Source organism: Chenopodium album, chromosome 16, assembly GCF_948465745.1.
Source record: "Chenopodium album chromosome 16, dcCheAlbu1.1, whole genome shotgun sequence".
NCBI lineage: Eukaryota > Viridiplantae > Streptophyta > Magnoliopsida > Caryophyllales > Amaranthaceae > Chenopodium > Chenopodium album.
Window position 1 is genome coordinate 6,743,505 of NC_137849.1, and position 70,884 is coordinate 6,814,388.

At 34.5% G+C, this 70,884-nt stretch overlaps 6 protein-coding genes, 7 non-coding genes and 3 pseudogenes across 13 annotated transcripts; 10 read left to right on the plus strand and 6 right to left on the minus strand.

The window, feature by feature from the left end:
* The first annotated feature begins 1,533 nt into the window (after positions 1-1,533).
* On the plus strand, positions 1,534-5,522 carry LOC145584791 (uncharacterized). The gene is made up of 9 exons (XM_081641582.1): positions 1,534-2,026; positions 2,708-2,788; positions 2,870-3,529; positions 3,650-3,785; positions 3,889-4,051; positions 4,183-4,311; positions 4,563-4,757; positions 4,868-4,990; positions 5,073-5,522. Exons 1-9 carry the CDS (start codon positions 1,840-1,842, stop codon positions 5,163-5,165), a joined length of 1,767 nt encoding a protein of 588 aa, XP_081497708.1. The 5' UTR covers positions 1,534-1,839; the 3' UTR covers positions 5,166-5,522.
* On the minus strand, positions 5,522-7,543 carry LOC145584792 (uncharacterized; annotated as a pseudogene).
* A 5,897-nt stretch (positions 7,544-13,440) lies between these two features.
* On the minus strand, positions 13,441-23,346 carry LOC145586194 (putative prolyl 4-hydroxylase 7). The gene is made up of 8 exons (XM_081642964.1): positions 23,076-23,346; positions 22,886-22,984; positions 22,757-22,814; positions 22,529-22,633; positions 16,926-16,983; positions 16,662-16,837; positions 16,530-16,590; positions 13,441-14,055 (listed from the first exon to the last, which is right to left on the minus strand). The coding sequence occupies exons 1-8, from the start codon at positions 23,162-23,164 to the stop codon at positions 13,754-13,756; spliced, it is 948 nt and encodes a 315-aa protein (XP_081499090.1). The 5' UTR covers positions 23,165-23,346; the 3' UTR covers positions 13,441-13,753.
* Positions 23,347-29,956: 6,610 nt separating this feature from the next.
* LOC145586193 (serine/threonine-protein kinase D6PK-like) lies at positions 29,957-32,173 on the minus strand. Its single transcript, XM_081642963.1, has 2 exons — positions 31,378-32,173; positions 29,957-30,821 (listed from the first exon to the last, which is right to left on the minus strand). The coding sequence occupies exons 1-2, from the start codon at positions 32,088-32,090 to the stop codon at positions 29,957-29,959; spliced, it is 1,578 nt and encodes a 525-aa protein (XP_081499089.1). The 5' UTR covers positions 32,091-32,173.
* Positions 32,174-40,512: 8,339 nt separating this feature from the next.
* Positions 40,513-41,936, plus strand: LOC145584793 (thaumatin-like protein). Its single transcript, XM_081641584.1, has 2 exons — positions 40,513-40,632; positions 41,095-41,936. The coding sequence occupies exons 1-2, from the start codon at positions 40,569-40,571 to the stop codon at positions 41,856-41,858; spliced, it is 828 nt and encodes a 275-aa protein (XP_081497710.1). The 5' UTR covers positions 40,513-40,568; the 3' UTR covers positions 41,859-41,936.
* Positions 41,937-43,442: 1,506 nt separating this feature from the next.
* Positions 43,443-43,525, plus strand: LOC145587143 (small nucleolar RNA Z199). Its single transcript, XR_014101170.1, has one exon. It is a non-coding gene; the product is annotated as a small nucleolar RNA Z199 (small nucleolar RNA).
* Positions 43,526-43,629: 104 nt separating this feature from the next.
* On the plus strand, positions 43,630-43,704 carry LOC145587013 (small nucleolar RNA SNORD18). Its single transcript, XR_014101079.1, has one exon. It is a non-coding gene; the product is annotated as a small nucleolar RNA SNORD18 (small nucleolar RNA).
* Positions 43,705-43,738: 34 nt separating this feature from the next.
* Positions 43,739-43,822, plus strand: LOC145587144 (small nucleolar RNA U54). The gene has a single exon (XR_014101171.1). It is a non-coding gene; the product is annotated as a small nucleolar RNA U54 (small nucleolar RNA).
* Positions 43,823-43,873: 51 nt separating this feature from the next.
* Positions 43,874-43,967, plus strand: LOC145587147 (small nucleolar RNA R64/Z200 family). Its single transcript, XR_014101174.1, has one exon. It is a non-coding gene; the product is annotated as a small nucleolar RNA R64/Z200 family (small nucleolar RNA).
* Positions 43,968-44,011: 44 nt separating this feature from the next.
* On the plus strand, positions 44,012-44,081 carry LOC145587172 (small nucleolar RNA snoR117). Its single transcript, XR_014101197.1, has one exon. It is a non-coding gene; the product is annotated as a small nucleolar RNA snoR117 (small nucleolar RNA).
* Positions 44,082-44,463: 382 nt separating this feature from the next.
* Positions 44,464-44,559, plus strand: LOC145587139 (small nucleolar RNA Z103). The gene has a single exon (XR_014101167.1). It is a non-coding gene; the product is annotated as a small nucleolar RNA Z103 (small nucleolar RNA).
* A 134-nt stretch (positions 44,560-44,693) lies between these two features.
* On the plus strand, positions 44,694-44,792 carry LOC145587140 (small nucleolar RNA Z103). The gene has a single exon (XR_014101168.1). It is a non-coding gene; the product is annotated as a small nucleolar RNA Z103 (small nucleolar RNA).
* A 401-nt stretch (positions 44,793-45,193) lies between these two features.
* On the plus strand, positions 45,194-45,298 carry LOC145587141 (small nucleolar RNA Z103; annotated as a pseudogene).
* Positions 45,299-45,573: 275 nt separating this feature from the next.
* On the minus strand, positions 45,574-47,276 carry LOC145584794 (AAA-ATPase At3g28510-like; annotated as a pseudogene).
* Positions 47,277-47,981: 705 nt separating this feature from the next.
* On the minus strand, positions 47,982-50,344 carry LOC145584795 (AAA-ATPase At3g28510-like). The gene is made up of 2 exons (XM_081641585.1): positions 49,874-50,344; positions 47,982-49,257 (listed from the first exon to the last, which is right to left on the minus strand). Exons 1-2 carry the CDS (start codon positions 50,296-50,298, stop codon positions 48,186-48,188), a joined length of 1,497 nt encoding a protein of 498 aa, XP_081497711.1. The 5' UTR covers positions 50,299-50,344; the 3' UTR covers positions 47,982-48,185.
* A 2,168-nt stretch (positions 50,345-52,512) lies between these two features.
* Positions 52,513-57,716, minus strand: LOC145584796 (AAA-ATPase ASD, mitochondrial-like). Its single transcript, XM_081641586.1, has 2 exons — positions 57,205-57,716; positions 52,513-53,752 (listed from the first exon to the last, which is right to left on the minus strand). Exons 1-2 carry the CDS (start codon positions 57,627-57,629, stop codon positions 52,714-52,716), a joined length of 1,464 nt encoding a protein of 487 aa, XP_081497712.1. The 5' UTR covers positions 57,630-57,716; the 3' UTR covers positions 52,513-52,713.
* Positions 57,717-70,884: the final 13,168 nt, after the last annotated feature.

Below are 70,884 nucleotides of genomic sequence, written 5' to 3' on the forward strand. Positions count from 1 at the left end.
TCGTCGGATTTAAAAGAAAACCACCACCTTCCGGGAAGGTGGTGGGTCATTTTTCGATGGTTGTTGATTGTACGTTGTTGGTTCTTTCGAGATTTTGGCAACACAAAAAAAAATCGGGTACCTCTTAATTGGTGATTGTGGGCAGTGATGGTGGGTGGTGGTGGGCGTGGCCGTGGTGACATGGATGGTGGTCGTGGTGGCGTGAGTGGTGGTGGCAATGGTGGTTGCTTTAATTTTGTAGTGGTTGACAATTGATATGAGGCTTGCTGCACTTAGGAGAAAGAAAGCAAAGTGAGGATGTGTCCCTTTATTAATTTTGTTGACGGTTTGATAAAAAAACGTTGGCGGTATTTAGCAGTCCACATTAAATTGTGCTAGTTAGTTCTTTCAAAAAAAAAATGTGCTGGTTAGTTGTAAATTTGTGATAGAGTTTGGTAATAAATAAGGGCAAATTTGTAATTTAGCTTATCATACCAAATCATCTTTCTACAAAACGCCGCTCTTACCAATTTTTTCTAAAAGAGCTTATTTAGGCAAATCATCTCTTTTAATAAGCTTACCACCAAACACTAATATTAATTTATTTGACTAGTTAATCAGCTAAGTTGGTCAAATAAGCTAATTTACCCCCAATAAATAGTAAATTTGTGATAGTGTTTGGTAATAAATAAGGAGCTTTTTCATTAGCATTCAAGTAGTTTAAGGTGAAATGACAATTGTAGCCTCATTTAACCCAAAAGCCAACCATAATAAAACATGTCAATATCCTTATTCGTTATTTTGCATGCTCAAATAGTTTTAATAAATTAGTTATTTACCAAATACTTTTATACAATCAGTTAAGACAATATGTTAGTCAAATCAGTTAATGCATTCAGTTAGTCAAATCAGTAAATATAATCTGCTAGTCAAAATCAACAAACACTATCAGTTTCAGCTTTTACCAAACATGGCCATAATGTTGATGATAAAAGATGGTGTTTTTTTTTCCTTCTCAAAAATGGTTATATTTAGCACTTTTGTGTGGCCTTATGATGTCTAATTGTTCAATTTGGTCACAAGTATAAAATTGGTAAAACTCACTTGTGTCCTAATAATTTAACCTGAATCACTTACATTAAATCCAAACTTCACCAAAATTTTATCATTACTCGAGTTAGTTCCAACCTAAATGTTTTGATATTGATGTATCATAAACTAATTAACAACTCGAATATGATCTAATCCAAAATTAAAACAAAAAAATCGTCATCAAAAAAACCAATGATCACTCCAATAACACCAAATCCGAAATGATCTGACTCGAACGATGAAACCCTACCTATAGGCCTAACAAGTAAGCCAAAAAAGTTTCATCCATATTATTAGTATACGTGCATAAGGCACATTATAAGGACGCTCGTGTGTGTCAATTAAACATCGTGGGGGCAACGCTACTATAGTCGGACCCGGTTTTACTCATTATTTTTTTTATAATATTTGTTTCATCATATGTCATTGACTTCATGTCTCACCTCATTTGTTAAATAACATTTCATAAATTCATTAAGATGGAATTTTTCAATCTTTAGATGGAATTTTTCAATCTTTAGATTGAATTTTTCTCCGTTTTACAGAATCTAAACTGTCACCAAATTTTTTAAACTCTTAAGTAACAAGATTATGGAATTTTTGGGTTATTTATTTTAATTTAGTTTGTTATTTTTAATCTTTGTTTATTTCATATTTTGCTTTGCTTAGAAAGAAAGAGGCCATAGAAGAGGTCTCTTCAACTTGGGTTTTTGAGTTTTGAAGTTGCATTAATTTTTTAGAGAGAAAAAGTTGAAGGGAGGAACAAAAATGGGGGCTTGTGCATCAAAGCCAGAAAGTTGTGTAGGAGGAAAATTGAAGTTCTCAAAAAGATATAGAAAAACAAGGAGGTCAAGGCTTAAGAAAAGCTTGTCTTGTACCAGTAATAAGCTTGTTCCTATTGATGAAACGACGGGTTTCAATGATCTTCCCTCTTACATTAATCCAACTTTTCGAGGTACCATGATCAAATTTCGTACTAAAAACTTTTTTTGGTAATGGGGAGGGGGTGAATTTTTTTTTTTTTTTGTTTTTTTTTTTTTTTTTTTTTTTTTTTTGGTGTATAAGGAGTCATGTAATGCAGTAATGTGGCCAGTATTTGATCTCGAGTTTTGGGTAAAGGGAGTTAGTTTGATTATACTAGGATTAAGGATGAATAATGTTAAATACATGGAGATGATGTGATATCTTGCATATATGATTCCAAAAGTACATCTATGTATCAGTATAAGGTCCATTAATATTTACTCTAAGTTGCTATAATCATGATTTTTCTCTAACATCATTGTGTATATGATTCTAAAAGTATATGAAAGTTGATTACATATGTGTATAATATTTAGGTGCTATAATCTTAGAGGATATTCTTGACATGCATATATATATGGGTGTTTTGGTGTTTTTTGTGACTAAAAGTACCGGGGGGGGGGTGATTTGTACAGAAAATCTTCTAAAATGATACGAATCTCCCGGTCCCAAGAAAAACAAATTGTGAATATGTTGTTCATTTTCATTACAGGGGACTAAGAATAAGATATTTGCTTTACATGTAAATGTGGCTTTTTAGAATTTGCATGATGAGATTCTTCAGCAAATATATGCTTCTTTTACCTGTTCCTGATATTTTCGGTGTCAACAGTTAGCTTGGACGAGTCATGGTTTGATTCCCACCCTGTGTTTGAGGCTGATTGGGATGACGATTTTTACAGCATTCAGGAAGGTATTAAACAAATCACATTACATGTCTAAATTGTAAATGATATATTAATTTTATGGTAACATGTCATATATTTGTATGCAGATTCCCTATCTATAAGAAGTTTTGATCATAGCACCTGTCCATCAACTTTTTCATCTCCAAAATGCCATAGTCCTGGTTATGGTTGTTTTTCGGCTGTGTCCTCCTTTAGACAACGTAAAGAACAAGGCGAGGAAGAATCATTGAAAGAGGGAACTTCTTTTAGCTTCTATAAGGACCATTTGTTACAGAAAGATTACCAAGATCAAGAAGCTGATCATTCTCATGTTTTTTCGGGTGATCAGCAGCTGCAAGATGACTGTGCACCAACTGAGTTCTCCTTCGATTGCAACCTAGATTTTTCTGATCAAAGCACAGGAAGTAGTGAAAATTCACTGGATTTGCAGTTGAATGACTTGGATAAACCCCAATTGAAGCCACAGAATAACCTCTTTGATGTTAAGACATCTCTGCTAGTGGTCAAAGTGTGCAGGCATAGGGATGAACATGAGGCTGTAAAAGCTGATGATTCATCAGGAGTAGGAAACTATCCGGCAGTCACGAACTCTTGTTTGCCGTGCCTAAAAATGTCAAATGTATCAGGAGCCGATAGAAGGAGATCAGTCAGTCCTAGCCCTCCTGGTACCAGGAAGAAAGCAGGGTTAAAGCCTCTGAAGGCACTCTCTTTTCGATGGAGGGATGAATATGCTACTCCTACTTTAGGTGAAGATTTTTCGTTCTATCTTTGATTCGTGTTATTCTGTGTCATTAAGATGAGTTTCATTTCAAAGCATGAAATGTTTATCTTTAATTTTGTTAACATCTCAAATTTGGGTTGTTCAGTTTCGCCAAGGGCCCCCGTGAAAAGACCAATAGCAGGATCTCAGATACCTTACTGTCCACCAGGGAAGAAGATGTCAGATTGCTGGTCACCTATTGATCCTAACACTTTCAAAGTACGAGGTCATAATTTTCTCAGGTGATGAAACAATCCTCAACTTAAAGTATTTTCTACATGAAATGTAATCGTTGTTTATGAGTATGTGCTATGCCTTGAATCATCCAAAATTCTCTTGTGGCAGGGATAAAAATAAGGATTTGGCTCCAAACCATGCTGCTTTTTATCCATTTGGTGTTGATGTCTTTCGATCTCATCGCAAAATTAATCACATTGCTCGTTTTGTGGAGCTCCCACCCATAAGTTCTTCAGGAAAAATTCCTCCTATCCTTGTTGTGAACATACAGGTGCTCACCTTTTGATAAACTTCCACCTAAGAGCTATCTGACATTTTGACAGTTAAGCACAAAGTAGTTTTTATGGGGTTAACTTAAGTTGTTTCTTCGGGTTTTTTTTTTTTTTCTTTCTTTATGTTCAGATGCCACTGTATCCGGCTTCAGTTTTCAACCGTGAGCATGATGGAGAAGGAATGAACATTGTTCTCTATTTTAGGCTTTCTGAAAGCTTCTCCAAGGATTTACCTCGTCAGTTTCAAGACAATGTCAGGGTAAGAAGCAATCACTGTAAACTTTTCTTATTTGAGGCCTAACTTTACCAGTATGAACTCGATAATTGTACATCTTCAAGATGATCCTGTTCATGCTGATTGATTGTCAATATATACAGTACATGCCAAAAGTTTCAATTAATTTAATTTTCTTTGTTAATCCTCAACTGCAATAATTTGTTAATTCTTGTATCAAAATACTTCAAGGCAGTTGATTCATATTAATATGTACGTTTCACTTTCTTAATCAGAGATTGATACTGGATGAGACGGAGAAAGTCAAGGGTTTTTCAGCAGAGACAACAGCACCCTTTAGAGAAAGACTTAAGATCTTGGGACGTCTAGCGAATGTAGAGGAGCTCAGTCTGAATGCAGCAGAGAAGAGGCTACTTAACGCATACAATGAGAAACCTGTCCTGTCACGCCCTCAGCATGAGTTTTATTCAGTAAGAAATTTTCATATTTTAGCTTTCATGTTACTATTCATACCTATAATCTGAACGTTATATCATATGCTATGGAAATTATGGTTTTCTAATTACTACCACTTATACAGGGAGAAAACTACTTTGAGATAGATTTGGACGTGCACAGATTTAGCTATATTTGTAGGAAAGGTCTTGATTCAATTCAAAACAGATTAAGTCATTCTGTCTTGGATTTCGGCCTCACCATTCAGGTACTTGTTTCTTTAGATAGTCAAGTACGGATTAGTATTTTCTGATGAAATTATTTTGACATATTTATGATATAATAATCAGGGACACAAACCTGAGGATTTGCCGGAGCATCTGTTATGTTGTGTAAGGTTGAATGAAATCGATTACACCAGCTACCGTCACTTGGCAGTTTGAGTTGAGACCTTCAAAAGAGGGGAGAAGCTCTGAGTCATGCTCTTATCATCCCAAAAGAACAAGAAAAAGAAAAGACCTATATGCACCTGTTTCAGTGTTTCTCCTCTCATTTCCTGATTCCGCCCCTAGAAGGAAGGAGGTGTGAAATACCTATGTTTCTCATTTTTGTTCCTCTTCATTTAACCTTGTATTCCAATGTAATTATCAAAAAAAATGTATGTAAACTCCGGCGTATATTCTATCACCTCTCAAAGATTGCAGAAAGCACAATTCTCAATGAAAATATCCTGCTGTTTTTAAACCAAATGAATAACATAACAGAACAAGCCATTAGCTTATTCCATGTTTATTCCAGTTAGAAAGAAAAAACAGCATCAAAGCTGGGAAATTCCAACGATTTCGAATCAGTAGCCTAATTCCAAAAAAAAAAGAAAGAAAAGAAAAGGGCCAATTTGTTCAAAATTAGTAGTCTAAGATGTCATCAAAAGCAGGAAAATCTAACTGTATCTCGTTGTCACGATCCAATAGAGTCTTAACAAAGGAGTTCACTGACGAAGGCTCATAGTCATAGTAGCTGCTTATTACAGTATTCTTAGCTGCACTTTTACTCTCTGGCATCCCAAACTTGTCATTTGTAACCTTGCTGTTTGAATGGTTAGCACCGATGAGCTGGAATTGCGATGATTTCTCCTGGATTTGGGAAGGTGAATCTGCTGCTAGAAAGCCCTGGTAGCTGTGCTCTTCCTCTGTAATGTCAGTAACTAGAAGAGGGTCAACAGAGTTTTTCTGTCCCCAACTGTAAGCTGCAGTTGGCACCAGCAGGTGTGAGCTCGATTTTCCATTTGAGATTGATGATGTAGAGGACGATGAGGATGAAGGTGATACTTCTTCTAAAATATACTGGTTAAAAAAGGTAACATCTTGGAACTGAGTTCCTGGATTATCAGATGGTGATATCTTACATTGAGAGGAGAAAGAATTGGTTATGTTTTGGTCAAGAGATCTGATTTGGTGGTTGTTTGATAGGCAGCTGATGCTTTCATAATCAGATAGTATTTTTGAGATGGGTTTATGAGTAACAGGGTCAATTCCCATTTTAGCAAGCTTCTTTTTCAGCTTGGTGTTCCAGTAGTTCTTCACATCGTTATCTGTTCTTCCTGGCAGATGTTTCGCAATCAAGGACCACCTGCACCAATTTAATAACAGACCAACAGACTGGAAATTAAGGATGAATTTTCTGACATTTACCGACAAGAATCAGTAAAAGATAGAATGCTGTGCATTTAATGTATGCTGAAATCAAAGAAAAGATCCATAAGAAGCACCTGCTGCCTATAGCTGCATGGTACTGAATGATGAGCTGCTCTTCTTGTTCTGTGAATTCTTCATGCTTAAGGTCAGGCCTTAGGTAGTTAGTCCACCTAAGCCTGCAACTCTTACCGCATCTATTAAGTCCTATAAAAACAACTAATTCATTAATATGCACAAACCCTAAATAATTAGTAAAAGAGAACAGCAAAAACCTAAGCAAAACAAAGCACAGAGCTGATAATGACATATAACGACATTAGACATTTTCTGCATAACACAGGGAGTTGTTACTCGATAATAAGATTTTTACTCGTCACTGTCATGTACCCTCTCACAGCTCCTAAGGGGAACTGTTGGAATCACAGAAACTTAATGTTAATTAAATCACTTTTGATAACATGATCTGTGGCAAAAAGCTCCAGTAAACATTAAAATGTCCTCCATATTATTCCTCTATATCCCTGAAAAACCCCCATTTGTCCCCCAAGATACCCTGATGTACAAAGCACATTCTCACAATTAGGAAATAAGCAAAGCTCTATGATACCGTGGTTATAATAAAAATATACTTTTTGATATTATTTAAACCTAAGTTACAGGCCGATGGCATTCAGGTGTCTGTACAGATATCACAGTATGAGCAAATGTTAATTAAGCAAAGGCTGATAAGAAGCATTTCCTGAGTGAGTGAGTGAGGGGGTGCAGGAAAGGCAAAGTCACCGAAGATTTACCTGCTTTCTTAGGAACCTGAGTCCAATTACCGACTCCATGGTTAGATACATATGCAAGTATCTTAGCATCTTCTTCTGGAGTCCAGAGGCCTTTCTTGACATTTGCTTTATCGCAGCAAGGAGGCCTCCCCATCTTCAGATCAGAGCGCACAAGCACAAGCAGCAGCAGCAGCAAGGAAAATGAGAGAAAGAGAAAAGGAATGATGAAGTTGATGTAATGATGTGATGCAATGTTCACACCGTTTTTAACTCTTATAGAATCAAAGAAGAAACAATTAACAACTCTCAAGGCAAGCATTGCATGCAAATGGGGATCCCAATTAACGAAATTTGCATGACATTTTTTTTCCTTGTAATTAAGGCCCATTTTTTTGAATTGAAATCAGCTCTAATTAAATCTGCATGCATATGGCAACATATATAACTGTAAATTGTACAAACCTTTATACTAGTATCACGAGCAAAAACTGTCACAAACTTGAAGCTTTAGTACAACCTGCTGACATGGAATAAATGTTTCCTTCCAGTAATTCATTAAATTTGTTCATTTTTTTACTTTCTGCCATCCAAATCAGCAATGTAAAAGTATTGTACTGGAGACTGGCGCGATAGATACAGTTATCAGATAAATAAGATCTGCAGATTATCTCATATCAGTACTAACAGTGGTATCCAAATGTCATATGCAAACTTGCAACACTGATTTGATAAGAGAACTATGCACATATAATAAGTGCTCTTCATGGTAACCACTATCTACTACAAAAAGCATTCGAAAGGACGACGTTCACTAATTAATTCTTCGTACTTCATAGGGAATAACTGGTTATTTAATTGCTTCTTCCATTTTTATTTGCACCATTCACGTACAAATTCAAGAAAAAAAAAAGGAAAAAAAAAAAAATCAACAATAAAATCAAGAAAATAATCATATATGTAGTAGGATGTTACTAGATTCTAGAGCTGTCAATTCGGGTAAACAGGTCGGGTTTGAGTCGGGTTAGTGTGAGTCGGGTCATCTCAGGTCGGGTCAATACGGGTTAATGTCATAATATATGCGGGTCGGGTTCGGGTTGGGTCATGCTTGAGTCGGGTCACATCGGGTCATACATCTTATCGGATTTGGGTCGGGTTTAGGTCGGTTTAGTAAAAGGTCGGGTTATATTCGGGTCGGGTGAAAAATAGGTCGGGTTAAATTCGGGTCTTTATGGGTTTAAACGAGTTAGGGTCGTTCTCGGGTTCAAATCGGGTTCGGTTCAAGTCAATTATTTACGGGTTATAATCAAGTCGGGTTCAGTTCAAATCAATAATTTGCGGGTTGTAATCAAGTCGGGTCATTTCCAAGTCGGGTCATTCTCGGGTTCGAGTCGGGTTCGGTTCAAGTCAATAATTTGCGGAAAACATATTTCGTCCCTAAAAACATGTTGTGAAACTAACCTCCTAAAATTCAAAGTGAAATATTGAAGGAATAGAGTTAGGATTCAATTTCCGTTCCAATACCAGTATGTGATAACGACCTATACATATTGATTCAATAACAAGTCGAGTTGAATTTGGGTCGGACCAATAACAAGTCGGGTTGATTCGGGTCGGGTTTGTAACAGGTCGGGTTGAAATTTGAGTCGGGTTTGTAGCAGGTCGGGTTAAATTCGGGTCGGGTTAGGAATAGGTCGGGTTGAATTCAGGTCGGGTTAGGAACAGGTCGGGTTGAATTCGGGTTTTGACGGGTTTGGGTCAATTTCGGTTCAGGTCAATAATTTACGGGTTACATTCGGGTCGGGTCGTCTCTAGGTCGGTTAATGTTCGGGTTCGGGTCTCAAATACTCGGGTCAACTCGGGTCTAGGGTTGATTTCAGGTCGGGTTCGGGTCACCATTTTTTTTGGGTTCAGACGGGTCGGTTAATAGGTCGGGTTAGGATCGGTATTTCGGGTTGGGTCAGCTTTTGACAGCTCTACTAGATTCGTCTTAAAAATATTATAATTATAATAACAAATTTTAGTAATTTTCACTTGTGTATAATTAAAGATGTTAGTAAGTTCCACATTAACAAGTAAAGGTGGGCACGGGCCGTGCCGGCACGCGGGCGGCACGGGCCCGGCACGACTCCGGCACGGCCCGGCACGGGCACGGCCACCGGCACGGCACGGCACGGTGGCACGCCTGTGGGCCGTGGGCCGTGCCGTGAACAAAAGTTTCAGCTCTGGCACGGGCACGGCCCGTGGCACGGCGGGCGGCACGGTGCCCGGCACGACGGCCGGCACGGTGGCACGACCCGCCGGCACGGCACGTGGCACGGCCAGGCACGGCCCGGCACGAAGCCAGGCACGGCCCGGCACGGCACGGCCCGTGCCTTTTACTAGCCGTTGGAAATATGGCCGTTTATGGCCGTTTTCCAACAGCTATAAACGGCCATATTTTCCTCCAATTTCCCACCCAAATCCCCTATAAATACCTCATATTTTCCTCCAAAATTTTCACAATTCATCAACTCATCTCTTCTCTCTTATTCTCTAATTTTCTTACTCCCAAATTCTCAATTCTCAAATTCCTACAAATCATACAATCTTCCTCTCTTTTGTGAAAAAGAAAAAAAAAATTCCTACTCTCTTATAAATTTTACATTTTTAATATTATTAGTCTACTACCAAAAAAAAAAAAAAAAAAATTGTTATATTTACATTCGGGAAATTAAAATTTCGGGAAATTATAAATTCGAGAAATTATAAATTTGGGAAAGCATTGAAGCGTCATTGTAAGATCTAACTCAACTTTTTTTAATTTGTTATTGTTATTGTTATTGTTATTATTATTGTTATTATTATTATTATTATTATTATTATTATTATTAATTTATTATTATTATTATTATTATTATTATTATTATTATTATTATTATTGTATACTTGGAACTACTTAATTATATAAAAACTACTTTCTATTTTAATTGTGGGTTATTTGGATTGTTGAAATCTGTCTAAGGCGGGATTTGGGCTCTGGACAACGTCGCTCCTAACCTCTCCTATCTGGGATCTCATTGATTTAGATAATCTACTATTATTATAATTATTTTTGAAAATTTATTTTATATAAAAACTACTTACTTATTAATTCTCATTGATCTCATTGTTGTTAATTGTTACTTTGTTATTGTTAGTTGTGTTATTATCATTAATTAATCATGGCATCAAACCCGAACGTTTCCTCCTCCTCTAGAAAAGCCAAGTCAACACGTAGGGAACCACCAAACCCAAACACTTCAATGTCTATGCCCCCCCCTAACATGCCCTTTCCCTCTTCTAACATGCCCTTTCCAAACACTTCCACCCCTTTCTTTCATCCCCAAAACAAGGGAGGGCAAGAACAAATGGATGATATGGCTCCTTGGACCCAATTTCAACAAACCCAATATCAACAATATGAATTTCCTTTTCCTCCTCCTCCTCCTCCTCCTTCCCAAGGTAGCCAAACACAAGCTTCCGGGTCGAGTGAACCATCCACTCACATGCCCAACACCCAAAATCCTAACATATTAGAGTGGTGTACCGAAGAGGATTTTGCTCAAACCAAAAGAAAGAGTGAAGTTTGGGCACATTATCAATTAAGTAAAGATGGAAAAAAATGCAAGTGTCGGACTTGTGGTAAAATTTTCTCGGCCGATACCAAGGGAGGGACGGGACACCTTAGTAGACATACAAAAAAATGTGGTGGACCATCTAGTGATCCAACCCAACCTAAAATTTCTCAATTCCATCCACAAGGTTTCATTTACAATTACGAGAGAGATAGGGATGAACTTGGGAGAATGATTGTACATGCAGAACAACCTTTTCTTTTCGCCGAAAATGATGCCTTCAACAACTATATTAACCGAGCACTACAACCAAAACACAAAAAAATCTCCCGAAAAACCGTTCGATCTGCTGCCATGAAGACTTATCTAGAGTACAAATTGAGATTAGTAAATGAATTAGCTAATCTTCCTAGTAGAGTTTCTTTAACCGCCGATGCATGGGATAGTGGGTACGGACTTCACTATTTATGTGTTACTTGTCATTGGTTAGATAATGAGTGGATGTTACAAAAACGCATCATTCATTTCAAAATGCTTGAATACCCTCATACCGGTCTTAACATTTCACATCATTTAATGGAAGCCATTGATGCATATAGTCTTAGGGATAAAATCATGTCTATGACTTTCGATAATGCAACTTCTATGACATATAGTGCGAATTTGGTCAAATCCCAATTGAACGATGTTATATTAGATGGAGATGCACTTCATGTTAGATGCATTTGTCATGTTCTTAACTTGTGTGTGAAGGATGGAACACAAGCAATTGGTCCATTTTATCACAAAATACGGAGTGCTATTTGCACTATTAATAGCTCTAACATGAGATATCAAGAATGGAAAGGTTTTTGCAGGCAACAACGGATTAAAACCATAAAAATAGCACCGGATTGTCCAACTAGGTGGAACTCCACCTATGAAATGTTGAGTCGGGCAATCGAGTACAAGGTTCATTTAACACTTTTTTATAATATGAAATATCCACAAAATGCTTTACTTGAAGATGATTGGGCTAATTGTGAAAAATATATGCAGTTTTTACAATTACTATATGGTATGACACATTGTTTTTCTTCTGTATATAATCCTTGTGCTCATTCTTTTCTTAGCAATGCATGTTTACTTGCACAACTTTTTGCGGAACACCGATCACAACATGTTTATCGTGGATATCTTCCATCCATGGAGGATAAATGGCGTAAATATTACACCGATATTCCTATGATTTATATTTTTGCTTCCATTTTAGATCCTAGACAAAAATATGATGGCACCTTTTTATTAATTGATATTTATTATAGTAACATGAATTTTGAAGATGATGTTGAAACTTTTAAGAATAAGGTGACAGATGAGTTTTTTAATTTATATAATGTTTATGAAAGTAAATATGGAACCGTGTCTCGATTTGCCCCTTCTCAAACATCCAAAAATGTAAGTAAACGGACCAAAGGTTTATTTGCACAAGCTGCTAACTTGATGTCTAAGTATTCAGGTACAGAATCATCATCATCTAGGAGAACTCAAAGCGATGTTTCGGAGTTGCAAATGTACTTAAGTTACGACTTCATGAAAGGCATGGACGATGAAGAGAAGTTTGGCCTCGACATCCTCGATTGGTGGAAATCACAAGCCGTGAAACATCCAATTTTGTCGTCAATGGCTCGTGATATTTTTGCTATCCAAGTCTCCTCCGTTGCTTCCGAAAGAGCTTTTAGTGCGTCGGGAAGAGTTCTAGACGATAGAAGAACAAGACTAAAACCCGAAACACTTGAAATGTGTGTTTGCTTCAAGGATTGGTTGGATGCCGAAACTCGTTCTCAAGATCGCACTTATGCACAAAACGACGACGATGAAGGAACGTCGACTTCTTTTAGTTCTCAATCCACTCAATTGGCGGATGAACTTGAACCTCTAGGAGACGAAGACGAAGATAAAGACGAAGGCGAAGACGAAGACGACCAATAATAATTACATGATTACTTATTTACATTATACACTATTGTATTCTTTTTGTATTATCGAACTTCGTATTCCGTATAATAAATGAAGTTATTCAATATTCATACACTATTGTACGATTTTTAATTATCATTACTTATTTTGTAATTTTGTATTATTGAATTATCGTATATTCGTACCGGCTAGTCGGCTACCGTCATATAATAAAATAAGTTATTCTTCAATTTTTTGTGTTTTCGGATTATCGCACTAGTATTTTTTTTTATTATATGCATTTTTGTTTTTAATTCGTTTTTTTTTAACATTTATTTTTTTTTTTTTAAAAAAAAAAAAAAAAAAAAAAAAAAAAATTAAAAACGGCACGGTTTGGCCCGCGGCCCGGCCCGGCACGGCCCGCTAGGCACGTGGGCCGTGCCGTGCCGTGGGCTGGGGTGTGCCAATTCCAGACACGGCACGGCACGGCACGGCCCGCGGCGGCACGGGCACGGCCCGTGCCCATGTTTTAATAACAAGTGTGAGTAGCAATGATGCAACTAAATAATAACAGTAGAACATAGTATATAACTTTGTCATTATTTATCTTTAACGCTAACTGCTTTATACTTTGTTAGGTAGTCATTATTTTATAAACACCAGCAAGTATTCAATGTCAAACAAAAAGACAAATATCTATGTTTTGGAAGGAACTGTGCTTAATGAAGGAAGAAAACCTGCATTCGCGGCGGCCAGCGGCTGCTATAGAATGATACAGATAAAAATATAGAATACTCTCTATCCATCAATTTCATGCTGAATAACTACAAGCTTACAGTACAGAAACTTTAATACAAAAAGGGGAGACGAAACTCAATCCAAGGTTGTGGCTCTCTGTTTCTAGTAGAAGCAACATTTATCTACAACTATTTCAGCATCAGATGTGACTAGTGATCCATAGTTAAACAAAACTCATCCCTTAAAAAAGAAAAGAAGATGACAACTCATCCACAAATGGAATGACTGATGTATATGCTCAGCAAACATTGCAGCTCTTTCTGCAATGTCCCTTTGATTTTTCGCTGCCTACCATGTACACAGGGTTCTTTTCACACTCCCCTGCTTGTGCCCACCGAGTACAGTGCACATTTTTATCTGTACATTCTCCAGAAGACTTATCTTCTAGAGATCTGTCAAAAGACCGAACGTGAATCCACTTAGTTGCAGACCACTTCTCACCCTCAATGACAGGGCAGCTACCATGCAAGCTCATTGGATCAGTAGTTGCGTCGGGATGAAGACTGAAAAACATCAATGCATCACCCTTACTGGGTTTCACTGCATGCAAGGACATATCAAAAACTGTAAGGAAATTACTCGGGCAAGATGATAAGAATGTGAAAGAGCTCCTAGTTAAAATGTGAAAATGTTGATGCTGCTAAAAACTCTACAGGCTCTAACAGCCACAGAGGGCGAAGGTCGGAATTCATAAACTTAAAAGGTCTCTATAGCCACACGCTTGATTTTATCGTATGGATTAGTGTACAAATAAGTAAATTTATTGTATGGATTAGTGTACAAATAAGGTCAAAGTTCGGTAAAATCTCAGATAAGATTAGAGGTAATCAACATTGACCCGGCCCGAAAATAGGGCGGGTTTGGACAAGCATAAAACTGCATTCTGAGTTGAAAAGCCCGAACCTGGCCCGAAAAAGCCCAAAAGCTCGAACCTGGCCAGATAAGCCTGCTATTTTTTGCGGGTTTGGGTACGAGGAATTGTGTTAATGCCCGGCCCACCCCGATTTTTTATCACCTCTATATAAGATTAGACCAAATCACATAACATAAGATCAAATCAGATGAACTGAACATAGCCTAAATTTCCTAATGTCTTACTAGTTTAAGTGATGGGGAGAGAGTGGAAATAACACAACTACTACAAAGGGTCTTTTGTAAAACCGTGACATATCCTCGAGAGGTTATGACATTGTAACATCTTTGGGGGAGGAGGGGGGGGGGGGGGGAGGAGGATTTTTCCTGTGGAAAAAAACCTTAAAGTATACTTCCTCGGTTTTTTTTAGTTGACACCTTTCTATTATCACGCTTACCAACGCATGTTTTTAACGATTAATATCTCTAATTATCAACATTGTAAAATTATAAAAAGTGGATATTAATAAAATATACTACCTCGAAACATATTATATGCAACTTTTGCCAAAAACAGAAATTTCACATTAGATGCAACTTTCCCATTCTTTCCTTTTTTAGTAAATTTTTTTTAATGAAATTACTCAAATACCCTTACTCAAGATATCATAAACACAATTAAACAACTAAATCAGAATTCATTAGAATAATAATTTAACTTAATTAACATAATTTATCTCACCCAATTCAATTCACCCAAAATAAAATCCAACTAACAATCAACCTAAACTCAAAAAATTCATTCAACTTCCATCCAAGTTCATCTTTCACAACTCCTGCGACCAACATCGTCAAAGTCACCGGCCACCACCACCACCTTCAAAATTCGCGCTTCCGCTTCCGCCTCTGCCTCCGCCTCCGCGCACCACCTTCTGCAACCACCGTCCACAGCAAAAGCAACAGCAAAACATCAGTTGCATCCACCACCACAATCGACACCAACAATAACCACAACCATCTCCCAACGCAATCCCCTACTCCACCGCACATACCTTCGCCCACCATTCACACATCACCTATCACCGATCCACCACCAAACCGCCGCACATCGTCGTCAATGGCCCCTACGCGCTCCCCGTCTCTTTCTCTTTATCAGATCTCTCTCTCTCCTACTCTTAATCAAATCTTTAGATATAATGGTTTAGGGGGTGGATGGGCTTGTATTGGGTGTTTTAGGAGGTTTTTAGGGTGGGTTTAGGGGGTTTTCGAGTGGTGGAAGGTTTCGACTGGTTTAAGGGGTTTTCGGGGTAGGTTCAATGATGGTTGGTCGGGTTAATGGTGGTGTGGGTTCAGGGTGTTTTGGGATGAGTAAGGGCGGGTTCAAGGCGAATCGATCGATCGGGGTGAGTGGGAGATGATTTCCGGCGCTTTCGGGTGAGTAAGGGTGGTTTCGGGTTGGTTTAGGGTGGTTTTGCGGTGGTTCAGGGCGAGTAGAGGTGGTGTCGATGAGGCTTCGGTGGTGACTGTTGGTGGTGGTGGTGTTAATTATCTCTATTCTCTCTCCTACCCTTAAATACATACTCTTTAATCCATTAAACAACTATTATGATATTTTATCTTGGGTTCCGTGAGAGCTCCAAAGTTGCATATAATATGTTCCGGAGGTAGTACATTGAAACAATTCAAATAAGATCCCACATGAATATGTTTTATTGTATCTATAAACCACAAAAGCGAGTCAAAGCATGTTGTGTAAATAGTGTAAAAGTCAAACGGTGTCAACTAAAAAAAACGGAGGAAGTATAACACACAATATAAAAGCAGCAATGCTACAAATATCATGAAAGTGAAAGTTTGTGAACGAGAATCAGCAATGCTACAAATATCATGAAAGTGAAAGTTTGTGAACGAGAATCAGATCCAAAATGAAAGGATGTTCTACAATATATATTATTCTAAAACTCTAAGAGAGCATTTGATATTTAGATCACTTTTTTTAATTTTTCTGCTTTTTTGGAATGGGTTATATTTAGATCACTTAACAGCACAGAAGCGATGTAAGATATGCATAGCAGTAAATACCGAAACTTCCTAGACAACCATGCAAGGAATTTAGACGTCTTTTTATTGATAAGTCTAGCAAAAACTGTACTGAGGTATACCTGCATAGCCACCTTTAGCACAATCAGACCAGCTTTCATTTTTCGGTTGGTTCAGTTTTCCCTGGACAAAACATTGAATTAGACAAACTTCTCAAGAAAGAATGAAAGTCAAGAAAAAAAAAAAAAATTTACCTCTGCGTTGGGAAAGACAGTTTCTCCGCCCTTTTCAACATAAGACAAGTACATCAGCACAGTAGCAATCCGGTGGCCACCTAGCTGCTGATTGACCTTATCATGAAAGTAATCAAAATGGGGCTCATACTTTTGACCAAGCTCATAGCGAAGGACTTGCATGGCCTCCCCATTTTCTGAACAGTGATGACAATATATAAGTTATTTATTCAATATGATCCAACTTAAGCAGCACCATAAGGCCTGATGTACAGCAATATTCACCTGGAGGAAGGAAAGTCCAGGCAGCAATTCTTGCCTCGATTCTAGTAACTACATCATCCTTCAGAGGCAACACAAAGGGTGAATGTAAGCATTTCAGATTTTGATTTAAAATATATGCATAGATATTGAATTGACATAAATCAGAAAAATTAGCTTTGTACAATTGTACCACATGAAGTATTATACACAACATACTAATTTGAAGTATTTTCTACATTTTCACAAGCAAAGACTCTTGAAAAGATATGAAAATATCCTTCAAAGAAAGGTTATGTTAAATTCTGGCATGACGAGAACAAGGATCCACTAAAAGTAGCAACAGAGGTTCATTAACAAAACACAACAGAAAAGAGACATCCAAAACAAAACCTCGGATATTAAGAAACACAAAAATAAACAATGATGTAGAAAAGCTACTTAGTGCTGCCTCTTCCATCTCTAAGGCCAGTTTATGAAATTTTTGTGGCCCTAATTAACTAATACTTGAATTTAAATTACACAAAAAAGGATTCGGGTATGCAAAACATTACATTGATACACAATACTTTTTTATACAATTTTTTTTTTTTATCAATACAGTTATTCTCTTATAAAATAGGGAAATTCTCTTTGGTGAACTCCAACTTTTTAATTTTCTAAGTGATAAACGTTTTAAAATTTTATTATCAATGATAAACTTAACTTTTTAATTTTTTTTTTAATTATAACATTAATGATTAATTTAACGATAGTTAGTTTTTTTTTTTTTTTTTTACATTTATCTTAGAAATATTTTTTAAAAAAAAAAAAACCACCTATTCCCCCCACTTCTCCCTCCCCCGCTCCCACCCACGCCAGCGTGCCCAACCCTCCTTCACCGGTGCGCCGTCCTCCCCCACCCCTGGAAACGCCGACCTCCCCCAACCCCAGCCGGCAACAGCCTCCCCCACCCCACCTTCTCTCTTCCCCCATCTTGACACCTCCCATTTCCCCACCTAACAACCCACCACCAACCGCACTAACCACCCCGAGAACTGGTCCCCTTTCCTAAAACCCCCATCCGACCCAGAAACCCTAAACCCAACCCAAAAACACCAAAAAAACCCAAACCCGTTTAGGGTTTTTAAACCAAACCCAGAAATCGGGTTTGAGTTTTTAGGTGGTTTAGGTGGGGTTTAAGGTTTCCGGGCTGCCGGAAAAGGGAAGGGGACTCGTCGAGGAAGGGGGCCGGTTTTCGGGGTGGTTAGTGCGGTCGGTGGTGGGTCGTTAGGTGGGGAAATGGGAGATGTTGAGATGGGGGAAAGAGAGAAGGTGGGGCGGGGGAGGCGAAGGGAGAGGGGGAGGCTGCCGAGATCTGGTTTGGGAGATGTCGGGATAGGGGAAAGAGAGAAGGTGGGGCGGGGGAGGCCGGACGTCTCCAACAGAGGCATAGCCGCCGACAGGGAGGGGATGCTGGTAGGTTGGGTGGGGGAGGGGTTTTGGTTTTATTTTTTTAAAAAAAAAATTTTTTAATGATTAAATTATTAAAAAAATATTAAAAAAAAAAAAAAAAAAAAAAAAAAAAAAAAAAAAACTAACTATAGTTAAGGATTTTTATTAAAATAACACTTATCAATGGTAATCAATAATTTAGGTTTACCATTGATAATAAAATTTTAAAACGTTTACCACTTTGAAAATTAAAAAGTTGGAGTTCACCAAAGAGAATTTCCCTATAAAATATTTCTTCGAGCATTTCGATATGCAATGCCACCTACATCAATATGCTCTAACATATTTCTTTAAATATATAAAAGGGCTAAATCATTCGACCTTTCTCAAGAGATTGACTCTCACAAGCATGTTTACAATTATTTCAACTTTGACAAAAATTCTTTCTACAAATGCAACAAAACGACATAGTTAACAAGATCCGGTAAGCAATTGAAAATTTGAAACACTTGTAATATACTTGGTACCTTTGACAAACTCAAGATTTCATATGCCGAAATCAACACATTTGGCAAAGTCATTTACAATACTTAAAATTCCGAAAAAAGATCATCCGCATCAACATCGATCAAATTATTACAAGAAAAAGTAATGTTAAAATTTATGCAAGAGTTTCTTAATTCATCATTATTTAGTGATTTCAACTTGTTTGAGTCAAATAAAATTTCCAAAAAATTTCATATACTTATAATTGCCCAAATATATTCTTTAAAGAACTAATTGACATATCCACAGCCACCAAAATATATAATTGACATTAAAAAATTCCTCGGTTGATTGTATTCTTTCATCATTGATTCATCAAATTGTTTTATTATAAAAATTGGAGCTGCAATGAAATAAGTGAAAGGTATTATCTTATATTTTGAAGAGCATAGGGAAAAAAAAAAAAAAGGCTTTAAATGTATGGTTATGGTGGTTGTGGATATGACAATTACTTTTTTGAAAAATAGAATTGAGCAATTAGAGGCATTTGAAAAAAGAAAAAGAAAAAAAAAAGTTGAATTTTTATTTGACTCAAACAAGTTGAAATCATGGGATGATAATGAATTAAGAAAATTTTGTATGGATTTCTACACAACTTTTTCTCATAATAATTTAATGGATATTGATGCAGCTGAATTTTTGTTTCTTGGAACTAAAACTATTGCAAATGACTGTTAAATGTGTTGATGTCACATCTGAAATTCTAGAGTTTGTCAGAGGTGCCGCTTGTTTTCCAAATGTTTCAATTGCTTATCGAATCCAATTAACTATTTTCATAACTAGTGCATCCGCTAAAAGAAGTTTTTCAAAGTTGAATTATTGAAAAACTACATGGATCGTCAATGTCTCAAGAAAAGTTGAATGGTCTAGCCATTTTATGTATTTACTTGATGTAGAAACTATTATTAATCTAAAATTGCTCAATGGAAATGTTTTGTATGAGAATTATTGTTTTAATTAAATTATATTGTACTAAATAAAGTAATGTGCATAATTTAATTTTTTTTTTACATCCCTGAATAATTTTTTTTTTCTGATAATAAATTTAAGTTTTAGTCAATTAGGGATCCATTTTTGAGATTCTCCCTTAGGCCACAAAAGTCTTAGAAACGTGCCTGCACTAATAGTCTACTACCCTAATACCATTATTTGATCCCTGTTACCTTGCACACTGATAATATACTTGTTAATATATCCTCAGGCTATATGTTCAAATTGAATATTAAGGAGAATGGCAAAGAAGGCTTTTACAAAAGTGAGACAGGGTATGGACCGATGGACGGTTGCTTTTCTTTCAAGCTATAGCTTTGAAGTATATTTCTTTCCGGAGGGAAAGTTTGACAATTTTCCTCCTCTGCTCTCTTATGTATTTTGACATTCACATTGGTAGGAAGCTAGTATAGAAGCTAAAACACTTGAAAATCGCATTGAAAGACATTAGTCAAGGATTTTAACTAAAGATCACTTTAAAATGCTTTAGTGGCTAACTTTGTATTTGGATCCTTCCCCTGAGCTGATGAAGAGGTAAGAGAAAGGTTGAATATTATGACACTCATAAAGCCTCTATAAACTATAAGAAACAAAGTCTAAAATGGATTGGCTTAAGGCTGGTGATTATATTCTGCAATGTTTGACAGGTATTTAAAGCAGAGAAGAGCTTAGAAGTTGGAACTCTATTCATGCAATCGAGAATGAGAATGGTGTATGGGTGAATAATCCAAAATATATGAATGATACTTTCCTCTATTATAAATCTTTTGTTAGGCACTGCTATGACAGAAGGGAAGGTTAACAAAACAGTTAATGGAGCTGGGCATGTGGTATCTCAGAATCATTGTCGGATATTTTTTTGCTTGCTCCATACTCAGCTAGAGATACTAAAGATGCTCTACTATCTATTCCTGGAACTAAGGCACTTGGGCCAGCTGTTATAGCAGCTGTTTTTCAAAGATGCATAAAATATAATAGGTACTGATCTTACTAATATTATTCTTCCCTATCTTACTACTGGTAGGCTCTAAAAGTGATTAAATGTGACTTCCACTATTTTGATTCCTAAAAGTAATGAGAGTGGTAAGACCAATCTCATGCTGTAATGTGGTCTATAAAGGTGATTACCAAGATACAGGGCAATGGGAATTACTTGTTTTTGCTTTACTGATGATATAATTCTATTTTGAAGAAATATTAAATCAACTACGCTGAAGATGAGGGTCTGAATTAGTTCTCTGAAACTTCAGTCCTCCAAGTTAATGAGGACAAAACTGCTTCTTATTACTCTGGTATGTCTCAAGAGCAGATTGACTCTGCAAAGAATTTCTGGTCTTGCCACCAGAAGTTCAATCCCTTGTAAATTGTTTGGGAATCCCTATTGTTGCGAAAAGGCTCTAGGTAAAGTAAGGTGAAACAAATCAAACCATTGCTAATACAAAGGTGACTAGAATATAAGTTTGGAGCTCAAGAAATCTTTCGAATGCTCAAAGGGTACAGATAGTCAATTATGTATTACTGAGCATTCACATTTACTGAACATTACCTTAAGCAAGATTTGAGAGAATAAATAATATCTGCAGGAGTTGCATTCGGCATTGCTCTTAAGATAAGCAAAGCCCTGATATGTATCGTGTGAAGATGTTTGCAAGTCCAAAGCTACTGCAAGGATTGGGTTTGATAAAAATTAATACATGGAATGTTGCTGCCATTAAAAAGCTTGTGTGGGTAAAGGGGATCTAATAAGGCTTGTTGTTCCAAAGCATAGATTTTGCGGCTGGGTTGCTGCTCTGAAAAGATTAAACAGCAACGACAGGCTTTGCAAAAATGAGAATCTGTGTTGATCAAAGTAGTCCTATATGTGCAAGGGTGGCTGATAAATCCCATCAGCATCAGTTCTTTGAGCATATACATTCTAAGGTGTATTGTAGCAGAGAGATACTTGTATGGTGTCAAGCGCAGAACATGAGGCATTCTTGAAATGCTGAGATGGATATCTACTATCTAGATGCATATTGAGCAAGTTTAGAAAGGTGTGCTTTACTCAGTTATTCTAGCAACAGAAACAACCATTTCGTATTTTGATCAACTCTATAGCAAATAATAGCAAATGTTTAAAAGTTCAACTACATCAACTAAAACAACATAGAAAAAAACAATCATGTTTCCGCTAGGAATGAAATGCAAAGAACAAACTGGCCAGCTAGTGAAACAATACTAAGATATGCGCTAGACTGAATTCAAAACTCTCATAGCCAACAATAAGAATCACAATGTAACCACTAAAATTGATAAAACTTGCCGAGTTTATAACTGCCATATATTTAGTGTGCATTTTGTTTTAGTTAAAAAATTTCACTTATCTAAACTAACCTAACTTACTTGAACTTATTTAATTGTAAACTAAACCTCGGTGGTAACCCTTATCTAAACTAACTTTTTCCTTAGCCAAACTTATCAGAACTAATAAGGTGATAAGAGCATGCCCTTAAAATCCATATCACATAATACACAAAATTCGCCAATTCGAAGTTTCTCAAGGTTAATATAATTTACATAGTTGTATCATGACATAAAGAGACTATTGCTCAACCACATTAAGCAATTATAAAACAATCAAACAAAGTAGTTAAAAGATTAGGCAAAAAGATACAAACCTGACCCTTTTGAAGAAACATGCCAGAACTAGTTCTCACTTCACTTGGTATACTCTTTCCAGACTCATTATCAGCCACCATTGATTTCTCCAATTTATCCTTTGCCTAATTCAATCAAAAAAAATAAAAAAAACCCACCATTTATTAAAAATTTACACAAACAAACAATTATCATAATTTAAAAAAAAAAAAAATTATTAATTAATTTTTGATTATATAAAACCTAACCAATTGGATAAGATGATCACATTCTTCATGGGTTAAAAAACCCTTGTACAGAAATGCCCTGAAAATTCAACAATTACTAAAAAAATCATTGAAGATTTGAAGATAAGAAAAATGAAAGATAAGAAAAACCTGGGATGCCATGAAAGCTGAGTGACGCGAGTAGGATCAAATCCATATAAAGTATTATAAACAGTCTCACTCTTCAATTTAAGCACAGATTCTGGACGCCTGAAAAATAATAATGATTTTACATCAAAATTTAAAACGCATTTTTAAAATTTTGATTCCCAGAAAATGAAGATTGAAAATAGAAGAATACTTGTTGTTGCTGAACCATCCGGCATGAGAAAGGTGAGGGAAAATCAAGAGAAAAGATAGAAAAATTAATGGGAATTTTCGAATTTCCATGGTCAAATTAAATCAAATTGTTCCCAGAAATCAAATAAATTAGAACAATGTGGGGTGATTTTGATTAGTGTTGATGATTGTTGAAGATGAAGAAGAGAAAATTATGGGGAATATTGACGACGTAAATGTGGAAATGTGGAGTGTTTTTGTTGGGTTGAATAGTTGAATTGAAACGAAGAGCACCACCCACAGATTTGTTAGAAATTTTTAAAAAGTTGTCCTGTCTGGAAGTTTCGTTTCTTCGGTCACATTAATGTTACACTTTGACTCGTTCGTCAACTTATCATTACATTCATTGCAAATTTAGGCTCTGCTTACACCACCTTATAAAAAATATATACAAGTTTTGTATGTGGCTAGTCATATTGTATGGCCACTCATAAAAGATCAAAGTAACTCGTATAATACTGATTGAGTAACTCCTATAAGACTAAATGTGTAACCCCTTTAATATTGATCAAGTAACCCCTATTACATTACAAATTAACCCCAGCCACACGATGTGGCCAGCCACATATAAGATTTTGTGATATGTGAAATATTTATTAAAAATAATTTCACTCCACTAACAATAATTTTATTCAACAAAAAAAACTTTCAGTTCAATGAATTAGGTTCAATTCAGTAAAAATTAGTAACTTTAAAGAAAAAAAATATAAGGCCCTGTTCACTTCACCTTAAAAAATAATATTCAGTAAACATAATTTCAGTTCAGCAAATATAATTTCAGTTCAGTAAAAATAATTTCAGTTCAATAAAAATAAGTTCAGTTTATTAAAAAAAAATTCAGTTCAGTAAAATCCAGTACCTTTAAGAAGAAAATATAACAGAGAATCAGAAAAAATATTATCAGTTTAGCAAAAATAATTTAAGTTCAATAAAATTAATTCCAGTTCAGTAAAAATAATTTAAATTTAGCAAAAATAATTTCAGTTAGTAAAAATAATTTCAGTTCAGCAAAAATAAGGTGAAGTGAACGAGGCCTAACAGGAAATTTGTAAAAATAATTTCAATTCATCAAAAATAATTTCAGTTTGGTAAAAAATAATTTTACTGTTTCATGTTATTTCAAAAGGTGTATTTTGTTATTCAATGATGTATTTCATGTTATTTTACTATACAATTAATAATTTTATTACATCAATTTGATCATTGTATGTATACCATATTATGGACGAATGTTACTTTATTTAGTGCATTATGCTATATTGCTATTCAGTATAATATAACTCTATGTTATTTTATTGAGAACTTTTTATTACATAATATTATATGTTATGTTCACCTGGCCATATTCATCTCTTTCGATTTTATTCTCTATTTTTATTTAGCTACTTTCTGTAAAATAAGATTAAATAAAGTAACAAAAGTTTTTGGCAAAATAATACAATGTTTAATTAATATAATAAAATAATTTATATTAAAAATAATAACACCAAATTTAAGAAAAATAACCTCATACTTAGGAAGATCATCATATGATTTAAACCAAAATAACACAATTTAATATTTTAACAAAAAAACAAAAGGCTAATTATAATAAATAACACAATGTTTACGCAAATAACATTATAATTTAGCAAAATAATATAAGATTCAATTCAAAATAATTCATGGTTTTAACATAATAACATGTATAGCATGTTAGTATGGTACCCAAGGAGTACCATGCTTAGGGTACTCCACGAGTACTTAATACTAACTCTCGTTAATGAGGAGGAAAATAGTAAAAATTTACTCCGTAATAAAAGTTTTCAAAAAAGAAGCAAATACGGCTGTAAAAGGAAAGTGGAATAAGTAATAAAATACGGAGGGAGCTAGTAATTCTTTCATTTTCTTTTACACATTTTAATGTTTACACTATTTATAAACTGTACTTTCTATTCCCTCTGTAATTTTTTTAGGGAAAACAGTTTAACTTGAGGAGAATGATACCTGAAGTCTTTGGCGTAAGACTTTCGTCCTGCACCAAAGCAAATTCTTGCGGAGTAGGAACAGAAAGGACGATATCTACTAGTAAGACTTGGGGTGCTACAATCCATTATTCATAAGATGATGTAATTAATTGTCTAGAAGATATCGCTCCTTTACAGGATGATATGTATCAATAATTGTACAGGATTGATGATATTTTTAATATCACTTTTTTTTTTCTTTTTTTGGTGAGAGTGCTATAAACCCCCTCCTTATTTTTCACTTCCTATTATAATCATGGCTCCAAGGAAGTGAAGTTGACAACCTTGCCGGTGAAGTGTGTTGGAATTATTTCCAGCTTTAATTTTAAGTATGTGGTTTATCTCACATGGATAGAATAAGGTGGATGTGAATTGTTTATATTGTAAACATTTGAGTATGAGTTATGAAATGGGCCTGAATGTTGTTTTGTGCAAGAGGACTAAGGGCCTGTTCATATTTACTGAACTGAGCTGAACTGAACTGAACTGAACTGATTGGAACTGAACTGAACTGAATTGAGCTGAAATGAATATTTTATGTGAGAGGGAAATTAAGAGCTGAACTGAACTGAACTAATTGGAGCTGAACTGAACTGAAATTAAGTAAATATGAACAGGCCCTAAGTAGGATATTATTAAGCAGTTAACAAAAGATAACTCAGGAGAAGAATAAGATATATAGGTGGGTGGTAGAGCATAGAACAGAGTTACGATGAGAGTTGTGGGTTAATTAAGTCGGAGTAATTATTTTGGACTTGTCTCATGAAGCCATAGGTGAGGCAAGCCTCATCCAATATGTTCTCTTAGAAAAATAGTAATGTCATTTTTTCATTTGTGTAACTCATTATACTTTTGTTATTGGTCTTTTTAACTAACAAAAAGAATAAATTTACTTATTTATGAAAGTAACCACATTTTTTCATTATTGAGAAGGTATTGGGTACGAACTGTCGCACGCAGGCTGGTTGATATATTTTACTGATTGGTTGATATGTTTCATGTGTTGGCTGTATGTTTCATTTGTTGGTTGATATGGTTTTTGTGTTGGTTAATATATTCCTTTTGTTGGCTGATATGTTTAATTTTTGATATGTTCCTTTTGTTGGCTGCTATCTGACATTAGTTAGCTGATATATTTCTTTGGTTGGCTGATATCTTCATTTTGTTGACTAATATGTATATTTTAATTGTTGGCTTATATGTCCCATTGTGTTGATTGATGTGTTTATTTTTTTGGCTTACATATTGCTTTTGTTTGCTGATTTCATCCTTTTGTTGGCTGATATGTTCCTTTATATATCTTTTGTTGAATAATATGTTCCTTTTGTTGGCTGATATGTTTCATTGTTAGCTAACATGTGTCCTTGTGTTGAATGATACGTTTTTATTAATGTTAAATTTGTGTCTAATATTGATTGATATTAGACATCAATTGGCTGATATGTTCATTGTAATGGTTGATATACGTCATTTGTTAGCTAATATGATTAACAACATACAATATTTGTATTTCCTTCTTTCTCATATTTCCCCCTCTTCCTCTCTTTCTTTCTTTCTCTTTCAAATGAATAATATATCAGCCAACAACCCAAAAATGCTCAAACTCAAACTCTAAACTCAACCACCACCACTCGTGCCACCTTCTCGACCCAATTCACCAACAACAACCCAATACAACAAACTGCAATAACAACAACCGCACAAACCATCGCGTCACCCCGCAACAACAAACACCACCAAATCAGCCCACATCGCCACCACCTCCACTGCAAAACACTGTCGCACCTTTTCACTGCAAATACCTAGCCACTGCCATCAGTAGCGAACCACCAATATGCAGCGCCAAATCGCCACTAAGAGCCACCATCGAATCGCCACACCAAATCGCACCAAGTAGCCACCAAATCGCACCCTAATTTCCACCACCAAATTGTAGGAGATTATAGGTACTAAATTGCGGAAAATATATGAATCATATTCATAAAGCACCTAAACCAAGGATCTCATGCATAACACATAAAGAAGTAAGAATTATACCTTTAAAGCGTGATTCCACAAGTGATCGAACAAGGAGAACAAGAACCCCACGTGTGATTCCTCTACTTAGTCCACGAGTACGGGTTAAACCTCCACTAATGCTAGTTAATTGTGACTGAACACTTCAATCAACCTTCAACGGAGATTTGAGCCACGAACACACCACAACACCACCCACGCGCCACCACACGCGCCACCCGGGGAGGAAGGTCGTACGGACAGGGAGAAGAGAGAGAGAGGGCCGAGTAGAGAGAGAGAGAGAGTTAGGGTTTTGGGAAGCTTGGTTGCTTGTGTGACAATTCACTGTATGTCAATTGTTATATCATGTAACCCTAGGCATGGTTTATATTTATAAATCATATCTAGAAATAAAACCATGTCAAGTCCAAAACCCATTAGACTCTTCTAGCTATCCAAGCCCAATTATCAACATGGTATGTCATGAACTCATGAGGCCCAATAATGGGCCTCTAACTTGTTTAACCCAATACTCTTATGTGTGACCTTGTAGGATCCACTCTATAAGGCTTCGGGCCATTAAGCTAGCCCAAAGATCCATTGTCATATCTAGCACCAAACATTGACGACCCTATAGAATGAACTAATTATCTCCATAATCGTGATCCTTAATATATCTAGCAATTCCACTTATCGAAGACATAACTCCTTCACCAATCACACCAAAATCGCCACCAACAAATCGCACCACCAAATCGCAGCAAATCGCCACCAACAAATAGCACCACCAAATCGCAACAAATCGCCGCCAAATAGCCTCCAAATTGCACCCAAATAGCACCACCAAAATGTATTACCAAATTGCAAGAGAAAGAAAGAGTAGGGAAGAGATGTAGTAATGTCACACCACCAAAACGCTGCTGCATAATAGTTTGTGTTTTTTTTTATTGGAATAACTCCACATCTGTCAAGGTACGTAGTCCCATTTGCTTATCACATTAACCCTTATTATTCCATTAATTACCTTATGTGTAAAGTGGTCACCCTATATAGTTAGCCACATATAAGATTCTAAGCTATACTACATTTTTTTTTTTTTTTTTGCCACAAATACGTTCTCCTCACTTTTTTTAATGCATTTCTTTCTTAAAGCCACAAATACGTTCTCCTGACTTTTTTTAATGCATTTCTTTCTTAAATTAAGTGTTTTTTTAATTCATTCATTTATTTAGACTGATTTTTATTATTTTACTTTCATCACATGGTCCCCATTCACAACCTTTTAGAATTATTATTTCTCTACTCACAAAACCCTTACTTAGCTTTTTAATAAACTATTACACTATTATAGTATTATATATTTTCTACGATTTTTAATTTTCCAACAAACCCTACTTACACAATATTTTATTCTGTTCAACTCATTTTAGTAAAACTTAATACTGGTCAAACTGATGCACCAAAAAACACAGAGGGAGTACTATTGAATCGAATATATATAGTTGATATGGAATTACCTGGAATTTTGAAAAGTAAGTCCAATCAAGCCTAAGACTTCACTTATTTAAGGACCTATGTTTTTTGGATTTGACAGCAAGTTAATGAAGAGACTTAGTTTTTTTTGGCAGAAATTTATTGAAAGGATTAAGTTTTAAGTCTGATAAGTTAAACATGGGTTACTTTATCGCATTTTAACTAGAGTTCTAAAAGGTGGAAAAAAGACTAGGAGATCCTAAAGGTGAAAAAATAAAAAACATAGACCCCAATCTTATGCCTAACTCGATTTTACATAATCATTTTTTCATGTTTTAAATACATTCTCCCTCACTTTTTTTTAGTGCATTTCTTTCTTAAATTAACCGTTTTCTTAAAACATTTGAAAATATCTTAATTAAATTATTTAATTTTTTTGGTCAAAATATATTATGGAGCAAAGCAAGATGAACCCAACCCTAACAAAGAACATGGGAGCACAACCTCCAACAAAAGAAAAGCAAAATGCAACACAGAAAATTAACTGTCAATTTATCTCTCCCCCCAAAAAAAAGAAATTCAACTGACTTTTGCATGGAATTTTCATAATGAGTAGTCCATTTTCAATAGTTCCCTCTAAAAGTGAAGATTCACGCTGGCCAAATAAAAGGGAAATTGGGGCCACTATCTCTTTCTCCCTCCCTAGTTCGAGGCAAATCGTGACATTAAAGAAGAACCCACATGAAAAAGAATTTCTTTTGTGCTTAATATGACTTATGACAGCAGTGTAATGAAAGACAAATCATAATAAAGCTAGGCATCTTTCCCCGTTCCTTTTTTAACTAGCTGGAAAAAGAGAATCATACTCGGATATGTGAGTATGAATCCTACCGTATAGTAATTTGGTCGTGTTCTTTTGAGTTGTATAGAGCCAAAATGAATAGAATTGAAGTAAAATAATGAACTGAGCTGAGGTGAATTGAATTGAAAATAAGTTTAAAAGAAAAGTGTCTTCCTATGATTTTGTTAAATTGCAATGTGAGTTTAAAGAGGTGTACGGTGTTTTAGGAGATGATAGGCAAAAAATGAAAGTAAAGGGACTCATGTGATCAGGAGAAAGAGAAAAATACTTCGTAGAGTCATTGTCCCAAAAGAGAACACGTTGTGATTTGAGAGAAATGAGTAAGGTAGTACTGTTTTTTTTTCCCCACAAAAGCATATGATTTTGATGTTTTTGAAGCACAAATAAGCCAAGCATATAATACTACAAGAAAAAAGGCCTAACTTCATTGATGAAAAAATGGATACACAAATGGCATTTATATTATCCTAACTAATCAATGATTATCCTAAATAAATGAGAGAAATTTCAGAAAAATTCAAAGTCTAAATAAGGACCCGAAGACCTATCTGAGTCTGAAGCACCTTGTTTGTCATTAGGAGGTTCTGATGATGTTTTGGATGTGTGATTATAGATTGTGAGGTCTATAGGTTTCGGAATTTCTGGAGGGGTACTACCGCGAATGAGAGCCCAATTTACAGTTTCGAAGAAGGGGTGTTGTTTGATCTCAGTTGCACCTCTCTTGAATCCCAATCTTTTTTGGGGATCTTTTACAAGCAGACCTCTGATCAGATCTTTAGTAGCAAAACTTGTTGGTGAACCCTCAGGAAATTTGAGGGGCTGCCCAACTACATTGAACAATGTCTCGCGGTTTCCATTGCCTTTAAATGGTGTCTTACCATGGAGTAGTTCATACAAGAAAATACCAAACGTCCACCAGTCGACAGCACTGCCATGACCATCTCCTCTTATTATTTCAGGAGCTAAGTACTCGTGTGTTCCAACAAATGACATAGAGCGGGCATTGGTAGGTTCTGCAATAAGAATTGGAAGTGAGGATGTGTTTGTAAAATTAAACTTTTCGCTCTTAACCTTACTAGACTTGGAGCTGAAAAAGCGTGGCCTGAAACAGGAAGGCTGCAAGCAAGAGGGCTCAACGCAAACAGGTAGTTTGCAAGACGGTTCAATGCAGTAAGATGTGTTTGTACAGTTAGGCTGATAGCTTCCCTTAACAAGAGTCGGATTTACACAACACCTTAACGAGAGGTCAAAGTCCGAGAGCATAATATGCCCATCTTCCCTCACCAAGACATTTTCAGGTTTTAAGTCCCTATACACTACACCCATCATGTGTAGATATTCCAAGGCAAGAAGCACCTCAGATGCATAAAACCTGCAATAATTGAAAACCAATTAATTTAGATTCCGTTCTCTTCACCTGAAATTCACTTATCCGAAATGATTAAAAGGACTACCGAAAGACTCAGAATAATTCAAGGGTTTTCACACATCAATTAAAATGTAAGCATACATGCAAAAAGGGTCAAAATTTGAAGCATGCCATAAATTTGACCGTATTATGTCAATCAATTCCATCATTTTAAGAATAACATCAAATAGCAAGTGAAGATCGGAAAATCAATTCAATAGAGTCCCCACAAAACAAACTAAATCTTTTGTTGAAGTGACATTTTTCAAGTGATTTTCTTAGAGAAGGATGTCCCCCAATTTACAGCCATAAGTACCTTAAATTAACAACTTTAGATCCCACATACCCACACTACCAAAACATTATCATTAAATATAAGACCAATTAATCCCCCTCATCATCTTTACACTTTTATTGATCCTAACTATTGCTCTCTGGCAACACTGTACACCCGGGTGTATAAACCAATCGTCGAAAAATCAACAATAGATCAACAAAAATAAAATAAAATAAAACCAACCTCGACGCCTGCTCGGAGAAATGCTTGCTAGGTTGACGCTGTCGAAGAATATGAAGATCACCACCATTACAAAACTCCATAAGTAAGCAAGAAAACTTATCGGTTTCGAAATGCGAATAAAGTGTTGGAAGAAATGGGTGATCTAACAAACCAAGAATATCCCTCTCAGTTTGAGCTCTCAATAACTTCTTTCTTCCTGCTAACATCCCTTTATCCATAACTTTCATTGCGAACAAACACCCCATTCCTCGAAGTTCAGCTAAATAGACACTTCCAATATCACCAAATCCTAATTTCTTTAACAGCCTAAAATGTGCCAAACCCAACTCACCATCTTTCCCTTTAACACATTGAATCGCTTCCATTCTAATATCATTGCCTTTATGAGGTTTATTGGGGTTGCTACTTCGAAAGCTGCAACTCGCATCGACAATGCTGTTGGGATTATTGCTACAATTACTCATCTCGCTCATACTCGAACTCACGCTCTTTTCACTCTCTCCATTTTCCGCCATTTTAAGCAAGCACCCAATATTATTAGGCTTGATAAACCCACTAATTTCAGACCCAGAAAGAGTAGTACTACTACAAGGACTTACACTAACACTAGCACTAACACTGACATTGTCGTCTTTGATGGTTAGATCTTGAAGAATGGTATTGATAGATTCAGAGTTAAGATCAGACCTCTGTTTCTTACTGGGTTTATTCATGGATGTAGGAAAGGTGTTCAACGAAATGCCTGAATGAAGAAATGGTTTTTTCTGGGGTTTGAAGAAGTGGGTATTGAAGCTTTGGGTCAATGGAAGATGACGCCGTCGTCGAGGCGGTCAAAGCGGGAGAAAATGGAGGAGAGAGAAAGAGAGAAGAAGAAGAAAACGGCATTCAAATTTGAAATGGGTAATTGTTTTTTTGGGTTGGTGGGTGGGTTAAGTGAGGTGAGTTGAGAGACCCAATGAAGGGGTGAGTTGGGGTTCGAGTAAACTCAGTAACCCAGATGAGTTACAGCTTACAGACAAAAAAATATACAGAGGAGAGAGAAACAGAGAGAGAGAATGAAGAGGGAAAAAGTGATGCCTTTGGAATTACGAGGGAGACAAAAGTGATTCAGATTTTCCAAAAAGGATGAAAAAAAAAATAATTATTGAAATTTTTGGTTATTTTTTTTGGCTACTATAACAGGCATAACAGCCAATACCGTTAACTAATTAGCAGTTTTTAGCATCCTATGTAAGAGGGTTAATCTGTGATTTGTTGACTGCCAGAATTGGTGTTTGTGACTTGTGAGTTTGTGTGAGCGTCGCTCGGGTTTAATAACTAGTGTTGAAAATTCGACATATAATAACTTAAAAACTAATATTAAAACTTTGAGATGTGAAAAATTGACATGTAAGGATATTGTGCGGATTTAAAAACTAATATTGAGATTTTAAGGTTTGAAAAGTGACATGTGAAGATATCACACGAATGATTGAAATTTACTTGTATTTATAGTTGCTACTTTCTTGATGAAAAGAAAGTTAATGGAAAAAATAACTTCAAGATGCTACTATTAAAAAATATTAGGCCTGTTCACGGATCGGATATCCGATCCGAAATGTGATTTCGGATCGGATATCCGATTCATCGGATGTCAGAAATTGAAATCCGAATCCGATCCGAAAATTTCGGATATCCAATATCCGATATCCGAAATCATTCGGATCGGATATTTCGGATATCCATTATCCAATGTTTAATGAAAACTCAAAATTTTATGGTTGTATTCTTGTAATCCTGTACGGCTGTACTTGTTAATCCTGTACTTTTTTTTTTTTTTTGAAAAACCTGTACAATAATTGTAGTAGTCTTTTTTGCAAATTAAATTAATTAAAAAAACCATTAAATACTCCACAAACACAAGCAGAACTGCAGTAGCATACTAGCAATCTTAGTGCATTACAAATCCAACTCCTCAAATAAAAAATACAAAGCTTAGTAAAGTCTCAATATTACAAAGTTTACCAAAGTCTCAATATTACATTTTACTAAATAATAAAAACAGTAGCAAAAAAAAAAAAAAAAAAAAAAAACAGTAGCAATAATACTCCTCAAATGCATGCCTCAAATGTAGTCATCAACAACCGAAACCTGCTCAACCAAAGTGGACAGTTCTATACCAAAAAAAAAAAAGTTAATAGTTATCATTTAACTCAAGGCTAAAATAAAGAAAATAAATTATACTTGAAATCATACAAAGAAAAAATATATTACCTTCTTCAATCTTCTCAAGATCTTCAATACGCTCTTCCACCACAAGTGGTTCATTTGTCATTCGCAACCAATCTTGTGCACAAATTAAAGCTTCTACCATTGTTGGTGAGAGAGAACTACGAAATGGATCAAGCACGCGACCACCGGTGCTAAATGCGGACTCCGAAGCTACGGTGGACACGGGAATGGCTAATACATCTCTAGCCATAAGAGAGACTACGGGATAGCTTTCCTCACGTTTTTTCCACCACTCTAATGCATTAAAATTCTTTCCAATGACATGTGGTTCTCTTTCATCTTCTAAGTACTTGTCTAAATCACTCTTCTTTTGAACAACACTTTGTGCACCAAAATCTCTCTCAAATTCATAAACTGCCATATCATGCTCATCATAGTTTTCCAAATCTTGTGAAGACAAATCATCTAACTCAGAAGTGGTGGACTGATTTTCAGATTGTTGTGTGGCATAATGCTCATATAAAGAAGTCAAAGTCTCCTTAATCCTACCATACAACTCCCTAGCTTTATCCGAATCATATTGATCATCAATTGCCCACTTAACATAATCCAACTTACGCCTAGCATCAAGCACAACAGCAATATACAACATCAAATTGATATTATCTATATTTTCCCAATACTTATCATGCTTTGCCTTCATCCCATAAGCCATCATTTTCTCATTATGATCATGAGAATCACACCTTCTCTTAATCATTCTATTGATTGTCACAAGCTCTTGCAAGTACATATTAGAGGTAACAAATAAAGAACCAGAAAGTCTAAGAGTGGCATCATAAAAAAATTTAAGAAAAGGTATCAAAGAAGCAACACGGTCCCAATCTTCATCTTCGGGAACACCACAAGTCTTAGACAACTCAGTTCTAAATTTACCACCATCACAAGTTTCAAGCAAATCAAATGCTTTACGATAAATCAAGGCATAATCTAACATCAAGTAAGTGGTGTTCCATCTAGTATCAACATCTAGACAAAGTTGACGTTTTGACTCGATTTGCTCTTGATTTACACAATTTTTAAATTTTTGCATTCTTGCCGGAGAGGATCTTACAAACCTCACACCATTACAAATTCTTTTTATAGAGTTATCTGTTTCTTTCAAACCCTCCTTCACAGTAAGATTGAGAATATGAGCTGCACAACGCATATGCACAAACCTACCATTCAAAACAGTACCATCTTTCCACCTTTGAAACCTCCTTTTTAAATATTGAAGTCCTACATCATTTGAGCTTGCATTATCTACTGTTATGGTTAAGACTCTAGTAATGCCCCACTCAAGCAATCTTTTCTCAACTTCTTTACCAATAACTTCTCCAGAGTGACCACTAATTGGACAAAAGTTCAAAATTTTTTTATGTAATTTCCAATTCTGATCAATGAAGTGGGCTGTTAAACACATATAACTCAAATTTTGACAAGATGTCCATGTGTCAGTGGTGAGACAAATACGTGAAGAACACTTACTAAAATTTTTTTTTAGATTTTTCTTTTCATCTACATAGACACGATAACAATCCCTAGCCACAGTAATACGAGAGGGAATGAGAAAGTTTGGTTGGACAACCGACATAAAGTAACGAAAACCCTCACGCTCGGAAAACCTAAATGGCAATTCATCCATTATTATCATTCTTGCAAAAGCTTTACGACCATCATCTTGCTTAAACTTCCACAACTCTAACTTTCCTTTCTTTTCCCCCACCACATTTTCACCAACACTATCATCTCTGGTAGTTTGTTCACTTTGTAAAGAAAGACGTCTTTGTGACTTATCAATGTTAGGGGGGTATTCTTTACAAATTTGAAGGTGATTTTTCATAGGAGTTGTGCCAAGTCTAGAGCTACCAGAAACATCAATTTTACAATACAAGCATTTTGATCTTTCAACCCCATTTTTATTGAATTTCTCAAAATGTTCCCAAAGCCAAGATCGTTTTTTTTTACCTTTACTTGGAGCATCTTCTTCGTTTGGTCTTTTATTTGAATTAGGAACATCTTGAACTTCTGGTTCAGATTGTGGAGTTGGATTTTCTGGAATTTGTGTACCTTCCTCATTCAAAGGAGTGGCACTCTCACTCGTCATATCAACGGTTTCATCCATTTACCTACAATTATTCATATACAATTACAATATAAGAATCTGAATTCTCCAACAAAAAATTAAACTCACATAATTATGTTGAGTATAGCACTAAAGCAGTAACAGAAAATAAGAATTTGAACAAAAATTAACAAAGAAGCAAGAAATTCAGAAAATAAGCAACAAAAAATAAGCACGAAATTCAGAAAATAAGCAATAAAAATTCAACAAAATTAACACAAAACTTAATAGCATGCTTAACTGTCTATAAATATAGCATCTGACGACTAATTTCACCTAATATTAGTACTTTATATTAATAATTTGATGTACAACTCTCATGTGTCCGAAAGTTATAATTATAATTGACATTTGAAAGTTACTTATAATTATACTCCATAATTGACATTTGAAAGTAGTTTTTGTACATTGTAGTCTTCTTCACTCTTGATACTCTATTATTTGTCTCTAGAATGTACAAGTTCACTGAATTAATTAACTCTAAAAGATTACAAATTAATACTAGAAATTACAATAATAATTGCACAACTCTAAGCTGTAACAAACCCTCTATACTATAAATAGAAACAACATTGCCACACCTCATCTCACAATATATATCTCAATTACCAATGGATATCACTGGAAAATCTCAGCCGGAAAATCTCCCAAAGGTCCTGATTCTCAATCCATTACATTTCTTCTCCCTTTTCGAGGCCGAATTCTCTAAGCATTTTCACTTCGTTAAAGCCTATGACTCCCCTCTACCCCTGCCTCAATCCATCAAAACAATGAATTTGAACTACATACCTTGTTTGAGGCCGAGCAAATACGAGTAGAAGGAGATCTGGGCGAGTGGAATGAAGGAGATCTGGAGCGTGGTGGTGGGGTGGGGTGGCGCCGTGGCAGTGGGGTGGGGTGGCGCCGTGGCAGCTTGAGGCCTAGAGCGGCTGAGCGTAGAGAGGGAAAGGGAAGAATTTAGGGTTTTTAGTGAGAGAAAGTGAACAAGTGAAATAGTGAATAGGTTGTCTATTCTCTATTGTGAGTATTGTCTACTGAAATATTGACTCTACTGAGTACTGATTATTAAGTTTTTTTTAATAATATTTATTTTTTTAAAATAAAAATATATTTAATTTCAATAATATTTACCTTGTAAAATATCGGATATCAGTTCGGATATCCGATATCCGATATCAGATATCCGATATTTTTCGGATATCGGATATCCGAAAATTTAGAAATCAATATCCGAAATTGTATCCGATATCCGATTTTTCGGATCGGATATCCGATCCGAAATGAAAACTCGGATCGGATATCCTAAAATTCGGATCGGTTGCGGATCGGATTTTCGGATTTTCGGATTCTCAGATAGTTTTGTACAGGCCTAAAAAATATAACTGTTACTTACCTTGTTTTGCCTCAATTATGTGACTTGTTTATTTTAAAGAAGAGAGAATGGGGTGAACAAGATTTTAAGTGTATATGTAGGCCTCTCAAGATTCAAGGATATGAAAAGAATCATAAATCAAAGATGATCTTGGGTTATCTAAAAATCTTGTGTGATATTGTCATGTTGATACATAATTGATTACAATGTGAATTTGCCTATTGAAGAATAAGAACAAGGTTAAGAGATATAGTATATAGATATCTCAATTCTCCAACTTATGGTAAGAAATAACGATCAATGAAGATTTATCTTGCAATCTTATGTGATATTGTAATGCGCTAAAACATTATCATTTATAATATAAATTAAATTGCATCATTGGCTAAGTACGTGATGGCATTGCTCCCCTGCCCCACTATCCATGTAGGTATGAGTTTCATCTTCATACCGCCCCTACCACTTAAGGGTGTCTTTTTAGAACTTGGTTTAGTTTTAGGCCAAATCCAATTCGATCCAAAATACGATTTGGTTTCCATATGTTCAATCCAATCTAATCTAAATTCCAACAAATTTGAGATAACTCTTATTAACAACGCTTGGACAATTCTAAAATGTTTATTTACTTATGTGCCTTAATTAATGTTAATTACCTCTTTTTTTGAACTCTTAAGAATAGTATGTGGATATTTATACCTCTAAAAAATTTGTTTATATATTTTCTCTCAATAATGTTTCCAACAACTAAAGTTGTGACATAAGGTCAAAAGGAAAGAACTCTCAAGACATACGCGCATTAACCGCCTAATTACTTACAAAATTCAGCTCAATCCAATTCAAATTAGTCCCTCCTTTTCATAATAAACCCAATAGTCTGACTGACACACGTGTCAATGCATAACTTTTGTCATTAATATATGTAATTATATATTACCGAGAAGTATTAAAAAAAGTTGATATAAATTAAATATACAAAAGACTGCTCCAAAAATATATACTTGTTAACATATTTTTTTTTTTAAATAGTGCAAAAGTCAAAATGTTGTGAATATACTGAAACATAGATAGTAAAATTTGTTAACTTGGATCCTATTCGTAAAGGGAATTTTTCTGTGTGGTTAGCCACATCGTGTAAGGCCAGGGTTACTAGAGCTGCTAAGGGTTACTCGAGTTACTTGGTCAGAGGTACGTAACTCGAGTTGTCGGGGTTACTTGAGTTACTTGGTCAGGGGTTACTCGAGTTGTCAGGGTTATTACTCAAGTTACTCCTGACCGACATACCAAGTAACCCCTCAAGTAAACCCTGACCGAGTAACCCATCAAGTAACTCCTTAACGAGTAACCCCTGATCGAGTAGCCACACAAGTAACCCCTGATTGAACTCCTCAAGTAACCTCTGACTGAGTAACCCTTGTTGGACTTCCTCAAATAAACCCCTAACTGAGTAACTTAAGTAACCCCGGCCACACGGTGTGGCTACCGCATATAAAAATTTGTGATTTGAAAAACCAAATTAAAATAAGATGAGATTTTTTTTAGGGCCCAATGACCGTAATCTAATTTTTTATCTTTATTTTTTTTTAATAAAAAATGGTATTAAAAATGTACAGTTTTATTGGTCCAACATTAGCTCATAGTCTCTATACATATGCCTTGAAAACATAGTATTATATGATCAATATAGATAATTCAACATCAATTGCTTCCCCGTTTCAATAATAATGTAACAAGGATGAAATTACGCATCCCAAAACACATTTTATATATTAAATATTTATAATTGTATAAGAGTAAAAATTATAAAAAGTTGATATTGTGAAAGTATTTAATGAGACAAATCTACTAGATCCAACATGACTATATTTTGCTCAATGTATAAATCATATTATATGATCAAACAAGAGTGATGAGTTCCTATTGCTGCAATATTATTGGAATGGAGGATGTACAAATTACTAGGCTAGGTATTATAAAAATCTATTAACTTATACTAACAGCAAATCTTTCCATGACACTTTTCATTACCTTAAGTAACTATTTATAGCTTATGATATTTTCTTTCCAGTTTAACAATCATATTTCATATATACCCAAATAAAATATTTTTGAATATCTTTCATATACTTTATATTTTGTAATATTATTGCCAAAAAAAATATTTAACAACCGTGCATTGCACAGGATTTTAACCTAATATATATATAAAACCATACGTATTTTAATTATTTTAATTATTTTGGATTCGAACCATCTCGGTTTGATACAATATGAAAATTTGAATTTTCTATAAATTTCAATCCAATCCAATCCGATTATAAAAATTCAATATATAATGATAATTCAGTTTGAATTGGATGGAATTTGGTTATTATCCGAATAAGAGACGTACGGATGGATCATAATACACTTGATAAGAGTTACTAGTAATGGATTAGGGCCAATAATTTATTTTTGTTTTGGCTCCCTAAAAGGCAGTCTCTACCCTAATAAGTTGACTTTGAATGAGACTATAGAGTATAGAGTCATTCCAAACATAAAAAGGGCCAAAAGACTACACATAGCGCATGCTTTAGAGACTCGAAAAGTATATGACTATGTTGTGATGGTCCCATATTTTGGGTCCATGCGTAATGGTATGGGCCTTAAAATATGATTTGCTTCATAATTGTGTAGTCATCAAACACTCATCAGTTAACTAGTTACAAATTTTATTTAAGGATCTTATCATAAATACAAATGACATGCTCCTTCCCTTGAACTGCCTCCTTGGAAGTGTTAGGACTTGGAGCTTTAAATCTTAGAAGTAGGTGCCTAGGTGGAACCTACATGAATTAAATAACACCTCTATATAAAATTTCACGGAGTACATATTGACTTTTACATTTATCGGACATTAGTCTCAATCATCATTAAAAGAGAATCCAATCTATAGTACCACAAAACAAAAGTGTCACTCAAACCTTATGGTAATATGGTAATATGAGATGCCTCTTAGTCTTATTCGGAGTAAAGTGATTAGCTCTATTATTTCTTTTAATCGATATGTGTTATTTGAGGATGAAAACAATAAAGATTTACAGTGTTCAACAAATTTACGTCTTTCTTAATTTTGCAATGCCTCCTCAGCTATAATCAAATGAACAAATGTCTTGCTTTCTCTTGATTTGTCTTGTAAGGCAATGCATCTATAAAGTGTATATACAGGCATACAGCCACGTTTCTACCTTGTTTTTAAAGATCAAAACAAGTCAAGATCACAATTCTTTAAGTAAAATCAAGGAATTAACATTTAGTAGCACCTGTTAAACTAGATTCTGGAATTACTAATATTATAATAACCCTTGTTACACTTGCCACTTTATATAATTCATTTGTCATGACTAGCCTAGATTTTATAATACATACATTGTTGAAATTCTGATCTACTCATTTTAGCCATAAATGAAATTGCCTCAAGCCCCTCAGCTAATTATTTGTACCATGGTTTGGCATTTACTTTTGTTAGGTATCCATTCTTCTTCTTTTACAAGCTTAAAACTTACCTCCTTGATATACAGTAGCAAAATCTTTGTCAATTTTAGGTTTAGGTAACGTATATGCATTGCTTCGTGTTTGTGTGTAGTTGTGTCCAACGTAAGATAATGTGGTGTTTGTCGATACATATGTATGTAAGTATATACTTTAGGTACACTCTTGGAAAAATACGGTGTAAGGGAATTCATTTGAATTTTTCAATTAAAACGTTCACAGAATAATTGATTGTTTACTCGTATTATTTTCAATCTTCTTAAATGTCGTATATGACCAATCACCAATGTGTTATTGTTGCTCATTTTGTACTTCGATGATAGCCTCTTGATGCACTCAGGTGTATATATCAATATATACGTGTAACGTGTATGATCAATTCATCCATCATACTGTTTTTTGCATATTGTTGATGGTGTATAGCTTGATCAAAATGCAGGAGTAACAGGACACATTGTACCTATAGTGGTCACAAACAAATGCCCTTTCACTATATGGCCAGCAACAGCCCCTAACACAGGCCACCAAGTCACAGCCAACGGCGGCTTCACCCTAAAACCCGAGCAGTCATCAACCATCCACACTCCATGGGACTGGAGCGGCCGCATATGGGCTCGAACCGGCTGCAACTTGAAAGCAGAGATTACCAACACCACCACAAATCCCCTAACCTTAAAACCAGCATGTCAAACAGGGGACTGCGATGGCCGGCTCGAGTGCAACGGCCTCACAGGCAAACCCCCAGCAACATTAGTAGAGCTCACACTACACACAGACAGAAACCAACCTAGCTTCTACGACGTTAGCCTCGTGGACGGGTACAACCTCCCTGTATCAGTCATAGCAGGACGATCATCCCTTGACTGTGCCATTCGAGGGTGCGTAAGAGACTTGAAAGATTTTTGTCCATTGGAGTTGCAAGTTAAGGATGGAAGAGGGGGTGTAGTGGCTTGTAAGAGTGCTTGTCTCGAGTTCGATATGGACAGGTTTTGTTGCAGGAATGAGTATGGGAGTCCTGAGAAGTGTAAACCAAGCTTGTATTCGAGTTTATTTAAGGGTGCTTGTCCTTCTTATGTTAGCTATGCGTTTGATTCGCCTTCGCCTTTGGTGAGTTGTTTGGTGAAGGAGCTTTTTGTTACATTCTGTCCTGCAGGATGGGGTGATAGACATGGTAGTCATTTGGAACAATATGCTTCTTATTAGGTAAATTGCTACTTCAATTTGTATATGATTTTATACTTGTAGACTGACCTTTTCTCTATGTGAAGCTTGGAACAATAAAGAGAGAATAATGAAATTAAATTTGTTTGTGTTTGGATGGAGTTTATTGTACTACGTATAATTTTTTGATTTAATGTAGGGGTGTTTGGCAAATGGTTTATTGGGTAAATTTGGCTAATGGTGTGAATAAGGCAATGTGTTTGTGAACAACTCAATGTCAATCTCAATTAGCTCGAATAGAAAATGAAAAATAAAAAATTAAATGCGCATTTGATCTTGAACATGCTCGAATAACAATATTGCTTAACAAACTAAACTCAAACAAGTAGATACGTATTCGTTTGACATCGCTGTGGTTTTCTGTTTTTGGTTTTTTGTATTTCAAAACCATATGATATATGACATGTAGTGAATCAAAAATTAGTCTAACTTATTAAATCCTGACAATTTTTAAACTGACAACAGAAAAGTGAATACACATTTTTCTTGTTTCCTATTTATGGTTTTTGATTTTCAAAAAAAAAAAAAAAATTAAAAACAAAAAACGATGTCAAACAACATGTCTTGATTTGTTTACAACCCACACTACTTTTGGTTTATTTTTATTTGATCAAATAGCTTAAAAAATACTTTATAAATGACTTTTTCTACAAACTGAAAAGTTAACTTTTATGCTGAAATAAATAATCTATTTGCAGTACTAATAAAAACATAATGAACAAAAAAATATATCTCAATTTTCACTCATATTGTGAATATTTTTTTTGTGCATTATTATATTTAATTATGTATAGTTATAAACTGTCCGTTGATTTTACAAAATACACTTTATTTGGTAGAATATTTAACTTAATATCTAATAAAAAAAGTATATCAAACTAGCCAAGTGAAATACGAGTAACTAATAAGAACCAAATGCCAATTGCTAATTGCCAAACATTACTATTTGAACGGTAGCCAATAGCCAAACACTAATATTTGAATTAAATAGCTTTTTTAACCGATCACAAAATGAAATTTACTCCAAAAATTATTGTTGTACACAATTTATATAAACACAACAACAACAATAACAATAATAAAGCCTTAGTGTCAAAATGATATGGGTAAGCTTCCATTAATTGTCATACTGAACAATCATTTGTCAAAATTACTCTAATTCTATCAAGCTCTATTGAATTTTCCTCATCAAATAAAAACATTGCAAAGTTAAATTTTTTTTTTTTTTTTGGAAGACAAAGTTAATCTAGGCCTAAGCTAACTATCATTAAAACCGGACCATAACAAAATGAGCCTTACCCAACCCACACATCTCACCCACTCATTCCCCAATGTTCCTAAATATTAATAGCCGTTAAACCCCATTTTCACACATAACGGCCGTTCGATCTAGGGTTTCACAGTTCAACACTCATCCCAAACTCATATAACTACACTCCTCAAACCCTCATTCTTCATCATCAATCGCTGCTTTCACCGCCCATTTCACCGTCTCCTGGTAAACAATTCTTCTCTCAATTTCTCTTTCATTCTTGTAAATATGTGTTGAATCTCAAAGTTCTTTGCAATCATCTGATGAGAAAAATACTGCAACAATATGACATTGATTTTCAATCTTCATGATTTTTGTATTTAAGTCTCTGATGATTGCTCTTTCTCCAAATAAATAGCATTTTCATCTTCAAAATTCCTAATTTTTTCAAAGTTTTTTTTTTTTTTTTTTTATTTTTTTTATTTTTTTATTAAGATTTATGAGAAATGATGAATAACTTTTGGTCCGTGTTTCTGAATTTACCGTGACAGATACCAATTAACCATCTCTGATCTCAATTAATTATAATCAAATTTCTTAATTTTATTGCGGCTCAATGATTTTTCAGCCTTTTAGGCAATATACGCTATTCTGAATCATTTATGTTGTCATTCATAAATTTTTTATGAGAGTTCTATATCTTAAATTAATTTTTTTTAATTTGTAATTTCTTTAATTGAATTTCTTTTTGCGATGATGATTTATGGAATTATTCACATGTCAGACTTCGGAGGTTGCTTGCAACCTATGAGATAAAAATCCTTATTTCTGAGTAAATTCCTTCAATTATTTTTTCAAGTTTCATTTTATTTTTTCAATTTTTGGCCAAGGATTTATCAAATTGTCCGTACCATCTGAAATTGATGATATTTTTAACAAATTTTCTGAGGCCAATAAAACAATCAAATGTATTTCTAATTTTAATTTGATTTTAATTTTTTTAATATAACTGGCTGTGATGTTTATGTAATACCATCAAACTCTGAAAGCTTCAAGCTTAATTTGATGACATCACTAATTACGCTGAAGCCTTTAATCAAATTTATTTTTTTAAAAATTTTTATTAAGAATTGAAAATAAAATAAAAATGCGGCAATAAATTAGAGTCTCTGATGCGCTTAGTTACAATAGCGCTTTTAGCGCTGTACATTGCCAATATTAATATGGGAATTAAAGATTCTGGCATTTTCCATTGTTATTAATGGTTTATGCATTCAGATGTTCCTATAATTAATTATGATTTACTTAATTTAATTTAATTATAAGACAAGGAGATTGGAAGTGATGATTATTTCCCCAGATGATCGACGTTGAAATAACTGAGCTATTTTAATTCTCTTATTGAGAATTCAAGCCAGATTTCTGATCCGTCTCTTTGTTACTCGAAACCTGATTTAATTCCAACCCGAGCTAATTGGAGGGACATTAACAATAGATTATGATTAATGATTCTGAACAATTAATTAGATTAGATTAGGTTTTAATTGTAAGGTGAAAAATTGGAGTTGGAAGTGATGATTATTTCCCCAGATGATCGAAGCTGAAATTACTGAGCTATTTTTATTCTCTTCATTGAGAGAATTCAAGCCAATTTTCTGATCCTTTTTCCATTAATTAATTTGAAAACGTCTAGCTTTAGTTTCTTTTTATTTAATCCAAATTTTTAGTGTGGGAATAGTTTTTTTTTTTTTTTTTTTTTTTGGTGTTTAGAGAGAGCCACGAGGGCGGGTGATGAGAATCGATCCCAGGATCATCTGGGACCGGAGAGAAGCTCTGATCACTTGAGCTATCCCTCACTCTCTTTGTGTGGGATTAGTGAGAAATGATGAATACTTAATTGGTCTGTGTTTCTGAATTTACCGTGAATGATACCAATTAACCAATTTTGATCGCACTCAATTCTTTATTACAGAGTACTCCTTCGTTTCTAACAGCTACAAAAAAGCCTGGCTCCATAATTTCTATGTATTCATGAAACTTGTGTGCCCGATTTTGGAAGATAAGAATGGAAGTGATGATTATTTCCCCAGATGATCATCGTTGAAATAACTGAGCTGAGCTATTTTAATTCTCTTCTGGGAAGAGAATTCAAGCCAATTTTCTGATTTGACTCAAAGTAGATTTTACATGAACCTGAACAAATTTTGAACAATTTTGGAGACCTTTCAGCACAATATTAAAAACTAAAAAGTAGGATTAATGAAAACCAAAAACTCAGCCTAGATTTTACATGAACCTTGACAATTTGGAGACTTTCAGCATAATAAAGAACAAAAAACAATACTGTTAATACAATAATAAAAGATCTACTAATTGACATTGATTACATGACTTTGTTGTTAACTACTATTTAAAAATAACTTAAATAAAATAAAATCGATTGATTTACTCATCATCACTTGATGTTGATTCCTCAGATGATACTCCTCAACACCATCCAACACAAGCTCTTGTTCGGATTTCAACTTGTTTTCTTGCCTTTTCTTCTCAAGGTAAACAATTAAGTTCCTTGAACATTCCTCAGCAGTAGTAGTCCTAAGTGATCTAGGCATAATGTTTTCGGCTACATCAGCTGGTGTAACATCTATTTCCTCTAGCAACCTTTTAATGGTTTCGAACAAAGGATGTGATTCAAGCTGTAAATAATTCTTAGCCAACATATTCAAGCTGTAAGTAATTCTTAGCCAACATCTTAAATGCTTCATATCGACAGTAAGACAACTCGATATGCAAGTCCATTCTACCAGGCCGAATTAGAGCAGGATCGAGTTTGTCAACATGGTTAGTCGTAAACACGATGATCCTCTCTTCTCCACAAGCTGACTAAGTTACATCACTTCCTTTCTTCTTTTTGTCTTTCGCTTCCTTTTCTCCTGCAGGTTTATTCTTCAAAGGGTCTTTTTCGTTGGTCTTTTGACTCTTTTCTTTATCTGCTTTTTTCTCTGTTCTTTGTCCTGTCAACTCCAATGAACAATCTATATCTTCAATCAGAATGATGGACTTACATGTTGTATCGATTAGTAGCCTTCTCAATTGCTTGTTATTCCTAACCGCTGTCAATTCAAGATCGTAGATGTCGTAGTCTAGGAGATTAGCCATGGCCGCTACTAGTGTTGATTTCCCTGATCCTGGGGGACCGTAAAGAAGGTAACCCCGGCTTTCCAATTTGCGCGTAGTAGTCTTTCGCGCTCATAAACCATTGTAAGTCCTCGAGGATCATCTGTTTCTTTGCTTCCTCCATCGCCAACATCTTGAATCTTGCAGGGTGTTTGAAATCAATGCACTGTTCCCATATATCTCCCTCATCTCCATTCGTGAACAATTGTCGCTTCTTGTTTCGATTTGTAATTGCTTCACCTTCCTCAAAAACATAGGGTAAATATTCTTCCATTATAAACTTTCTGTGTTTGGCATGAAACACCAATCTAAAGTTTCTGTTTAATAACACAACATTGTTAGTAAAATAACGAGTCATAAGCGAAAATCTAGAAATACTTTATACCCGATTTTGACCAATATTTGTGAAAGCTTTTTGGTTAAACAGAGGATTATTGCATAAGAAGAATATATTCTTAAAAGATTAAAAAAGAGATGTGAAATAATTAATACGGAGTAAACCATAAACTGTTTGACTGATTAAATTAGAACGTAAAAGAAAGGAAGGATGTGAACCTTAATACATTGTAGTTTCGGTAAAAAGATTGTTCAAGGTGTCTTTTGATGAAAATCCACCAGACTTGAACACCATTGTATTCATCCATGATTTCTTCATTATCTCCCAATTTTATCTACAAATTCTTGGCATCTTCATCATAATTAGCGTACATGCTTAAAGCTTTTGTTGAAGATTTATCGCCAAGGTAGCTTTGGATAGCTTCATAGGCCTCTTTTCGAGTGTATCAATTTGTGTACTCATCGAAGGTGATATCGATGTAAGGGGACAAGTAATTAGCCAATTTATTAGTATAACGAGAAGTGAAATACTCAATGGCTTCATGTAACCTAGGAGGGAGGTAATGCCGGTAGATTGTCCATATGAACATTAAACCTGCGAGGCTGGAGCCAAACTGTGATGAAAACATCTCCATCTTTGATTACGAGTCAAGCAAGTCTTGTATGAAATGTTCTTACAATTCTTTAGTCATATTTATAGAGATTTTAGCGCGATGACCTAAACATATATAGAGTTTCCATGTTACAGTAGGATTGTGAAGGGGTAACTTTAATTTCCTTTTTTTGTTTTTGAAAGAAACAACTTATTTCCTAATTTGAATGATAGAGAACGAACATAGAATCTTCTTTGTCCTATGCTTAGGATGTATTTTGTTAAATCTTATCATATCTTGAGGTTTCCTAAATCCTAACACAATTAATATTTTACAAAACAAATCATAAATTTAAATTTTTGTAATTCTATTGTATAGTGTTTTTATACGAAGTATATTGGCACAATAATATTGTAGTTTGTTTTATTTGAAGAAGAAAAAGAATTATTATATAACTATGACGATAGGATATTCAACCATTTTGACACATACATATTGTAAATCAGTATAAATCAATGACTTAACTAGTCGTTTTTCGGATTTGTACTATTGAGCTTGGGGCTTAAGGCAATAAGGCATGTTACAACTAAGTTATGAAGCTTGGGGATTAAGGCATAAACAGGTACAGGTAAGTTACGAGGCTCACGGCATAAACTGGAAAATTACGAGGCTAAGATAAACAGGAGAGCCTAAAAGGCTAAAAGCATAAGCAAGTAAAGAAGCAACAATATAATGAACCGTGTCCATAAAACATTAAAATAAAATAGATAAACTAATATTTCTATAATTGACTAAATTGACTAGTGTTTGCATGTAGCTAATGGCTTCTCATTACGGTGTATTATATCATAAAAATATTTCTCCTTTCGTCTCTTAATGGCTATTCACTTTATTAGAGAAAGTGCAAAAACATAAATAAAATTCGTAACAATATTTAGAAAATGACGAATTTCATTGGCTGTTTATTTCTAAGATGTTCTTTTCACCATATATTTCGCCTGATGCTAACTTCTCTCCACCTTTTAACATAAGTTCTTGCTCAGCTTTCAACTTCTCTTCTTTCTTTGACTTCTCAAGGTAAACAACCAATTTCTTCAAACAATCCTCGGCAGTAGTAGCCTTGACTGATCTAGGCATAATATTTTCGGCTACGTCAGCTGGTGTAACATCTATTTCCTCCAGCAACCTCCCAATGGTTTCGAACAAAGGATGTGATTCAAGTCGTAGATAGTTCTTAGCCAACATCTTGAATGCTTCATATCGACAGTAAGACAACTCGATATGCAAGTCCATTCTACCAGGCCGAATTAGAGCAGGATCGAGTTTGTCAACATGGTTAGTCGTAAACACGATGATCCTCTCTTCTCCACAAGCTGACCAAATTCCATCAATAAAGTTTAATAAACCAGACAAAGTTACATCACTTCCTTCCTTCTTTTTGTCTTTTGCTTCTTTTTCTCCTACAGTTTTATCCTTCAAAGGGTCTTTTTGGCCGGCCTTTTCTTCATCCCCTTCTTTTTTCTCTGTTCTTTGTCCTGTCAACTCCAATGAACAATCTATATCTTCGATCAGAATGATGGACTTACAAGTCGTTTCGATTAGTAGCCTTCTCAATTGCTTGTTATTCTTAACCGCTGTCAATTCAAGATCGTAGATGTCGTAGTCTAGGAGATTAGCCATGGCTGCTACTAGTGTTGATTTTCCTGTTCCAGGGGGACCATATAGAAGGTAACCCCGTTTCCATGGCTTTCCAATTTGCGTGTAGTAGTCTTTCGCACCCTTAAACCATTGTAAGTCCTCGAGGATCATTTGTTTCTTAGCCTCCTCCATTGCCAACATCCCAAATCTTGCAGGGTGTTTGAAATCAATGCAATTATCCCACATTTCTCCATCATCTCCATTTGTGTATAGTTTTCGCTTCTTGTTTCGATTTGTAATTGCTTCACCCTCCTCGAAAACATATGGTAAGTACTTGTCTAGAATAAATTTTCTGTGTTTGGCATGAAACACCAATGTGTAGTGTCTGTTTGAATGCACAAGTAACACAAAATTGTTAGTAAAACAATCTATCAAGTCATAAACTCTGTTTGAAAGTTTTAATCACTTAAATGATGTACTACAATCATGAGAGTTCTTAAAAAACTTATTCTTCTAGTTGATTAGATTACTCACATGTAGTGACAAAAATTTCCATGTTCTCAAGACTAGGTTAGTTGATCATCCGTTTATATTATGAACATTGTCCAAACAAGTAAACAACTAATCTAACAAGATCCTGTTTTCCAAAGAATTTAGCCTGCTAATTTTGGCCAAATTGACACACCAATAAATTTTCTTATAAAAAAACCAAAATTTGATTTTCGTCAACCACTGATAGAACAGGATGCTAAAGAACAGTATAAATTATCAGTTGCAATAGAAAACCACAAAATAAACCACAACTCGATCTGTTTCATTTTACACCAGATTTAACCAATTTTTGTTAGAACTTTTTTGTCACAGAGTAAAAAGAAAGAAAGTAAAATGAAACAGAGCAATATTGCATAAGAAAGTATATTCTTAAGAATTTATGCGGTGTATATCATAAAATTTTGACTAATAATTAAATTAGAACTTAAAAAGAAATGAAAGAAGTGAACCTTAATTCATTGGAGTTTCGGTAGTAAGAGATGACTGGTTGTTCAACGTGTTGTTTGACAAAAGACCACCACACTTGAACACCATTATAGTTATCCATTATCTCTTCATTATCTCCCAATTTTATCAACAAACTCTTGGCACCTTCATCATAATTAGCGTTCATGCTTTTAGCTTCTGTTGAAGATTTATCACCGAGGTAGCTTTGGATCGCGTCGTAAGCCTCGTTTCGATTGAATCGATTCGAGTACTCATCGAAGGTGATATCGAGGTAAGGGGAGAAGAAACTAGCCAATTTTTGAGTATAACGAGAAGTGAAATACTCAATGGCTTCATGTATTTTGGGAGGGAGGTAATGCCGGTAGATTGTCCAAATGAACATCAAACCAGCTATGTTGGAGCCAAACTGTGATGAAAACATTTCCATCTTTGATTATGAGTCGGGATTAACTCTTGTATGGGACGTTCTCACAATTCTAAAATAATTTTTATAGAGGCGTTAGTGTGATGGAGCTAAATATATATGTTGAGTATGAATGTGGAAGGGTCAAGTTCATATTTTTCTAATTTGGAAGGAGAATGTTTAGAAAAAGACTGTGGGGCGGACTTTTTAAGGGGTTTATCCCTTTAATATCATTATACATTAACCTTCTTTAGACCTATTTTCGCAGTTTTTTGGTCTAGTATGTATGGATCACATACCTGAAATTGAAGGATAAGAGTAGTAATTTATTATTACTTTGAAGTATCACAATTGGAAGGAATTGACGGTGAGACATCTAGGTTACAAGGTAAGATGAATCTCTAACCAACTATATTGACTAAGGGGCTCTTCATTTCAGCTTAATTTCAGTTCAACTTTAATCAATTCAGTTCAGTTCCAATCAGTTCAGTTCAGCTCCTAATTTCCTTCTCTCATAAAATATTCATTTCAGCTCAGTTCAGTTCAGTTCAGCTCCAATCAGTTCAGTTCATTTCAGCTCAGTTCAGTAAATATAAGCAGACTCTAAATCAAAAAGTAAAAATTAGCTGGAAAAAAGGTACCTCTAATGATAAATCTCGTTAATTTACACATAATGATACGAGTAAAAGGAATTTTTATATTACACGATTATATATTTTGTTACTACGATGTTATTTATATATTGGTACAATTGTACAATGATTCAAAATTACAAAATATGAGTATATAATTTTGATAATTTATTTATTTGAATATTGTAAGATAGAAGAAAATATAACAATGATTAATAAAAAAAAAAAAAGGAAAAAAAAGAAAATATAACAATGACAGTTGGATGGATTTTTACATCTTTTTTTAGTTTAATCACGAAAATACGACTTGTTTTGTGAATATTGTCTATCATTGTACACCAATTAGTTGTTCTTCGGATATGTACAATGAAGCTTGGGGCTTAAGGCATAAACAGGCATGTAAAGAAGCAACAACGAACCGTCCAAAAAATATTAAAAATACTCCATCCGTATTTTTGTAAGTGACACTTTTCTTAAACGGCCGTTTTTTTTAAGTGACACACTTCATCTTTTAGAAATTCCTTATATTTTAATAATATAGGTTCACCCCACTATCTCTTACTTTATCATTTCTCACTCCTTTCATGGTCCCCACTTCTTCTCACATTCTTTTACTTTATCATTTCTCACTCCTCCAACCTACCCCACTAACATCTTACATTATTAAAGTCAATAAAATCTCTTAAAATTACGTGTCGGTCAAAGTGTGTCACTTAAAAAAACACGGAGGGAGTAGTTAAACTAATATTCCTATAATTGACTTAAATTGACTAGTGTTTAGTATTTGTCTTTATGCAAAAGACGTGCGAAAAAACGAATATAAAGCAATAACTAACGAAGTATCGTGGGTGCTTCCTCATGGAAATCTATCACGAGTTATTATTATCAAAAAGAAAGTGCGTTACATCTTACATGTGGCTTCATTACAATGATCAAGAAATTACCATGTGCTATAGAAATTTTAAAGTGTTAATACAGGGGTGTGTGTCAGTGTAAGTGCGGTTAGCTATTAGCAATACTCGATAATATCCGAGCTACACACTAGTTTAATATTAGATGTATGATGATTTCATTTCTAACAAAAAAAAAAAAATGCAAATTAGGGGATAGAGGGAGGCTATTAACCCTTCCCTCACCTCACTGTAGTATAGCTAGCCTCTTAATTAAGATTGAGTTCACTCGTACGTGAAGGCTGAGATACCAATATGATAGGACCCTTCAACTTATTTAGTTTACAACAAAAAAGTGTTATAAATTCATTAGGTGCAAGATATTAATTCTCAATGAATTAATTTTTTTTTAAAGAAAATAGCAAAGGCGAATGAAGATTCAAGCTTGTTTAAATACAATTTTAGGAAGTGAAGGGAAGGGGTAGGGAGGGGAGTGAAAAAGAAACTCTTCATGTTTGGAAGGGCATTAGTAAATATTGATAGCTCACTTTAAAGGGAGTCATATCACCGACTATTTATATAAGAATAAGGTTCATAGCATATTATAGTTTTAAGATAGGCATTAGAGTAGCTGACTAACTTTCGGAATTCAAGTGTGAGGTCAGGGGGTCTAATCTCACTAATCTCAATTGTAATTATCATATGACTTTAACTAATGGAAAAAAAAAAAGTTGTTTATGCAAAAGTTTATTTACGAAGTACTTGTTACATTTGATTTGATTTTACCACTGTATGTTTTCTATAGTAATTGATTATCAAATCAACTTGATGATTACATGATTTTTGTTCACTACTTAAATTAATACAATTGATTTACTCATAATAAATCTATGTTAAATTCTCACATGTTTTTCTTTTCACCAGATATTTCCCCCAATGCTTGACTTCTCTTCACCTTTCAACACAAGTTCTTGCTTAGATTTCAACTTCTTTGCTTGCTTTGCCTTCTCAAGGTAAACAACTAATTTCTTTAAACAATCCTCAGCAGTAGTAGTCTTGATTGATCTAGGCATAATATTTTCGGCTACATCGGCTGGTGTAACATCTATTTCCTCCAGCAATGTCCCAATGGTTTCGAATAAAGGATGTGATTCAAGCTGTAAATAATTCTTAGCCAACATCTTAAATGCTTCATATCGACAGTAAGACAACTCGATATGCAAGTCCATTCTACCAGGCCGAATTAGAGCAGGATCGAGTTTGTCCACATGATTAGTCGTAAACACGATGATCCTCTCTTCTCCACAAGCTGACCAAATTCCATCAATGAAGTTTAGTAAACCAGACAAAGTTACCTCACTTCCTTTCTTCTTTTTGTCTTTCACTTCTTTTTCTCCTGCAGGTTTATCCTTCAAAGGGTCTTTTTCGCCGGCCTTTTCTTCATCTCCTTCTTTTTTCTCTGTTCTTTGTCCTGTCAAGTCCAATGAACAATCTATATCTTCAATCAGAATGATGGACTTACAAGTTGTTTCGATTAATAGGCTTCTCAGTTGCTTGTTATTTTTAACTGATGTCAATTCAAGATCGTAGATGTCGTAGTCTAGGAGATTAGCCATGGCTGCTACTAGTGTTGATTTTCCTGTTCCAGGGGGACCATATAGAAGGTAACCCCGCTTCCATGGCTTTCCAATTTGCGCGTAGTAGTCTTTCGCGCCCTTGAACCATTGTAAGTCCTCGAGGATCATCTGTTTCTTATCCTCCTCCATTGCCAACATCCCGAATTTTGCAGGGTGTTTGAAATCAATGTAGTTAAGCCACATGTCATCATCATCATTTGTATACAGCTTTCGCCTCCTGTTTCGATTTGTTATTGCCTCGCCTTCCTCTAGAACATATGGTAGATACTTGTCCATTATAAACTTTCTGTGCTTGGCATGAAACACCAATGTGTAGTGTCTGTTTGAATTCACAACATTTGTTAGTAAAATAATGAAGTCATAAGCTCTGTTTTAAACTTTATATCTCTTGAACGACTTGATAAATTTTTTCAAAAATTTTAAATCTTACTAGGCTAGTGATTAGAATATTAGATCACTCATGTTTCCAAAATAAATAAATAAAAATAAATGAAAGAATATTATATCACACATGACTTGATAAATAATTTTAGGACAGATTTATATTACTCTATCAAATATATTTCGTACTTCCTCCATCCCTTAATTGAATTCCTACTTTTAGCATTTATTCCTCACATAATAGAGAGAAGTAGGAATCTGATTAATGAACGGAGAAAGTATGACAAAGTATTGTGTAGAACGGACTCACGTGATTCCGGTCATACAAACAGAAAAAAAAAATTTGTTAATTGTCAGAAATTAGATATATAATGGTCAGATATTAAGTTATAAATATCAGACATTAGATTAAAAGTGTTAGAAATGAGATAATAATGGTCAGATATTAGATTATAATTATCAGGTATTAATTATAAATGTTAGAAATTAGATTATAATAATCAGATATTAGATTATAATTATTAGATACTCCCTCCGTTTTATAATGTTAGTCTCATATACTATTTTGGGCGTTTCAAAAAGATATACCCATATTGAATATATTTCATTTATAACTTGATTTTTTTTGGAATTAATAAGTTGTGGATTGATGACATGACTCTAAGTAAGGAAATATTTACCTTAAATTATGCAATTATTACTTATGTTTTCCTAATAAAAAAATTAAATAAGGTAAACTAATTATGAATTATGGTGTACTTTAATGTTAGATTCCAAATATATTTCTTTTCTTATTTTATGTGATTGATTCCATATGGGACTAACATTATGAAATAGAGGGAGTATTAGATTAAAAGTGTCAGAAATTAGATTATTATTACAGTAAGATATTACTTTATAAGTATCAAATAGTAGACAACATTAACCGGATGTTAGACAATCCCAACAATCAGATCCCTGTTCTTCTTCTGCTCCTCAATCAGACCCCTCCCCTTTTCTTCTTCTTGCTCCATCTACCATCATCAACAATCATCGTACCGTTGGTCTTCATCATATCTCACGGTTATCAATCTCCAGTCATAACAAACAGAGGCAGCAAACAGCAACACACCAAAAAAAAAAAAAAAAAAAAAGACTAAAAACTCAACTGAAGAACAACAAACATTAACAACGATTTCTGGGACAATTGAGCTTGAAATTGGCAGAATCATCGTCTTCTTGATGTTGTTAGTGGGTTGAAGGATCGACGAGGAATCTAAGCTTCGTGCGATTGCGATTCTTGATTTTGCGTTTTTGATTCATGTGGGTGTTGTTGTAGTCTTGGTGTTTGTGGTTTATGCTGTGGTTGTTTCTAGAAGATTTGGGGGGGGGGTCTTATAAGGTCTTGCTTATTGCTGCGCCGGGGGATGGGAGGGGGAGGGTGGTCGTTGGCCGCCGACAAGTGGCTAAGTAGTGGCAGTGGTAGTGGGTAGGGGATGGGTGTGTGTATTATAAACCGGACTCACGTAAAACGGTATCACGCAAAACCTTCTCAAAATGTATATATTTTAACGACTAGTATATAAAGTTTGACGACTAGTATATAAAGTTAATAATAAATAGATTAGAAAATTATAAAGTATGATATTATGAAAGTTAACCAAACAAATAATCTAACTAGAACCCACAAGGCAATACTATCTTTAATTTTGATGTTAGAAATTTGTCACTCGAACAAGTGATGGACCGCTATCCGGTATGATCCATACTAAGGGACGAAAACAGTATAAAAATCAATAATAATAGTATAAAATTAATAATAACAGTATAATACAAAAATACTCTCTTTTCTTTTTCCCTCTTTTTTCATTGAAAATCTCGCTAGAATAATAACAGTATAGAATAAAAAATAACAGTATAAAATCAACAATAACAGTATATTTATCAATAATAACAGTATAAACAATAACAAAAAAAGTACTTGGTATGGACCATACCTGATAGTGGGCTATAGTTACTCCTAGAACAAACCGAAACAATGACATTGATGTTGCTTTTAATTTAAATCTTAAATCAGTTTTAATTTCACTAAAGGATGAAAATATTTTACTCCCTCCGTCCCCTATTGATAGTCCCTTATGCACATTTTTCACAGGAATTAATAAACACAAATAAGAATAGTAAAAGTACATTGAAAAAGTAAATTGACATTGGATATACAAAAAAGTAGAGAGAGAAAGTAATAAAAGTACATGGGAAAACAAAATGTACATGGAAAATTTAAATTTGAACAAATATTATTGCAAATTGGAGGGAATTTTGGTAAAAAATTAATATTAATAATTGTTGGATAAAGCAAATGAGGTAAATATTTTGGAATTAAAATTTGCCCATAAAAGACTATTATTTAGGGACGGAGGGAGTAATATTTTCCCCTAATTTCCCAAAGTGTTTAACCAATCAACTCAAGCTGAAATGGCAACTGTGGGGGTATTGGCAGTGTAAAGCAACTCTTTATAAAATAAAACCAAAACTTTTTGATATACTTCAACCATTGGATGGAAATGGGATGACAAAAAAGATATTAAAATGATTGGTTCATTGGTTTGGTTGCAATAAAAAAGCAACAAAATAAACTACTCCCTCAACTTTTTGGTCAAAATAGGAAGCAAAATGAAGCTGAGAAATGTTGCTAAAAAAATAAATGAAAAATTGTCGAGAATTACCCACCTAATAGGTCATTTTCTCAACAATTACTCGCTAAATTTTTTTATCAAAAATCTATCCACTAAATTTAAAAAGTTTGAATAGTACTACCTATTTTGGTTTTCCGGCAACAAAATTTGACAAGTGTGGCCGAATTTTATTTTTTTTCCTCCAAATTTAAGCCTAAACCTCGTATATAACAACCAATCTAATCTCCTTTATAACGACTCACCTAAAAACACAAAATTTTCAATATTTCCCCAATTAAAGAGGGCGAAAGTAATTATGATTTTAATTAAGAAATATGTAATGTTTCTAAATTGATGTTAAATTCACTTGTTTTGGCTTCTTAATTGAGTGATTCATTATTTCGTGTTTAAATTTTGAAAGTAAAAACAAAAGTGAGCCCCACTCGTCGGATTTTGTTGTCGAAAAATCAAAATGGACAGTGATAGTCAAATTTTTTAAATTTAGTGGGTAGTTTTTATAAATTTTTTTTTAAATGATTAGTTGTTGACAAAATGACTTATTAAACGAATAGTTCCTAACAATTTTTCAAAAAAAAAAGGTACTCCATACATTTTTAACTCTGAAGACACAAATTAAATAAAACAGAGATGTTAATTAATTAAATTAATGTATATATCATGAATTGTTCCCTCAAAAAAAAAAAAATGAACTTGAAAAAAAGGGAAAGATCTGAACCTTTTTTCATTGGAGTTTCTGAAGAAAGAGATAGCTGCTTGTTCAACATGTTGTTTGACAAAAGACCACCAAACTTGAACACCTTTATACTCATCCATGATCTCCTCATTATTTCCCAATTTTATCAACAAACTCTTGGCACCTTCATCATAATCAGCGTTCATACTTTTAGCTTCTGTCGAAGATTTGTCGCCGAGGTAGCTTTGGATCGCGTCGTAGGCCTCGTTTCGATTGAATCGATTCGAGTACTCATCGAAGGTGATATCGAGGTAAGGGGAGAAGTAGCTAGCCAATTTATGAGTATAGCGGGAAGTGAAATACTCAATAGCTTCATGTAATTTGGGAGGGAGGTAATGCCGGTATATTGTCCAAATGAACATTAGACCGGCGAGGCCAGAGCCAAATTGTGATGAAAACATTTCCATATTTGATTACAAGTCGAGTAACTCTTGTATGAGACGTTCTCCTAAATTTTATAATATGATATCTATAGAATTTGTATTTTTTAGAGTGATGGAGCTAGCCAAATACGAAGTATATAAAGAGTTGCGTGTTGCAGTAGGATTATGGAAGAGGCAACTTCATTTCCCTATTTTAATTGTAAAAAGAATGTTTAGAAAAAGACCGTGTGGGGTTTGGATGGACTTTTAAGAGGTTCATTCAAATAATCTAATTGATATACATTTGATGATACGAGTACAAAATAAATAAATATTACTCTTACATCTCTAAATTATGAATTTTTAAAGTTAAATTTGAAAAGCATTAATTTAACCTTAAACTAATGTGTGTGGTCCGGACAATGTCCCACATTGCTAGTTTGTACATGTTTAATTTGCTAATCAAATTCGACTGGTTAGATATTAAGACATGTTGGTTTTGAGTTTAAGTCTTGCTGTAAACATTTTTTAGTTGTCAACTCAAATAATGGAAACAAATAGTATAATAAGGCACAAATTAACTTATTTAAGTTAACTATAATTTTATTGGATAAAAAAACACAATTAATAAATGGCCAAGATGGTAAAACTCTTAACTTAAGACTTGTTAATATATAAGTATAGATATGCAAAGGACAGTGTATATGATTAGATATTAATACGAAGTAAAAAAATGTAAACAAATTGATACTCTGTACTCCGTATATTATAAAGCTTTGTTTTAATACCTTATTTTAATACTCTCTCCGTTCCTTATTGATAATCCCTTATGGCTAAATTTTTGTCTCAAAATATTCATCCCATTTGTATTTCCCATTTCTCAACAACTAATAATATTACTCCAGTTTTTTACCAAAATTTCCTCTAATTCGCAATAATATTTGTGCAAATTTAATTTTTCATGTAAACTTTGTTTTTTATGTACTTTTATCAATTTCTCTCTTAACTTTTTTGCATATTCAATGTAAATTTATTAATTCACGTGAAAATTGTCCATAAGGGACGGAGAGAGTATTTATTTAACAATATATTTTATAATAAAATTTGGTTCTAATTTGTTACTAAAAAACTAGTATTGACCCAATTACAATAGTTGGATAGCCATTATATTTCTAAAAAAAAAACTAATATTGGATTTGTACTGTTTATAAATAGCGAAAAAAATTAAAAAGGTCGACTATTTTAGGATAAAAGGAGTATAAGTTTATTACTTACAAGTATTTTATAACTATGATGTTATGGAGTAGTTCGTATGATATAATTTTTGGACTATGTTTTATTTGAAGAGAGAGTTATGACCATGACGTATTGAAGATAAGATTTAACCATTTAGACAGGGCTAAAATTTCTACTTTAATTACCAAAATGCATTTATTTAGTTGTTTATGAGTCCTGTAAAAGTGTTGGTCAATTACATCGACTAGTCGGATTTTGGATTTGTACAATGAAGCTTGGGGTTTATGACAAAAACAGGGAAGTAAGGGAGCAACAACGAACCATCTAAGTAATAAAATAAGAAAAAGTAACATTTATAAATTGACTAAGTTGACTAATGTTTAGTATTTGTCTTTGATTCTTTGTGCAAACGACGTGTGAAAATAAGAATACAAAACAAGAACGAAGAATCGTGGAGACTTCCTCACGAAAATCATGTGGTATCAGTGAATAGGAAAAGTTAAGAGCGGTACATGTGGCTACTTAAAGGGTTTATTTTGATTTACTGAATTGAGCTGAATTGCATGAAGTGAAGTGAACTGATTGGAACTGAATTGAACTGATTGGAGCTAAACTGAAATAAATTATTTATGAGAGAAGGAAATTAGGAATTGAACTGAAGTGAAATGAATAGTTTATGAGAAATGAACTGAAGTGAACCGATTGAAGTTGAACTGAACTACACTGAACTGAAATTAAACTGAAGAGAATAGGCTCTAAGAAAGTAAAAAATAATAGAGTGTTATTGAAATTAATTGTGGATTTTTAGAGCATGAACATGGAGGTATATTATGCCACAAAATTGGTCCCATAAAAATGTACACTATAAAGTATAAACTACAAGTAGTTTTCTATCATAGGGTCTATTTTCTTCAGCTTAATTTCAGTTCAATTCAGTTCAGTTCAGTTCAGTTTCCAATTTCTTTCTCTCATAAACAATTCAGTTCAGCTCAGCTCAGTTCAGTAAACCAGAACAGGCCCTTAATTGGCTCATTTTACTAAGGCTCGAGAGAAATAGTAGATGTGATAGGCTATTTGATACAAAGTACAGATTGATATAAAATAAAGTGTAGAAAAATATCATTGTTAAGAAGAGGTATTGTAAATATCCCATTTATCTCATATGGAATAAAAGTTTTGTTACTTTTAAAAGTTAGGTTGATGTCTGAAGTGGTTTTTTTTTTTTTTTTTTTTTTTTTTTTTTTTTTTTTTTTTTTTTGAAAATTTTGTTATCAACTATCAATTTAAATATCTGTTTTGAAAACAACTACCTTTTAATTTTTTGTTTTAAAACAACTACCACAAACTTGTAAAAAGTTAGAGTAGCACTACCACTATTAGATTTCCGGCTAGAATCTCCGGGGAGTGGGTCTGACTTTATACCTTTCCTTCCAATATTTATTTCTTTGACAACAAAGCTCCCATCCAAAAAAGTTTTATTGAGCAAATCTCTTCCTTTTTAATTTCACTAATTGAGCAAGAGGAATCATTTTTGGAACACTACTTTAGGTTATTGTATTTATATTTAAGTCAATTTTAGAATATACTATGCAAATTAGGGTTCTTAGTGACTTGAAATTGGGGAAAAGAGGGAAATTAGGGTTTCACAATTTTGTGTGTTTTGGGTGAATTGAATAAATTCATCCAAATTAGGGCTAATTAACTGGTTGTTATCCAAGTATATCTAGGATTTTTGCGAATAGAATCATGTCCAATTCATCCTATGAGTCAACTCATCTTTTTCCTCCTAAGTGCTATTGTGGGATCCCCTAAATTGGAGACTTCTTGGACCAGCACCAATCCGGGAAGAAGTTAATGAAGGTATAAGTTGCTTGTGTTATGGCAAAGGGTCATAACTAACCAGCTTTTGTTGGAGAAGAAGTTAATGAAGGCAGAAGTTGCTAACTTGAAGCAAGAGGTCTATTTGCTGCAAGGTCAAAGCAAGATTAATTGAGCAAAATGAGAAATTTAGCAAGAAATAGGAGAGGTAATTAATAATGGAGATGAGGGAGAGCACAAAGGGATTAGGTGGGAAATTAATGAAAAAAAGGGAAGATAATTGGGTCTGGATAATATGAGGGGTAATTATGTAATTTCAGATGGTGATAATTGGAGGGAAAGGTATAAAGTAGGACCCACTCCCCGAAGATTCTAGTCGGAAATCTAAGAGTAGTAGTGCTACTTTAACTTTTTACAAGTTTGTGGTAGTTGTTTTATAACTTTTTTTTAAAAGATAGTTGTTTTCAAAACGGAGGTTTAATGGTAGTTGTTAACAAAATTTCCTTTATTTTTTTTAAATGATTGGGCTTATACTGTAAAAATAAAAGAAAAGAAAATTTTACTCAAAAAGAAGAAAATGAATTTTCTTTATATACGACTCAAAATGAAATAGAATTGCTCCGTTCTTTGATTGCTTGAGAACTACTGTAACAAATACTCTGGTGAGAAAACGTGAAAATTATTGGAACTAGGCTAAGAAAACGTGAAAACTTGCTTGAGAACTACTGTGACAATTACTAAGCTAAGAAAACGTGAAAATTATTAAAATTAGGCAAAATGGTTGGGTTTTATAAACATTAATTCACCATGCACTTTTTTTGGACTACTCCCTTCGTTTATGAAAGAGGGTTATATTTTGCCTTTTTGACGTTTCTCTTTAATGGTCAAGTTTGAAGTATTTTCTTATATAATAATAATAATAATAATAATAATAATAATAATAATAATAATAATAATAATAATAATAATAATAATAATAATAATAATAATAATAATAATAATAATAATTTTTAAATTTTTTCTCATATTTACCTATTTTCCATGTAATTATTTTCATTTATCAAAATATTTGCATATTCTCAATGCAACTATTCATATTTACAAAAATATTTACATACTTCCGGTGCAAATATTCCTATTTTCAAAGTTAATTTAATGCTTTAATATTTGATATATGTATGCAACTATTCCTATATATAAAATATTTACCTACTTCCAATATAAATATTCCTATTTCAAATTTAACGCCTTAAAATTATTTTTAACACCAATTTAATGCCTTAACTAGTGTTTATTACCCCAGGCGATGTCCCGGAAATTTCCGAAGGAATTCTTTCGTCGGAAGGGATTTTCGGAAAAACCCGTCGGAATTCTCCGACGGATACAATTCCGTCGGAGATTTTCAAGGGAAATTTCGTCGGAAACTACATCAACCAAAAAAAAAAAAAAACGCTGCACCACCACCGGCGCGGCATATCACCACCAACAACCCTTAACTCCAACATCAGACTACCACCACCACTCCACCAGCCCCTAACTAACCATATCCCTAACCCTAATCCCAGACCATCAAACCACCACTCTCCCCACCTAAACCCTAAACCCACCTAAGCCCATAGGCACCATAAACCTAACACCACCCACTGCCACCACCAAACCCATACCCATACCCAGATCCACCCAAACCCATACCCGGATCCATACCCTGACCAAACTGTTGTTTTAATGAATACTATAAGAAGGGGGATTTGAATTGTATTATGACAGATTTGTCAAACTTTTTGCGGAAATAAAAATAAGTAAGCTAAAGGAACTAAAAGTGCAAGAGAGATTTTACGTGGAAAACTCCTTGGTCCTAATCAAGGAGAAAAACCACGACCACTTGGGATTTTAGGAAAAGAATCTTCACTAGAATAAGGAAAATGGACCTATTACAAACTAAAGACTTTAACTTTGACTTCCTCAACGAACCAAAAGCCCCGAGGAACAAGTCACCGAACTTGTTACTCTTCTCTTCTTTTTCTCTCTTCTCTCTTCTCTTTCTGTTCTCACTTCTCTTTCTCTCTTCTCTTTCTCATAAACAAAAGTTCACTCAAACTTCCCAATTCCCCAAAATACAACTCGAAAAGATTAACTCTAGTATAAGGATATTAGAACACTCTTTTTCACAAGTGTGAAATTGACTCTTGACTCAATTAAAGAAAACAAAGATTGAAATCTATTTGAGTAAGGGTGAGTTTTTCCAACTGAAATGACTATTTATAGAGCAAAAGTCGCTTTGGAAAAAGCTCTTTGTGCAGCAAATCCATAACGCCACTACTCCAACCCACTAAGAAGATCATGTCCTAAATTCAAGGGACATGAACTCCTCAATGTGCAAGACCATGATATGGGAAAGATCATGGGGAGTAGGCCGCAAGTTTTGGAAAACAAAAGACTAGATTTATTTGTAAAAAGATATTTCGAAAATAAAACAAAATAAAATCCTTTTTGTTGAAAATAGATAAACGTTAGAGATCAACTGTTTTCCTAAAAACATGCTTGCACCATATTATCTTTTTAGACCAATTCCATACAGATATTTTTGAGTGTAATCCTATCCTTATAATTACATAAATCCTTAAATATAAAAATATATTAGTCTTCATGTTTCTCTGCTGAAGCTTCTACTCCGAGGCTTTTGTTCCTTGGAAGGAACTTCTCTTCTCTGGTGAAGCTTCCACTCTGAAGCTTCTATTCCTCGAGGGGAAACTTCTCTTCTCAAGTATTCATTTCTGAAGCACCAGTTCCTGTGAGGGAACTCTTCTCTTTTAGATTGCTTTGTTCATGGCTTTCTTGTTCCTCATGGAATCTTCGCAAGACGCTCAGTTCTCCTAGTCATTGCAACTGATCACACACTCAAACAATCAAGCTCTTATTAGTTTGTAAATAAGTTAGGTTGTGTCATCATCAAAATCATTAAGTCCAACAATATTCCCCTTTTTGATGATGACAAACAATCCAAACTTATTTACAAGGAAACAAAAATAATCCAACCTAAACTAAAAGAAAGAAAATGCAAATGCAAAATATAATGCAGAAAGGGAACTAATACTAAGAAAGAAAAACAATATTAAAACGAAAAACTTGAAAAACTTGTATTTACATCATACCTGCTTGTAGAGAGTAGGTAGACTTGTGAAGACTTCGAACATAGACCATAGAATGATTAAGTTTCCTTGATAGTTTGCATCTTTTCCCTCTTTTAGCATTATCAAAAACCAACACACAATCAATAGTATACCATAACACAGCACCAATCTAAGTGGTTTGGTGTTAAGACAGGAAGCATGCTGTAGGGAATATTTCAAGCATCCTACACTTGAGCCCCACTGTGATCATACACTTAAGCATGGTAGCGTCCAAAGGGAAGGAAGCTAGATTAAAAGAGTCGCCAACAAGTTTTAGGAACTTGTAAACCATTCACAGGGTGAAGATTACACCTCTTCACGATCCATGAGATCGCTAACTCCATAGTGGTCCTGAACCATGACTGGATATTCGGGGATGAAGGTACAAATCCAACCTAAAAGAGATTGAACCTGCCCTAAAAATAGCCTCTACTTTATTCTTCTATTCATGTGCGCTTTTTGACTAACATACAATCAATATATTAACCCTAAACCTATTTAATCTATGTTGGTTGAATATTAATGCACAAACAAATCTATTATTGGCGATCACTTGAATTAAAATCACATTAGCCTAAATAAAATTATTAATTATCTTATTAAGCGTGATTTCAAGTACAAATTCCCTTTAAACCTGTAAGAGAGGGCGTGATCAAGCAATAATATAATCAAGCAACATATAATAATATTGACACAACAAATCATCATCATCATAACGATATTCTCATCAAAGAATAATATTAGCAAGATCCTAGGCATGGTACTAACATGATTAATAACAAATCCTAGCATGTCACTAAATAATAAAGATCAAAGCTTTATCCCTAACATGATACTAGTAAGATAGAAAAAAATAGGAAGCAACCTAAGCATGATACTAGAAAGCAATAAAAGCATCCTAACATGATACTAGGAATTAAAATAATATAAGCATGATTTCTAAAGATATGTAACAATAAAACTACTTACTTTGTTGCCTCGTATCTCTTTTTTATCAAAACAATACACACGTTAGTAACTTCAATAAAAATATTAAATCTAACAATTAATTTAAATAATTGAAATAGAGATTTGGAACCAAACCCTCAGAAATTATCAACCTTTCACGTCTAGGGTGAAGGTAACTTCGAGCTTGGCTAGGTGTGTCTAAGTCTCGTGATGGAGAAATAGTGTTTTGAAAAGGCTAGACTTAGAAATCAAGAGAGAAAAAGAATAAGCTTCTAACTTTGAGAGAGAAAATAGGATAGATGATTGTTGATGATCAAGATTGTTGATGATTGAAAAAGGGGTGATATGAACTCTATTTATAAGGAAAAAAGAGGGTCAAAGGATTAAGAAAAGAATCTGAATTCGAATCGGAATAAAAGTCGATGGATAGCAGTTTTTGCGGTTTTTGTTTTTATCATAACTTTTGATCTAGAGATCAAAATAAGAAAAATAATATGTCGTTGGAAAGATCTTGAAGTCTACTTTTCAACCCAATTAAAATCAAATTAAAATCTTGAAGCCAAAATAGTGGGACGGTGTCAGTTTTGGATAGAGTTTCGTATTTCTTTCATATCTTTTTCGTTATACCTCGGATTTAATATTATAATATATAATTGGAAATATAATTTCAAGAGATATCCAACCATATAATATTTGGATAAAAATTATGAGACACAAAAATAATATCCGATCATATTTCATTTCGCACAGATTAAGGACTCTTAAAAAGAGGAGTTGTATCAATTTCAAACTCTTTGATCTATCTTTTCAAAAAGGATAATTAAGACCTTTTATAAACTAATAGAAGCTTCTAATTAATCCTAATTAGTTTAGGAATGGGATTAAAGCCTTTGGACCCTTCACATGATCATTGGGTCGTAGGTAAAATCCGGTTTGGGCTCAGTTTAGTATTTTGGCCATAGCTTCCTCATTATTCATCGGAATTGGGCTTATAATATATCATTGGAAAGGTCTTTTCAAACCCATCCAACTACACAATTATTGGACCCTTATTATGGACCAAAATAAACTACACTGGATATGTTTCATAAACAGGGTACGAAAAGAAAGATTTTCGAAAACAGAAAGAAGTATTTTTATTAAAAACAGAGAGATTCACGAGACTCTTTCACATTTCACCTCGTTCGATAATCAATGACGTATAAGACATGCATAGAGAACAAATATTCACAAAGCATATAGGCAGAGCAAACATAGATACTAATCATCCAAAACCGATTTAAAACATCGGCCAAATGTACCAAATTCACAAGTTTAGCAAAAGAAACAAAAGTACCCATTTATTACAAACCAAAAGAAATTGTTCCCGAAAGCAGATAAAATTAGAGTTTCATAAAAATAAGGAAATGGCAGGTTAAGATAAGCTAAGAAGCAACACTCTGGTCATCATCAACTGTAAGATCCTCCAGCTTCTTGCTAATTCGGGACACAATGTCCTTGACAGTGGATACTCTGCCCTTCTCTGTCCTTGTGACCAGCTTCTTCATATCTGCATCTAGAGTGAGGACGCTCTTCTTCAAATCCTTCATCTCTGCCTGAGACTTCTCCTGTTCCTTGAGCACTTTCTGGAGGAGTCCTTTCACCTCCTTCAAGCTTTCCTCAGTTGCGAACCCTGCAGATGCATGTTTGATAGAAGTAGGAGTACTAGGAAGCTTCTATAAATCCTCCTGGGCACCAGAAAGATCAATGCACACTGGAGATGGATTTTCCTTCTTTTTCAGCAACCTCAAGCTCTTCCTTTTCTTCCTTCCCCCTGTTTCCAGCACTTCCCCTACTTCCTTCTTTTCCTCTTCCTTCTGCTCCCCCTCATCTTGTATATCCTGGACAACCTTCTCAATCACCCCTACTTCCTTCTCATCATTGACTTCCCCCTCAACTACAACACTCACTTCTTTTGGCCTCTTTTCTTTTTCTTCTTGCACTACTTTAAAACATCCACCCACAACCTTCAATTTATGATTTTCAAGGAAAATAGGCTGTATGTATTCAGTGTTTTTGAGAGGTAGGGGCTCTTTCTTGGCAAAAGAAATGCCAAAGCTTTCAAAGACATAAGTGAGTAGGTTTCCATATCCAACCTTCCATCCTTTTGGAACACAGTGGGTAGGGTGTTGGACCATGATAAAGGGGAAATTGATAGGTATTTTTCGGGCTAGGCAGTAGATCAGGGTTGCATCAAGTTTGTTGGCACTATCTCTCTTTTGAGAGTGAGGGATTATGTTATTAAACACAAATTTTATTAGGAATTTTTCAAGAGGGGTAAGGTCATTGTGATTTATGTAGGTTTTCTCAGGGTCACCTCCAAGATGCTCCACAATTTCATCAATATTAGTATCAGAAAGGGGGTTTCTAATGACATTGGTTTTGAAATACAAGTCATATCTAGCATTCGGCACATCAAACAACTCAGCCAAATACACCGCATCAAACTCAATTTCCTTCCCATAAACCATGCTACGAATAGTACCCTTAGAATACTTAAAGCTTTTGCAAAAATCTTTCATAGAATAAACATACATACTTCGATTAAAACATTCACTCAACAAATTTACCCAATTTTGAAATTCAAGCAAATCAAGCAATTCATACAATTTTACAGATCTACACCAAGATAAATTGAGTGCCAAACCTGTCATAAAATGTTCAGCTATCTTCTCTTGCCTTTTCATGACAGCAGGTTTGTCTCGATATTTGACACCTATTTTTGGAACACTTTCCTCTTCTTCTTGCATGTCATTGGCTTTCCTTTTGCGAGAAGAATGGGATTCGGTGGTTGATTCGTTCTTTTGAGGCTCAGGGATTTCTTTGACTGAGTTTTCCGGAAGGATTTCCATGGTGGTATCTTAAATTGTGGTTGGGTTTGCTTCGGTTTCAGCTAGGGTTTTTGGTGAAGTATCCATGGGAGAGAAGTTTCAATCTGAGTGGGGAGTGAGAGGGTGATTTTTGAGTGGTGTAAATTTTGGTGAGGCTGACATCCTTTTTATGGTGGAGGTAACTTGGTGAGGTGAATTTGTGAGGTGTTGTTTGGAGTAGGTGAATTGAATTAAGATGATTTGACACTCTATTTATTGCTTAGGGAAATGTAAACCGTGTTTTATGAGATAAGTGCATGTGGGTAACTTTTTGAACAAAAGATAGAGATTAATATTAGATGCATTCATCAGAAATTATGTTTAGAGAGAAAAAAATAGGAATTTCAAAAGTTAGTTAAACACAAGAGTATTATCTTTTGAATTTTCAGTAAGGAACACTTGTAAATGCAACATGGTACTCAACAAGGCTCATGCAATCAATTAAGGACTTTCATAGTCTATGCCTTTCAAGTTAACATGCCTTAACAAATATTGTTCCTGCTCACAGACTTGTCTCAACTATGTAATTAAACATATAACACTTGTGCACAGTATACAATGTTTAAGCACGTTAGTTTGAGTTTCATACTTGAGGGAACTTGATGCATTTTTCTTAGTTTAACTTAATCATCCTAAGTTTTATTCTCATCTTCTCATGCCTTTCTCTATTCAAGGGTTTTGTTAAAATATCTGCAATTTGATTGTCAGTTTGGCATAAATCTAATTTAATCAAACCCTTTTCAACATTATCCTTAAGGAAATGATGCCTTATATGAATATGCTTGACTCTAGAATGATGGAGTGGATCTTTAGATATGCAAATTGCACTAGTATTATCACAGTAGATAGTAATGCAATCAAATTTCATACCAAAGTCACGTAACTGTTGTTTAATCCATAAGACTTGAGAACAACATGCATCACCTGCTACATACTCAGCCTCTGCAGTAAACAATGCAACAATATTTTGTTTCTTGGAACCCCAAGAAACTAGACAAGAGCTAAGGAACTGAATCATACTTGAGGTGCTTTTCCTATTGACTAAGTCACCAACATAGTCAGCATCTGTGAATCCTCTAAGCATAAAGTCATCACTTCTAGGATAGAACAGACACAGGTCATCTGTTCCTTTTAGGTATCTCAGGATTCTTTTAACAGCCGTTAGATGTGATTCCTTAGGATTAGACTGAAATCTTGCACACAATCTAACACTAAAGGAAATGTCAGGCCTACAGGCTGTTAGATATAACAAAGAACCAATCATACCTTTGTAAGTAGTTTGATCCACGCTTGTTCCTTGTGGATCCTCATCAAGTCTCGTTGCTGTTCCCGGGGTGTGTGATTTGTCTTGGCATTCTCCATGTTATACTTTTTCAGAAGTTCCTTGACATACTTCTGCCGGTGAATCATAATTCCTTTTGATGTTTGCTTTATTTGAAGTCTAAGGAAGAAGTTTGATTTACCCATCATACTCATCTCAAATTCACCACCCATTAGCTCAGCAAAGTACTTGCACAAAACACTGTTAGTTGCTCCAAATATAATATCATCTACATAGATGTGAACAACTAAAAGATCAGTTCCTCAAGATTTAAGAAAAAGAGTTTTATCAAATTTTCCTCTTTTGAAATCATTTTTCAGTAGGAACTTTGAAAGCCTTTCATACCAGGCTCTTAAAGCTTGCTTAAGCCCATTGAGAGCTTTATCAAGCTTAAAGACATGATTTGAAAATTTTAGATTTTCGAAACCTGGAGGTTGTTCAACAAAAAATTCCTCATTTAAGAAACCATTAAGAAAAACACATTTCACATCCATGTAAAGCTTGAAACCCATAAATGAAGCAAAATCTACTAATATTCTAATAGCTTCTAATCTAGCTAATGGAGCAAAGGTTTCATCGAAATCAATACCTTCTTGTTGGTTGTATCCCTTCACAACCAATCTAGCCTTGTTCTTTATTATAGTGTCATACTCATCCAGCTTGTTCCTGTACACCCATTTGAGCCCAATTATTTTCTTGTTCTTTGGCTTTGGCTCAAGGTGCCATACTCATCTAGCTTGTTCCTGTACACCCATTTGAGCCCAATTATTTTCTTGTTCTTTGGCTTTGGCTGAAGGTGCCATACTTTGTTTCTCTCGAACTCATTCAGCTCTTCTTGCATAGCTATGGTCCAATCAGCATCTCCCAAGGCTTCTTGATGATTTCGAGGCTCTAAGATGGGTAGAAATGCATGAAACGCACAGAAGTTCCTCATTTGCGATCTTGTTTGAGTTCCTCTCCCAATGTCACTGATGATGAGATCAGTAGGATGAGAAATTTGATACTTGAACGACCTAGGTTGAAATTCTCTTACTAGAACTCCAATTTGAGGAGCTTCTTGTTCTATTCCTTCTGCTTCTTCTTCATTTGCTGGTTCCTTATTGACCTGTTCATCTTGTTGAGGAACTTCTTCATTTGCATGTTGATCTTGTTCAGGAGTAGGTTTCTCTTCTCTGGTTTGCTTATGAACTTCTTCTTCATCCTTGTCTCTTATCAATCCAATTTCAAAATCATTATCTTCTTCTTGTTCTTGCACACTCACAAACTGGTTAACTTCATCAAAGATTATGTGAATGCTTTCCTCAACACACATTGAACTTTTATTGTAAACTCTGTAAGCTTTGCTATCAGAGGCATATCCTAAAAATATAGCCTCTTCCCTTCTTTCATCCAATTTGCCTAGGTTTTTCTTACCATTATTATGTACAAAGCACTTATAACCAAAGGTTTTAAGATGAGATATGTTTGGCTTCCTTCCCCTGAACAGTTCATAGGGAGTTTTGTTGATGATGCTTCAGATTGTTACTCTGTTAAGAATGTAACATGCTGTATTCACGGCTTCCGCCTAGAAGTTCCTTGGTAGTCCACTTGTAATCAGCATGGTCCTTGCCATTTCCTCAAGGGTTCGATTTCCACAACTCCATTCTGTTGGGGAGTCCTTGGAGCTGAGAATTTATGATTCATACCATTTTCCCTACAAAACTTATCGAACTTGGAGTTCTCAAAGTTAGTTCTGTGATATGATCTGAGATGGATTATGGAGTGAACACTGATTTTCTGTATTTTCTTGGCAAAAGCAACAAACTCGTTAAAAGTTTCATCTTTACTAGCAAGAAAAATAACCCAAGTGAATCTGGAATAATCATCAATAATAACCAACACATATTTCTTGCCACTCC

Coding starts and splice junctions, on each gene's coding strand:
- LOC145584791 (XM_081641582.1), top strand. CDS start 1,840: ATGGGGGCTTGTGCATCAAAGCCAGAAAGTTGTGTAGGAGGAAAATTG. Junction 3,786..3,888: donor CGAGGTCATAATTTTCTCAG/GTGATGAAACAA, acceptor CTCTTGTGGCAG/GGATAAAAATAAGGATTTGG. Junction 4,312..4,562: donor AGTTTCAAGACAATGTCAGG/GTAAGAAGCAAT, acceptor TTTCTTAATCAG/AGATTGATACTGGATGAGAC.
- LOC145584795 (XM_081641585.1), bottom strand. CDS start 50,298: ATGGAAATGTTTTCATCACAGTTTGGCTCCAACATAGCTGGTTTGATG. Junction 49,258..49,873: donor CGAAACTCCAATGAATTAAG/GTTCACTTCTTT, acceptor GCATTCAAACAG/ACACTACACATTGGTGTTTC.
- LOC145586193 (XM_081642963.1), bottom strand. CDS start 32,090: ATGAATAAACCCAGTAAGAAACAGAGGTCTGATCTTAACTCTGAATCT. Junction 30,822..31,377: donor TTCTCCGAGCAGGCGTCGAG/GTTGGTTTTATT, acceptor CAATTATTGCAG/GTTTTATGCATCTGAGGTGC.
- LOC145584796 (XM_081641586.1), bottom strand. CDS start 57,629: ATGGAAATGTTTTCATCACAATTTGGCTCTGGCCTCGCCGGTCTAATG. Junction 53,753..57,204: donor AGAAACTCCAATGAAAAAAG/GTTCAGATCTTT, acceptor GAATTCAAACAG/ACACTACACATTGGTGTTTC.
- LOC145584793 (XM_081641584.1), top strand. CDS start 40,569: ATGAAATTGCCTCAAGCCCCTCAGCTAATTATTTGTACCATGGTTTGG. Junction 40,633..41,094: donor TTGGCATTTACTTTTGTTAG/GTATCCATTCTT, acceptor ATCAAAATGCAG/GAGTAACAGGACACATTGTA.
- LOC145586194 (XM_081642964.1), bottom strand. CDS start 23,164: ATGGAAATTCGAAAATTCCCATTAATTTTTCTATCTTTTCTCTTGATT. Junction 22,634..22,756: donor GTGATCATCTTATCCAATTG/GTTAGGTTTTAT, acceptor TGATTGAATTAG/GCAAAGGATAAATTGGAGAA. Junction 14,056..16,529: donor TGCTAAAGGTGGCTATGCAG/GTATACCTCAGT, acceptor CCTTGCATGCAG/TGAAACCCAGTAAGGGTGAT.